Here is a 72,089-nt window from a genome sequence, read left to right as displayed (position 1 = left end):
CTTCTTCTAGCTGATCTCTCTACAGGGAGATTGGTTTGCAGCTGAACTCTCTACAGGTGATTTGTTTACAGCTGAACTCTCCACATGATGGTTTCTTTGTAGCGGAACTCTCTACAAGGTAACTTCTTCTAGCTGATCTCTCTACAGGGTGATTTGTTTGTAGCTGAATTCTGTACAGGTGATTTGTTTGCAGCTGAGCTCTTTACAGAATGGTTTCTATGCAGCTGAACTCTTTACAAGGTAATTTCTTCTAGCTGATGTCTCTACAGGGTCACTAGTTTGTAAATGAATTCTCTACATGGTGGTTTCTTTGTAACTGAACTCTCTACGAGGTAACTTCTTCTAGCTGATCTTTCTATACGGTGATTTGTTTGTAGTGGAATTCTGTAACGGTGATTTTTTTTGCAGCTGAGCTCTTTACAGAATGGTTTCTTTGTAGCTGAACTCTTTACAAGGTAACTTCTTCTAGATGATGTCTCTACAGGGTCACTAGTTTGTAAACGAATTCTCTACGTGGTGGTTTCTTTGTAACTGAACTCTCTACAAGGAAACTTCTCCTGGCTGATCTCTCTACGGGGAGATTTGTTTGCAGCTGAACTCTCCACATGATGGTTTCTTTGTAGCTGAACTCTCTACAAGGTAACTTCTTCTAGCTGATCTCTATACATTGAGATTTCTTTGTAGCTGAACTCTCTACAGGTGATTTGTTTGCAGCTGAACTCTCTACATGATGGTTTCTTTGTAGCTGAACTCTCTACAAGTTAACTTCTTCTAGCTGATCTCTCTACAGGGTGATTTGTTTGTAGCTGAACTCACTACATTGTGGTTTCTTTGTAGCTGAACTCTACAAGGTGATTTCTTCTAGCTGAATTATCTCTTTCTATAGTTGCATGAATTCCCTACAAGGTAACTTCTTCTAGCTGATCTCTCTACAGGGTGAATTGTTTGTGGCTGATCTCTCTACAGGGTGACTTGTTTGTAGCTGATCTCTATACAGGTTACTTGTTTCTAGCTGATCTCTTGAATTCTCTTCGGGTGACTGCTCTATTAGGATGACTGCTCTATTAGAGTATCTCGATCTCGCACTTGCTACACCAAGTTGGATTTCGTGTTATAACTCCGTGGCTTTAAGTCTGATTCTTCTATACCATTGAAGAGCCTTTCTAAGATGATAACTCCATCTGTACAGCGATGTTCAAAGCATTACCCCAAACGGTTTACCTGGTAGGCGTGGCAAGCAGTCGTTTTTTATTAGCTAATCTCGATTGCGTAATTGTTACACACTGTTGGTTTTTTCGTTGTATCTTCCTGGTTTTTAGCTCGATTTCTTTCAAACCACAAAAGGTTTGAGGTTCAATAGTTAACCTATTCACCCACCGATTTTCAGCTTCTTCCCATACGCGGTTTACCCTGTAGGCGTGACAAAATATTGGTGTTATTGTTCGTGAATAATCGCTCATAACTCTTTGCCTGTTTATCGTATTCCAGCCAAAGGTGGTACAGAGATGCGCCTTTATACCCCCCTTCTGTGTGCCAAATTTCAAGGCGATCGGATATGGCGTTCGCTTTTTATAGCAGTTTTTGTAAGTGTGCGAAAAGAGGAAGAAAATAAGAAGAAAAAAACGAAGAAACTTAGCCAATTTTTGAAGTCGCATATCTCGGGAACGCTTGAAGCGATTTCGCTCAAATTTGGAATGTGGAGTGCTGAAGGTGGAGGGAGTATCCACAGCAAAAATCGTCTTGTTTCATCAAGGCAGCACAGAGCTACGGAGGTGCGAAAATTGCGTTTTCTTTCTTCCTGTCAATATACTCACGGGTGTTACGCGCCGGCTTCTTGGGCCGCACGACACACTACCGTGTGTCTTGATATTATACTGGCATCATAAATTCAATTAAAAAACCACCTGGCCTATAGTTATATGTAAATATTCCAGCAAGGATATGAGCTTTTCCATATAAATGATGCAACCTAGCAGATAATGTAATGAAATTATGCAGTCTTCATAATAAAGCATATCACCTTGCAGTTATTCCAGCGAAGTAATACAGCTTCCATAATAAAGGATATCACCTCGCAGTTATTCCAGTGAAGTCGTAGAGTTCCTTAATAAAGGATATCACTTCAGAGTTATTCCAGCAAAGTGACAGGGCTATAAAAGTAGCTACACTGTATATGATATAGCAATTACTTCTGTAAGGTAAAGAGTTTATATAGAAAGCATTGTAACTGCAGGCTCTTTTGCAATTTTGCTGTTCCTGCACAAAAAGCTTTACTAGTATGCAGGTTTTCCACCCAGTAGAATTTCCTTTTAATGAAAGTTCTCTACTGTGAGTTGCAAAGCTTTAAAAGGGAAGGAATTTACTGTGAATATTAGCTACTGTCTGAACACTGACTGCCAAGCTGCCAGGGTGGTGTTTTGAAGCTGGTTTTTGGGTGATTGTTTGGCCAGAAATAGCTAGATCTGCACGATCCCTAATATAGAGTATTACCGTACTGTATGATACAGCCTTTTCAGATATCAACTGAAGCACTTCTGATTTGTTAATTGATCAGGTTATCAAGCAAGTTTTGGGAAAACTTAAATCGACAGAGGCTATTATTTTTGTAAAATAGGTATGGTTGCTATGTAGCTAATTTTGATTGCTATGATGAAATTCCCAAGCTGACACCTATCTTGCAGATCTTAGGTATACAGAACAATCCAAAACTGCATTACAATAAACTATAGACAATTTTGCAAACTTCACCCTACTGTCTGCTGGACTCTTTTATAGCTGTGAGTAGCATATGCCAAAAAATTATTGCAGTCAAGTATGTTAATAGTGCAGATGTGCAGTGGATGAATAATACTCAAAATACTGAAAAGAAATGCTTAAGTCACAGGTGAAATATTGATTAAGGCTTTAAGTTACAAGTCAAAGTGAAATTTTGTCTGGTGAAGATTTTGACTGTGGTTGCACATCAAAATACAGCAAGAGGCCTGTGTGGCAACCCATTGAGAAAGCTAGTTAAATATTGGCTAAGCATTCAATTCACTTAGTATTATTTTGATGGTTAATCATTAGCAGGGGTGGATCCAGACTTATGGAAAGGAGGGTCAAAAATGAACTGAGCAACTACATTGTCTCTGGTTTGATAAGGTGAGACCAAAAAAATGAAAGAAAAAAAAGGTCACAGCCAGCTGACAATAGCTGCCCACCTCATCAACCATGCATTTATAGCTGATAAAGTACATAAAATCCTTAAATAGCTCACTACACACTGTTCTAATACTGTGACTGCTTTATTAGAGTGACTGCTCTATTAGAGTATCTCGATCTTCGTATACTAAAGACTTTTTGAGGAGGGGCAAGAGCCCCCTTTGACCCCCACCCTGTATACATCCCTGATTAGCAACAAGTTTATTCCTACAGCTAGATGGTATGATTAACTGCATCGTGTATTGATGCCAATCACTCCAGCTATTCTGCAGCTTTGAAGTTAGACATGAGTATATATCTGAGTGCTTAAATTACATGAAAGTTGTTTTACACTGGGCATGCACTAAACATTAACATTCTGATTTTTGACATTACGGTATGGTTGACTGTCCAGAATTTGTCACAATTGCAACAATACTCCACATTGTTTTCAGAAACTGTATATTGTGCTTGTTATGCAGCATTTCGAGTGAAAATAGTGCAACAGGCACTTCTGCAATAAATCCAGTCAATACAGGGATAAAGGGTAACTTTGTTGTGCCCTGGATATCAGTATTGAAGTAGACATTTTGCTTTAATTCCAGCCATGTTTCACCCATTTTGCAGAGCTTCACAGTATGAGAAATAACTCTAACAATCAATACAGTCATCCTATGGAAACTATAGCACTATAGCCATGCCATGAGTTACCACCAATCAGCACCTGCATGGTAGTGAGAAAGAAATGAGACACACAGGAAAACAAAGGTAGGTTCATGATGCATATATTGTAGCTGCTGCAGTTGGTAGAAAAACGCATTTCTGGCCAAAGCAGCATGAAATCAAGCCTGTAGCTTTATCCATAGTTGAGGCAGGAGGCATCAGTCAAGTAGGAAATCAGCCAGTCAGTTTTAGCAGAAAATCCTGATAATTAAATTTCATATAAAATCTGGTTTGAAGATATCTGTGGACTTGGTTGTGCCTATATACCCTACTGCAAAGCTGTTATGAATGATAACTGAGGCTTATTCTTGGATGATATTCTTGGGCAAGAAAACCAAACTTCCATGATCCCTGACCACAAAGGAGTAGGCGTGACCAACAAAATAACATCACCCAAAATCATGGCCAGCCTCAATTATCCCTGACGACGGTATTGGTTAGGTACAACTAAGCCCCAAAAAGGCTTCAAATTGACCCGAACAGCCTGAAACGCTTTTCAACAACTTGCTACGGAATTGAAAAATTAATTTTATACTGACTGAGTAAGTAATTGACTGATGCCTTCAGACAAGCATAACTCGATACTGATGGCTAAGGCAACGAGCTTGTTTTTTTACTGTTCAACATCGCTTTGGCACAAGAGGTGCTTTTTGGCATACCACAGTATGTATAATGCATTCTTCATGGACTTATCAGTGTCCTCCTTTGTGTCCCATTCATCTTTGCTGACAGAAAAAAGGGTCAATTTGGCAGGTGTGATGGTTCCCTTCGTAATGGAAATAGTCCATAATTTTCATAGTGGCTATTTTGACTACAGAGGTGCTTTTCAAACAGTTCTTGATTCGTACAGCTGTGTAGCGGGTTGAACATAGCCAACAACAAAGTGTAATGGATACTTCACATTTCAGACAGTAATTGATATAAATGGGGTGCAACACAATTTCTTTCTTTTGGTATGCATGGATTGCAGAGGTGCTTTTTGAACAATTCTTGTTCCAAAATACTGTGTAATGGGTTGAACATAGCTGGCAATGAAGTATATTAAATACTTCACTTTTCAGACAATAATTGATATAGCTGGGGTGTGTGGCACCATTTCAGATGTGATATGCATATGTTCACCAGTCATAATAATTATTTACAAAAAAGTTAATGATCAAGTACACGGAAATTTTGGAATTGTCAACTAGAGTAGGGACCATAGCACAATGATAAAAGTACTGAAACAAGCTGGAGTAGTGCATGATATTAAACCACAGTAAAACAATAAGAACTGTTATATCCTTACCGTGCTCAAGATACCATAATGGAAATGCACAGTAGGGATATAACACTTCTTATTGTTTTACTGTGATTTAATATTGTGCATTACTCCAGCTGGTTTCAGTACTTTTTATCAATGTGCTACGGTATCTACTCTAGTTGAAAATTCCAAAATTTTCGGTGTACTTGGTAACATTACTGCCACACTGTACAACAATTTACTTTAAAACATTGCTATATTGATAAACTGTCATTGGTTGGAAGCTTTGCTCCAAAGCAAGCATCCATTCTTTAGCAGAACCAAAGAGGAAACCTTTTCAGAATTATTATGTATGCACCTGCATGTACATACTCAAATGAAACCAAGCTGTTATAAAAGAATGCAACCATGAGTAGCATAATAGTTCTAGAAGAATGTACAATCAAACAGTGATGGGCAAAATTCCTGTAGTAATATAAATGCTAATAATAATTAGCCATTGAAAGAAGCTAGTGTGAAAAACATGTACATTTTAGTGTGTCAGTGAAAAAATTACTGTAGTGATATCAATTAACTTTTAGCAGTTTTAATGTTGATAAACTGGAGGCTTTCCTCTGAAGCTCTTGAACTACGTAGCTATCTACCAGCAAAATTTTCCATTGTCTACTTTCTTCTTTTAATACTGTGACTACTGGTTTTCAATTGTGTAAGAAGCATCAATTTAAAAGCAATAACAAACATGGCTGAACAATATTTTACTACTATAGCTACCAGTGTTGCTAAACATTGAAGCAATCTAATAGGGCAGTCGTGTAAAATTTATATTGTTGTGAATTCACAGCTGTAATTTAATGACTTGAATTATATTGAACAGGTGTGTACTGACTCAATCATTAAGACTGCTAGAGACTCTTTTTTTGTTTTGCATGTCAATTGATGATTAAACATTACGTGAAGTATACAATGTTTTAACAACAATGATGTGCGTAATTAACTAATATACCAAGGAGAACTTAATGAAAGAACTTTATATACAACATTTTGATATAATATAATAGCATGCTTACTTTACTTTATAGAAAAGCTGATATCAGTCAAGCAGTTAAGGGAGAAAGCCAACAAAGATTTTCTTCTCCTGTCAGATACTGAAGCAAAACCCTACTGCAACAATACACAAATTTTAATAATAACTGCTAATGAAAATGAGTACAATGCTGTCATCTCATATCTTGAGCCACTAAGACATGAAAAGCTGTTTCAGTACAAATACAATTATAATAAAGGAAGTATTAAAGACATTGCCACGTATACATTTGGAAAATATGGCGCATTTGAAGTTGCTGTACAACAACTATATCGTCAAGGATCTCAAGAAGCACAGAATGCTATTATAATTGCAAATGATTGTTTCTCAGAGTCACTTCATGCAGTTTTTGCTGTTGGGGTTTGTTGTGGTATGGAAGGAAAAAGTAAAATGTTAGATGTTTTGGTGTCAGAAAACCTTAGCTTATATACTGCCGCAAGGATTGGTACTGTTAAAACAGCGCATGGTGATACTGAGAGAATTGAGATAACCCAAAGATCACCTAGAAATCATCCTTGTTCTAAATTTTTTAGTGAACACTTCAAGGTTGCTCCAAAATGGATAAACAAAAGTAAAATTATATCAGAAATCAAGGGTGACTCAGATCAAATCCCTGAAATGCGTATTGGAAACATTTTAAGTGGCAATTATTTAATTGATAACAAATCTTTTAAACTTGAATTGAAAGAAAATTTTGCACCAGATGCAATTGGTCTAGAAATGGAAGCTGCAGGTTTAGCTTACTATCATATTCATAATACTTGCAGCCTAGAAGTTATGATTGTAAAGGCAGTTTGTGATTTTGGAGATGGCAAAAAGCACAAGTCTTTTCAACCCACGGCTGCCTTATTGGCTGCTGAGTGTGTGAAGCACTACCTTAGTGACAAAACTCTACCTGAATCCCTGACTAATCATCATAGAAAATAGTAGGTTTACTGCAATAAATAATGTTATTGCACATTCTTAACACAATGTATACGGTTGCAAATATAGGCAGTCCTCTCATTTATTGGTCAGTTCTTGTATAAGAATCTAAGACACTTTATTGAATAATTGACACCCCACTGTTGCAGAAATGTAACTGTCATATTAGTATATCTAATCCAAAACAGCCAAGCTGTAGCAGCACAAAATTCAACTGAATTGTCGTTATTAAAATTTTTACCATTAACTTACCATCAAAGCCATTTCTTGGCCGCCACCTTGGACTTCACATCTTTTTTCACCATAGCCTTTTTGAGGGCCACACTCTTTTTTTATAGCTTGGCTGTTTTGGATTAGATTTCACTTCTTTTTGTATTTGTATACCCCAAAGCTGGCCTATGGCCGGCTTTGGAACTTTTTCAACCTATCTTTTTTTCTTTACCACAGGAAGAAGAAAAGATGAAGCAGATTTTAAATGCGTTAAATATTTCTGATTTTATCAGTAAATGTACAAATTATAATGTAATACGTATATTTATTACAGAACTCTCCATGATGGTTTCTTTGTAACTGAACACTCTACAAGGTGACTTCTTCTGACTGCTCTTTCTACAGGGTGAATTGTTTGTAGCTGAACGATCTACAAGGTAACTTCTTCTAGCTGATCTCTCTACAGGGTGATTTGTTTGTAGCTGAACTATCTACAAGGTAACATCTTCTAGCTGATCTTTCTACAAAGTGATTTGCTTGTAGCTGAACTCTCTATAAGGAAACTCCGTCTAACTGAGCTCTGTACAGGGTGAATTGTTTGTAGCTGAGCAATCTACAAGGTAATTTCTTCTAGCTGATATCTCTACAGGGTGATTTGTTTGTAGCTGAATTCTGTACAGGTGATTTGTTTGCAGCCGAGCTCTTTACAGAATGGTTTCTTTGTAGCTGAACTATCTACAAAGTAACTACTTCTAGCTGATCTCTCTATACAGTGATTTGTCTGTAGCTGAACTCTCTACATGGTGGTTTCTTTGTAGCTGAACTTTCTACAAGGTGACTTCTTCTAGCAGATCTTTCTACAGGGTGATTTGTTTGTAGCTGAATTATCTACAAGGTAACTTCTTCTAGCTGATCTTTCTACAGGGTGATTAGTTTGTAGCTGAATTTTTTACAGGGTGATTTGTTTGCAGCTGAACTCTCTATATGGTGGTTTCTTTGTAGCTGAACTCTGTACAAGGTGACTTCTTCTAGCAGATCTTTCTACAGGGTGATTTGTTTGCAGCTGAACTATTTACAAGGTAACTTCTTCTAGCTGATCTCTCTACAAGGTGATTTGTATGTAGCTGAAGTCTGTATAGATGATTTGTTTGCAGCTGAGCTCTTTACAGAATGGTTTCTTTGTAGCTGAATTTTCTACAGGGTAACTTCGTCTAGCTGATGTCTCTACAGGGTCACTAGTTTGTAGCTGAATTCTCTACATAGTGGTTTCTTGTAACTGAACTCTCTACAAGGTAACTTTTCTAGCTGATCTTTTTACAGGGTGATTTGTTGTAGCTGAACTCTCTACAACGTAACTTCTACTAGCTGATGTCTCTACAAGGTCACTAGTTTGTAGCTGAACTTTCTACATAATGCATGGTTTCTTTGTAACTGAACTCCCTACAAGGTGACTTCTTCTACCTGATCTTTCTACAGGGTGATTAGTTTGTAGCTGAATTTTTTACAGGGTGATTTATTTGTAGCTGAACTCTCTACATAGTGGTTCTTTGTAGCTGAACTCTCTACAAGGTGACTTCTTCTAGCTGATCTTTCTACAGGGTGATTTGTTTGTAGCTGAACTATCTACAAGGCAACTTCTTCAAGCTGATCTCTTTACAGGGTGATTTGTTTGTAGCTGAATTCTGTATAGGTGATTTGTTTGTAGCTGAGCTCTTTACAGAATGGTTTCTTTGTAGCTGAATTTTCTACAAGATAACTTCTTCTAGCTGATCTTTCTACATGGTGATTTGTTTGTAGCTGAACTCTCTACATGGTGGTTTCTTTGTAATTGAACTCTCTACAAGGTTACTTCTTCTAGCTGATCTTTCTACAGGGTGATTTGTTTGTAGCTGAGGAAACTTCTTCTAGCTGATCTCTCTACAGGGCGATTTGTTTGTAGCTGAACTCTCTACGTGATAGTTTCTTTGTAGCTGAACTCTACAAGGTGATTTCTTCTAGCTGAACTATCTCTTTCCGTAGTTGAACTCCCTACAAGGTAACTTCTTCTAGCTGATCTTTCTACAGGGTGGATTGTTTGTAGCTGATCTCTCTACAGGGCGACTTGTTTGTAGCTGATGTCTTTACAGGTTACTTGTTTCTAGCTGATCTCTTGAATTCTCTTCAGGGTGACTGCTCTATTAAGATGACTGCTCTATTAAGATGACTGCTCTATTAGAGTATCTCGATCTTGCACTTGCTACACCAAGTTGGATTTCGTGTTATAACTCCGTGGCTTTAAGTCTGATTCTTCTACACGATTGAAGAGCCTTTCTAAGATGATTACTCCATCTGTACAGTGATTTTCAAAGTATTACCCCAAGCGGTTTATCTGGTAGGCGTGGCAAGCAGTTGTTTTTTTATTAGCGAATCTCGATTGCGTAATTGTTACACACTGTTGTTTTTTTCGTTGTATCTTCCTTGTTTTTAGCTCGATTTCTTTCAAACCACAAAGGTTTGAGGTTCAATAGTTAAACTATTCCACCATCGAGTTCAGCTTCTTCCCATACGCGGTTTACCCTGTAGGCGTGACAACATATTGGTGTTATGTTTCGTGAATAATCGCTCATAACTCTGTCTGTTTATCGTATTCCAGCCACAGTTGGTACCGAGATGCGCCTTTATACCCCCTTATGTGTGTCAAATTTCAGGGCAATTGGATATGGTGTTCGCGTTTTATAGCAGTTTTTGTAAGTGTGCGACAAGAAGAAGAAAATAAGAAAAAAAATGAAGAAACTAAGCCAATTTTTGAAGTCGCATATCTCGGGAACGCTTAAAGAGATTTCGCTCAAATTTGTAATGTGGAGTGCTGAAGTTGGAAGGCGTGTCCACAGCAAAAATCGTCTTGTTTTATCAAGGCAGCACAGAGCTGCGGAGATGCGAAAATTGCGTTTTCTTCCTGTCAATATATACTCACGGGTGTTGCGCGCCGGCTTCTTGGGCCGCACGACACACTACCGTGTGTTTTGATCTTAACTAAATGAAAATGCAAGTAGCAGCTAAATTAAACAGTAACAACACAGTTTACAATTCCATGTCGAAACTTCTAAATTCTAAAACCTTTTTCCTGGACCTAAAATGGTATCCATTTCTGCATGCTTCAAATTTCACTGTGCAACTTCCATAGTCTAAGTTGCCTCCTCCACTACTGTTCCCATGTGTACAGTAACCCAATTATAATATTATTCCACATACAATGAATTTCACTTAAATTTAATCATAAGTCATATACTATAAGGTGCAATTGTGACTTGTCCTGTAAAAATAGGGCATATGGGAACTAACAAACTTTTCTCTCCACAGACTTTCCAGTTGTAATGCAGTATGCCTACCTAGTGATTATGCTGTGGCTGTCCAGTTTTCAGCCCTTATTCAATGCTTAATTGGTTTTGTAGAAAAAGTTACAGAATCTGCTTATTCTAAGGCTGGATTAGAGTAAGTGTGAACTTTAGTCTTAAAACAATTCAAAATCATGATGAACAACACAATTATATGTATACAGTAAAATATTTATGAATATGTGCTCACATTATTGAATTCATTTTCTTTACAGAATAATGTGCAACTGGCTACCTTGAATGATAAAAGTAACTTATATTATAATTGATAGTAACATGCACAAATAATTATTTCATGCATACCAATAGTTAAAAATGTTAAACATTATACACTATTTAATTGATTTGCTTGCCATGCACATTAATTGTAATGCATTGGATTGTGCACAAAATAATTTAAAAAATATATATAACTGCAAACAGTATACACTGTTAAAGTTGGGTGTTCTCAAATACCCATGTTGCTGTGTTACCTAAACACCCACACCTGTTATGGTGTAGTAGGAACACCCTTGGGTGTTTGCACTGCACTAATTCAATATTGAACACTTCTTGGTGTTTTTCAACACCCTTTGGTGTATATTTACACCTGTTTTAGTAATAAAATTAACACAATTTGGTCAAATATTAAGTTTGTAAATCAATAAGAGCATACAGACTAGCATTTACAAACAAAAATATCTTCCAGCATTGCATGTACATTAAATCATAAACAATGAAGAAGGCAAAACAATGGACGACATATGTGACCAGATCTTGGAAAACCTACCTTTTGGGCACAAGCTAACTTTTTGGGAAAACTCAAATGAAAATTTCAACAATATTTTTAAAATTAATTTTTTTGCACATTTGGATAAAGCAACTATTAAACCTTCTTGCTGTGAAGTTTCACAACCATAGCTTCTTTTTCCTAGGAGATATGGATGATTATATCAGACCATGTAGTAATTTCACATGCGTGGGACAACAAGTAACTTACAAATTCAGTGATTTGTTCAGGTGCTGGAATGGCTAAAACTTAGTCTTAGACAATGATACAAGGCATTTAATTGCAGAAAAGTACCAAGAATACTTCATTAAACTATCAGAAATGTCTTTTAAAGTATTTTAGATGGTAAAAATGGAATTATTAGTAAACAAAGTGATTTGTCACCATTTGTCACCCTTAATCACCCACAGAACTCAATACATTACCATAAAAGTTACTTTGTAATGTACAGGACAGAAGATCAGCCATATCTCAGAAATGCTTAATGATATTAAGCTGAAATTTTAACACAAGATAGATGAGCACCTAGTATCTCATTTAAGCTATAAAACAGAAAATTGACCAATGTGCCAAAAAGGTAGGTTTTCCAAGATCAGGTCACATATAGCATGTGACTCTACCACTGATGTATCTCATGCATAAGATGTACATGCAATAGATTTGCATAGGTGTTAATTACAGTGCGATGGCACTATCATGTACCTGTACACTGCATTATTTCTTGTGACACAGGGCCGGTGTAAGCACTATGGCCACTACGGCCACTACTGTAGCAGATTTTCACAGCCCAAGCCAGTCATGTGAGCGCATGCCTAGTTAAGCTGATATAGCTACACACTAATAAGGTAGCTCCGTATAGTAGTTATGTCGTCATGACATACACTAATTTAAATGTTTCTAGACAGACACCAACCATTCTAACTTTTAATGCAGTAAAAGGATGTGCAGCCGACTTCACGTTACCACTTGCTTATCCTCTATTATATTCATACGTCTAATGATCGAAGCACGTGTTGCCCAGTGCGGTGGACGTTCTTCCAGCTCTGCTGAAAGGTAGGTTATTATTATTATTATTGGGGGTACGGGTAATAAGGCAAAGCCTGTAAAAACCTGATCAATTGTTTAAATGAAATTAGACTTTACAACATATAGAAAGGTATAGTGTGACCAAACAGTTTCAAACAACATAATATCATTGACACAAAGAACATACAAGAAACATGGATATGTGATAGTAATGCATACATTCAATATCATCAACTCTTCCTACCTCTTATGGTTTTCAGTTTGTATTTATAATGTAACCAATAAGCATGACTTTCGATTGTGGGTTTCATTTTAAAAGGCTTTGAAATGAAAATGTTGTAGGCTGTGTATAACAAAGAAAACAGTCCATTTCCATTTTCTTTAAAAAAATATCTTCTACACCCCATGGGTGTAATTGAAGTACCCTATGGGTGTAACAGAACACCCTCAGAGGAGCCTGGTGTAAATGGCAGCTATAGCACCCCAAACACCTTTTTTTAAACAGCGTATAAAACTGTTAGCTGAAGATCTACCCTACAATATGGAAATAGGAAAAACCATGAGACTGGTTGAACAGACACACCAGATTTATCATACGTAATTTAAACTAACCATGTCTTTTCTGAATGGTGCAACTGTGATTAGTATTATGATATGTATATTCCACTTCTTTAGCTATAACCGAATGTATAGTACATCAAGGGAAGATTATGACTGCTGAACCATAGCCTATTTAAGGCTTGTGAATGGCAGGATGGTAGGAGAGAATCATTGTTTAATTGTTTAAGATAATGCCAAAGGGGTCAAGCTGAAGCTCAGGATTTATAAATTAAGGACGATTATCATTGTATATATGGATAATGGAATACATACACCAAGCAGGGGAAGATCTATGGGGTGCTAATCTAGATCTAACAATGGGCTAAGAAAAAGTGGCAACTGGTTGATATTTATTTATTATCACTGAGCAGCCAGCACTGCTGATATACCTAGTGACAGTACGCAAAGCACACTCAGTATGCTCCGACAAGGAAGAGGGGAAACTTAGCCTAATGAGATTGGCATAGAGTTAGCATAAGCATTGTGAGCAACTTTTATAAGTAAAATCATTATTCCCTAGCACTACTAGTATACAAGCATACAGAAAAATGTGTAATTTTCAACTAGAGTAGGGAACATAACACATCGATAAAAAGTACTGAAACAAGCTGGAGTAGTGGACAATATTAAATCACAGTAAAATAATAAGAAGTGTTACAGTGTATATCCCTACTGTGCATTTCCATATTATGTTATCTTGAGTACAGTAGGCATATAATACTCCTTATTGTTTTACTGTGATTTAATATTGTCCACTACTCTAGCTTGTTTCAGTACCTTTTATCAATGTGTTATAGTCCAGTCCCTTATGTCAAATTTTTGGCAAAATTGTTACATGGTGGATCAAAGCACCAAACTTAGTACAGTTATTCCTCAGCATGTATAACCAAATTTCAGAGGGGGTGCCATCTCCTAACCCCTCTGTACCCCTAGCTATACCCTCATATGTGACCAGATTTTAAAAAACCAATCCAAATCGCACATCAGGCAAAATCAAACTAACACCACCAGTAGATAGCTACACTATCGTACTACTAGTTTTGACCCTCAGTATTACTCAAACTACTCGAGGCTGGCCATGGTTTTAACAGACGTCTTTTCTGGGTGGCGTGGAGTGCTCGAATGGCGGTTTCAGGCCTGGACCTGGCTAGGCAAGAATCAGTGGTTTATTGGTGGACAGCCTTATAATGTTGGCCAGACGTTTTCTCTGTTGATTTTGCTACATATCAGCCACTAAGGAGCCAGCACAGCACTGTAATCTCGTGTCTGAACTCCAATCGTGGTTTGCCTCCACTTTGAGGTCTATCTCTTGCCCTCCCCGCCACCCTCCACCCCTTTGTGAGCCTCGTGATACTACTTCGCTCGTCCAACTGCTCAGATTTTCTATCTTATTTGGCGGGAAACTCTACAAGCAGCTACAAGTACTGGAAGTCACATTTAGTGGCCTGAAAGGTAACAGATTGATGCATCTTTTGTGTAAATTTCAGGTGGGGACTATTCTACTGAACGGAACGGAACGGAATGATGGACTAAACTACGTAACGGAACGCTTTCTCAAATTGAAGCTTGCAACTTACCATTGCTGAAACTGCCCTTATGAGTTATCAGTGGCACCTCCAGTGGGTGATTAAACATAAGATAAAAAGAATTAAAGGATCGATTGTGGGTTCTTGTTGGTTGTCATTAGTAACGAAGTATTAATTGTGGGATGAGCTGTATCAGTGATGTTCATCCTACGGATATACCAAGAAGGGCACTTTATGTGAGCTGGTTTGCTCATTTTGACTTTAGAAAACAGTCTGGGCCGGCTTTTCAAGTCATATGTCAGTGTACAAATAAAGCAAGCAGGAAGGCACTGGTAACAGGAAAGAGCCAGCTGAATTAAAACTTGAAGAATTTTGTGCAGTGTGAGAGGAGCAAATATTTTGGCAGATCGCAAAGGGGTTATATTCTGCGAACATCACTGAATTGTATGCATGGAGTTATTAACAGCCGGTGCAGTGGACTAATGCTGTATTCAATAGTGAACTGATTTTTTCTGTTGCACAAATTCAAGGATGTGTCTGACTGCTAGCCTTGAATCAGGCCACAGGCCATAACTCCAAGATCAACCAAATCTCAATTATAAGCCTAGCTATGCATGTGAAACCATGCCCATAGCCACCAGGCAAATGTGATTTGGACCAAGATGTGTGTGTAATTTCAATGTATCTAGTCAGACCGGAAATGGAACACTCACATTAATTACATACCACCTAAGAATCCTAGGATTTCTTAAGTGTAACATTTCACATGCTTCACTTCAAACAAAACAGGTTAAATTTGTTCATCTATTTTCAAGTGATTCCCAGTCCAGCTGCATGGTCCATGAAATTACAGTGGGATCACATGTATTTGTTACAGTGTGGGCTGCTCTGTGTTGGATCTACTCTAGAGTTGAGATTTCAAGGTAGACTACCAATGTACCGACACTGTTGTAGCATATTTAAGTGGAGGACAAATGAATACAGTAATGCTAGATTATTTAAGTATACAAATTTTTCATAATGAAAATGATATCCCATTTTGATTTGTACCTCCACTTTGCAACATATTCAAGAACAAGAAGTTACCACCCTTTTAATCTCCAACCGCTGTCATTAAATAACCAAGATCTCACCAGTCCTTGTTTTTCCATCTACAATTTTGCTTTGGAACAATAATTATCTAAAGGCTCTAATTCATATTTAGTATTTAAATCTGTAATTTACCTTGTTGTGGTTTTACTAATTTTATTCTTCATTTCCTTTGAAGTTGTACAGTATAGGTAAACGAAGATAAATTTTTCTCTCCCATCATATTCTAGGACTGAGAAAAATTTAATTATTTGTATACAGGCTCAAAATTGAGAAAATATAAAGCAAGTGAATTAATATTATACAGTCAGTTTGCTTTTGGACATTTAATGACTCCAACTGTAAAAAAAATTCAATGAATCCATGCATGCATCTCATTGCTGGTTGTCTGAACATTCTGCAAGTGATACCTAACTTAATCAACCATATACTCTGTTTATTAGACTGAATAAAGTCATGATCACCAGCATCACCTAGACTTTTCCTGTCACCAGTAACTTTCTAGTTAATTTCTCTGTGGATATTACGCTTTGAAACTAAAGAAATTGAGTGGTCTTCTAAACTATTTATCTTGTCAAGATCACCAGAAGCAACTGACATCCAATCAGCTACTGTATTGTAGTAACAAAACTTGCCTTGGTCATGCAATAAATGAATTGAAGAGACCTGCTTGATATATCAGGTAATAGAACAATGCACTGCATGAAACAGCTATTAATATTTTATTATTATCCTATTCCATTTCCTGGAAGTTCCACTGATGAATGCAACTTCAGCAATGATAGCGGCTAGACAAGCTGTAAGTTTTGATTCAGAAAGCATTCCATTCTGTAAAATAGACCCCATCCTGGATTCAACGCACTACTCAGGCTAAGATATCTGACATTATGTAGTCCAATATTCTGTTAATGAATCATTGATGTTCACACAATATAGCCTCCTTGAGGTATCCGAATGTTTGCTCTTCACACACTGCACAAAATTCCTTTAGATTCTGTTTAGCCTGACAGAGTTGATTCAGCTTGTCACCATACTTGTTTTCTTTGTAGTGTAGCTACATACTGCCGGATTTATGCCTATTAGAAAGGCTGAGCCCCAGATTGTACATTCTAAAGTCAAAGTAAGCAAAAACAACTCACATATATTAGCAAAAACAAGTCATGCATTAAGTTCCCTACTTGATACATCCGAAGATAAACAGCAAGAACCCACAATCGACCCTTAAGTTCGTTTTATCTTTCTTGGGGTACGTTTGTTTACCAGCTGAAAGTGCCACCGATAACTTGTACAGCAATGGTAAGCTGCAAGCTTCAATTTGAGAAAGCATTCCGTTCCGTAGTTTAGTCCATCATTCCGTTCCGTTCCGTTCCGTAGAATAGACCCCACCTAAATTTCATACGCGTGCTTGCTATCCTTGGAGAGTTCTGCTGGCTTCAAAACACCGTTTATCTCGAAACTTCTAATGTGCTATTTGGATCGTTTTTCCAAAATCCAGTCACATAATATTATTTAATCTCTATAGTGCAGACAAGACAATTTGTTCATTACATGAAAACAAATTACTAAACCATGTTAACAAGCTTGTTGCAGCTGCTTTGTGCACATCGCGTTTTTCATTTCTCTGGTTTCTGTAGCTCAAGAAGTCCATGAAAAGGAGTGTTTTAGCCCTTATACAGTGTTTGTAAGGTAAACATTCATTAATTGTTTAATATTAATGAATGTTTAATGAATATTCATTAATTGTTTAATTGCTCCAGACATACAATCAACCTAGCCAGCAGTAGCAGTTTGAACACTGGATAACCTACACAGGGTAATCATTAATCAAGCGTCACTAAGAAACAGTTAATGAAAAATAATAATATATGTGACTGGATTTGCAAAAAGGTACCTTTTCCACACATTTTACTTGCCAACAAACAAAATGATGTAAGACTTGACTCTTTTTATTGATTACACTGAACTTGCTCTTAGAACCAAGACACAGCCAGATACTTTTGCTATACTCATGGAAAATTTTATTCATGACAATTATATGCAATGATAAAAAGTTATGAAGCTTCAAAGTTAAAAAAATAGATCAAATTTTGTGTGTGATAAAGGTACCTTTTCACAAATCCAGTCACGTACAATATTAAGTTTTCAAAGATAACTAATCAGCAAATTTTAACATATGGACATGCCACATGTGAAGTTGAATGGTGGTATTCAAATACTGGCCTAAATGGCGTTAAAAGTGTTATACTATTTTGTGTCTGAGTGAGTTATCCTTCATAGTAAAATCAATGTATAATTATTTTTTAAAAAAAACAGCTACACTATACAACACCTGATCAGTATATGCTACTCATGTTGTTAATTATTACATGAGATATTATGAAATCAAAGTTAAGTGATGTGACTGTTCTATTAGAGAAGTCGACTTTTCTAGTATAGTAATCTGATAGTATTGATCAACAAAGGAGTTTGGGGATATCATCTGAATCCTCCATGTCCTGGTTACATAACATTGCTTCTTGTACAGTATATCCCTTAGTAGATATAGGCATAATGGTTATTGTACTATTCCAAAGTGGTAAGATATTAAAATCAAACTCTCAATATTTCTGTTTACTAGGTTAGATAATCGAAAAGCTGCAGCAAAAATTGCTTTCAGAATTTAACTGCTGATCACTCTATAATAACAATGCTAAATAATAAATTGTAAAGTAAGTTGCCTGATTTGTGAAAAAGGTCTTCCACACATCCAATTAACCAACTTTGACGATTCATAATAATTCAGATTGAAAATAGTTGTCTACAGTCAGTAGTGAGAACCAATATAGATTAATGTTTGGATAGTTACAAGTTTGTATTATACAAACTAAGTTATTGTCTTCCAAGTTCATAGAATTGGATATGTGTGGAAGACTTATTTTCAAAAACTCCAGTCACACATAATAATAATAATGTCTCAATACTCAAATTTTGCAGATACATTAGAGCCTTGTACAATTCTCACAGTTGGATTGATGGCTAACTGTGTATTTTATGTAAACAAGGTAGTCACACATGTTCAACTTTTGCAATAATACACTAATCAATGACAACTTTATGTGTGGGCAGTAAAAATTGAATTTATGTAATTGTGGCAACTATTTCATTATTTTGTTAAATTAATTCAGTAGCCATGATTTTTGCAGTCATTACACATTAATTAGTTGCTAATCAGATGATGCAAAGTAAAAATGGCTATGTCATTGTAACAATTTTTATGTTATCTGAGATGCAAAATACAATTTTTGAACCGTGTTTCCTTGGTTTTGCATCTGAAATAACATGACTACAACAAAATCGTTTTTACTGTGAGTATACATTGAGTGAAAGTCAGTGTGCTATTGAGAGGGTACAGATAATAGTTGTACAATAGGTAAAATCTCAATAATATAGCATTTCTAACACACATTTAAGCAACAATGGTCAACGTTACACATATCTCAAGGTTACATATACCTTGGAATGTACAATTACTCGTGGACAACAAAGAAGTTTCCTTCACGTTCAACACAGGTGCTGAGGTTACAGCAATAACTGAGTAGTCATACCAATCCACTAGCAGCCCTTGTTTACAAAAACCTCAGAAACAGCTAAGAGGGTCCAACAAGCACTCCTTAGATGTCATTGATAATTTTCCCACAACAGTGTCATACAAGAACAAATCCTGCTCAACAGACATCTACGTTGTTTGCAATCTAGCACACAATCTGCTAGGGCTGCCTATGATTACAGAGTTATATCTGATAGTTCTAGTGGATACTATTCAAAGTGATAGCTACAACAGAAGTTCCCTTCACATTTTACTGCATGGTTTAGGTACACTTCAGAACGAATATGACAATACGATTGAAGCCATATGCCAAACAATTTTCCCTGTCTACCACCAGACATGTGCCAATTCCACTATGTGCCAAAGTACAGGCAGAGTTAGAGTATAATTATGGAAAGCCTGAATGTAATTTCCAAAGTAGACCAACCAACACCATGGTGTGCGGGCATGGTAGTTGTCCCAAAGAAGGTTAGTAAGGCCTGCATTTGTGTAGATCTTAAACCATTGAATGAAAGTGTGCTGCAGGAGACCCATCCTTTACCTCATGTTGACGAAATCCATGCACAACTGAATGGGACTACCATCTTCAGCAAATTAAATGCCAACAGTGACTTTTGGCAAATTCCACTCACAGAACAGTCAAAGATTCTCACAATATTTTATAATAACCACATTTGGTCACTACTGAACTCCCATTTGGGATTACCAGTTCGCCAGAGTTTTTCCAGAAACAGATGAGTGCCATATTAGCAGGCCTTGGGGGGGTTTTCTGCTTGATGGATGACATTTTGGTTTTTGGCAAAGATTGTGTGGAGCATGACAAACGATTATACATGGCCATGAGTCAGATCCAACAGGCAGAACTCACCCTCAATGCAGAGAAGTGTGAATTTTGGAAAGACAAACTTACCTTTCTTGGTCACATAATAAGCAAGCAAAGCATCTCCCCTGATCCTGATAAACTCAAAGCAATTGCAGAGATACCATCTCCCACTACTGTGACTGAGCTAAGACAATTTATGGGAATGGCTAATCAATTGGGCAAGTTCACTCCTAGATTGGCCACCATATCTAAGCCATTGTGAGAATTGCTCAGTAGTAGTAAACAAGTGTGGTCATGGAGTCCACCCCAAAAAGAAGTGTTTATTAAGATAAAGAAGGAACGTATGCAACCCACCAGTTCTCATGACATATGACCCCAGTGCTCCTACAAAGATCTAAGCTGATGCATCTTCTTATGGGCTGGGAGCGGTTCTTCTGCAACAGACGAATGTTGAGTTACCAACCCATTACCTTGGGGATACATCAGACTGCTGGTGATTTGCATACAGAAGTAGGACTCAGCAAACTGCTTCATTTCAGTAGACACAAATTGAGGCTGGAGCCATTGTCACTGTGAAGAAAAGATGGTATGCCATGGAGAGAGTAAATGGCCTTTAATGCTCAGATGATAGGTACGGAAGTTGTGCTGGTTAGTTTGACTACCTCTGGGAACCTGGAAAAATAATCAACAACCAGCAAATTAATAGGAAGTACCATTCAGTTCAAATAGGTCAGCTGCAACTAAAATCTCACTTAGGACAAATACATGTAGCATTTATAACATACATTTAAGCAACAGTGGTCAAATTACCTTAACGTTACAACACTATGTGATAGACTGCATAATTAATCAAACTGAAAATATTACAGTCATTAATTATCACCACCTCCACCACCGCCAGCCACTACTACCACCACCAATAATGACGAAACCAACTACCACCATCACCAACACCACCACCACCACCACCACCTCCACCAACAACAACAACCACCACCACCACCACCACCACTGATCCCCACCACCACCACCCATTTATATACCTAAATTTCAGCATCGCCATTTTAAACCTGTCCACTCTCAAGATTCAAACTGCAGGTCACCCAAGTCCTCCTGCAGGAGAGATGGATTAACCTATCTATTAATTGTTTAAGCACTTTACAGTGACCAGCACTGAAGATTTGATAGCAACTCATGATGCATCCCTTAAATTACCTAACATATTATGAAAGTGGATAAAACTGAGAAATAGAAACAAATAATATAACCTAGCTAATGAGGTATAACAGAATATAGGCCAAACAAAGCAAAAAGTCCCTCTAACCCCACGATTATAATGGCATGCAGACCACCCAATATCTAGTCGGGCACCACACTCATGTTAGACAGCAATCGTTATGTCTGTTGTAGCATATATCTAGCCTTGTGCTGTAGTGGCACTTAATGAAAACAAGCGGGACATGGCATATAAGATATGCTGTATTTAGGTTACTTACTTATTGAATAGCCCAGTATAATGTTACAATAGTGACTACCAATTTCAAGGGAACTTTTTGTTGCTAAGAACCATAAGTAGCTTTATTCATTTTATGAGTGATGTGACAGGTATGGTTACACTTGTAGTATTATGTAATTGAATACATTACCCAGGAACTAAACAATGAGATAGTCATGGCAACTACACAATGTTTTATCTAATCAGATCAGTATAATTTTTCACTTACAGTAATTGCTTTGAACATGCATGTTATTGGTAGCTAATGAACCAAGATGAAAAAGTACCTAAACAGGAGTAAGCTGGCTTAAATTTACTGTAACATCTAGGTTCGTTTCAAATTGAGTTCTGTGTCTCACATAACCATTGTTTATTCTAGGATCTCCCCTTGAGTAGAAGGGGGGAGGAATCAGGAATTTGGGGTGTGACTGGTAGCTAAGTACATACATGTCCAATTTCACAAGTATGTAAAACAGTTGAAACAGTTGCCAAACTATTTAGTCAGTTATAAGACTTGTAATGAGTGTTGATTTTAATTTTTGTGATTGGGTTAAGCCAAATTGGTAGAGCTTGATACATGAGTGTTGTAAGGATGACAATGATGTAATATTTAGGACAACTTGACCATGTGCATATTGTGTACAATTACTAGTATGTTGTATCTGGTGTATAAACAATTTCTGTGTGACACTGCATTGGCCATAATTGTATGATACTGTACCACAAGGTACTAGCTCTGAAACTAAAGATCTGGATGAATGCGTTACAACTAACAAGAAATGATTAAACTTATAGGCTTTTTGTAATTGAATAGCCATTAGGATATTTTCATGATTATGGCAAAACAAGGGAACTTTTTAAAATCAGGCTTTCTGAGATTAAATTATTTATATTTTAGTGTTATTTTTCAGGTATAAAATCATACTGAAGCCACTGGCAAGTGCTGCCAGTGACTCACTATAATTAGTCACAATAGTATTTCATATATTGGCAATGGTAAATCTGCATGAGGATATTTTTGCTGGCTGTGAATGACACTTTGAAAGCAACCTAGCTTAAATTACACTTTCTGAGATTGTGTTTAATGACAATTTTGAGACTAAAGCCACTTAGATGACAACTAAGAGAAACTAAATGCTCTCAGATAATTATTGAATGGTCATCATATAGGAACTTTTGTCAGTCCTATTATATTATGTGCCTAGGAGATTTTAAAAACTAAGTGATCTGATATTGAAACTGAAAAACACTAATTTATAAGGTTGTGTTTGCAATATAAATCTGGGTATACTTTACATCTTAAACACTCTGAGATTGAAATTTGAAGGTACCTTTGATATTATTGTGTCCTGTTTTTAAAACAAGCTTAACATAGTAGTCAGTATAGTAGTCACTCACAATTATAGGGGGTGAGTCTTAGATTTTAGGGGGGAAGGGGAGTTCCCACTAGAATAAACACTGTGCATAACTATGATACAGTAGTTTGGACACAGAAAAATAATCAAAAAATTAGTGCTTATATGTGACCATATTTTGGAACATCACCAATACTGTTATGCATGAGGAATTTTAATGTTCAGGGTGATGCTGTTTAGTGCAGAGTCCAGTTTTATAAATATTTGAAAACTTTCTTGTGATACAAGGAATTGAGAATTGATTAAAGCCAGTAACAAGTGGATTTACATCAAGAATCTTATCACATGATTGTTACGTGATATTTTTATGCAGCAAATGCACCCAAGGTGACCAGAATTGTGAAAAGAAGTCTTCCACACACATCCAATTCTATGCACTTAGGAGACCATAACTTAGTGTTGAAGAAACATATTAACTTGAACTTTTCTCCATCCATTAAGCTATGGCGGTGTCTACCACAGACTCAATTTCAAGGCAATAACTCTTCCCAATCTTAAGTTATGATTCATCAAAGTTGGTAAATTGGATGTGTTTAGAAGACCCCTTTCTGCAAATACCGTCACTTAGGGTGATTTTCTGAAATTTGGTCACATATAAAAATATAATTATTATCATTAGCTTATTTACACAATTTGTTTTGTGAATGACGTGTTGCATAGTGGGGAAGCTTCAATTTATTTTCATACAGATGATTTGGTCTTGTAGCTATATAGATCTAATGATGTTGTCATTGAGCTTGTTTAGACAATTTGGAATTAACTAAGAGACTTGAATAGATTTTGTAATGCACAAAATAATTACATCACCACAAAAACAGTCAGGTAGTTATAGCTGTGCCAGGAAATGATTCACAGACTGCAGGCAGATAAATACAATTATGGTGACTACTGTACAGTAGTTACTAAAATATAAGTCTAATTTGACTCACTGAAAGTGAATATTCTATAAATATTTTGTGAAGCTCTTTACAGATAGACTACAATCTGTGGTTGTATTGTATGATACTATCATAAAAGTTTGGGCATGGTCCATAAAAAATGTCACCTAAAACCAGCCTCACTTTCCCTGACTGATTACTTTGATGGCAGAGGTGCTTTTCAAACAGTTTTTGGTTCATAATGCTATGTAATGGTAAAGCATAATGGATACTGCACTTTTCAGACCATAATTGATACAGGCTTTGCCTCCAGTGTTTTACCCTCCAGTGCCTAACTAGTACTGAAAGCAGACAAAAACAAAAATTTGATAGCTGGGGTGTACAGTACCATTTCTTTATTTGATGCAGTATGCGTGGGTTCACCAGTCATAATAAATTTCTTTTACAAAGAAGTCAGCAAACAAGACCACAAGAAATTTATTTTGCAACCATGATAGAGTATGGGCCATAGCACATCAATAAAAGTACTGAATAAACTGGAGTAGTGCACAATATTAAATCACAAGAAGTATTATATCTCTATTGTGAATTTCTATTATGGTATTTTTAGCACAGTAGGGATATAGCACTTTTTATTGTTTTATTGTGATTTAATATCATGCACTACTCCAGCACATTTCATCGATGTATTATGGTCCTACTCTAGCTGAAAATTCCAATTTTTTTTGTGTACTGATGTACTATAAAAATTAAATTTTACAGTTGGAAAACATTGATGTGAGTAATGTACGTGGAGGTGTTTTCCACACAATTATTTCCTACTCTGAGTTACAAGCAGTTAGTTTGCAAGGGAAATTATCACACTGAAGTGTTACTAATGTTAGACAGCAATGCTTGAGGTTGAATGTGTAATTTACAGTAGTTTTGACTTCTGTCCCTGTAGTAACTATAAATGGACTGCAACACAAGGCATTGAGGTAAATTTATGTATCAGCTAAACCCATCAATTTTAACTGTAATTATTATATTTAATTATTAAGATTTTATTAGTCGGGTTACATAAGTAAGCTGTGATATCATAATTATTTGATTTCAATCTGATGTATTGGCTTAGTAAATCAGTTGCAATTAGCCTAAAACTATGAATCAATGAATAACATAAACGTTGTTCTATTTGGGGAATTTTAAATAACCAATGGAGCAACTTGTTATGAAGTAATGAACATTGACTGACGTTTTACAATAACATATTCTTTGTCTTATTTGCCTTATTGATAAAATATGAGCTCTCATTTATATAGTTGTTTTGTACACCAGAGTTGAAACCGGGTCACTACTGCTGACCCGGATGACCCACTGACCCGGATTTGACCCGGATTAAATCATATTGAAAACTTTTGCGTGTTTTTGAAACAATTAAATTTTTTCCGTAAAATGCGTGTTACCGTAATTTATGTGGACTCCGCTTGTACTGTTTGTTATCGCAGGAGGTGAAACGAGGAACGTCCAGAGTAGAATAGCCTGTTTAACGAAGAACTGTAGATGACCAAGCAATGCTCCGTTCCTGTATTTCTTGGAGAAACCAAACGACGCTACGTCAGGCCATAGCATTGCCGGACTAGAGCAGTGAAGTGAAGCCGTGAGGACCGAAACGACCATACAGTCAATTGATTCAAGGAAGTTCCGTTATGTAAATCGAGTATTCCAGGTGGAACAAGGAACCTCAAGTTGTGGTGGGCACTTCTGTCGGTGTAAAAAGTACTACTGAGTGGTTCAGTGTAACTTGGATTTGATGTGTATTTAGCTTCTCTGTTATAGTTGTAATCAATGAAGTCACATTCTGTCTACTAACTATAACGCATCAGGGTATACTAAAAGAGTATGCTGTTTGTATTTCCTTACAGTAGCCCACCTGACACATTGCATTGTACTGTTGAGAGTAATCCCATACAGTGAAACCTGTTTAAGCTGCATGGTCATGTTTGAGCCAACATTTCTTGGCCTCAATAGACAGGTGGACAAACTTCTCACTTAAGGTAAAAAATCAAAATAAATTTTATGTTGACAGGTGGCCTTTCTGTACCTATACAGATTACCACTAAGACAGGTTTCTCTGTACCCATGCTGTCATAATTGACACTTCAGGATATTTTTAAACCTAGTTTTGTTGGAGTACATAATTTCTTTTTCTGAGGTGAAAGCTGTAGCCAACCCCACTCAGCAGGAAATCCCTTCTTCAGTGCTGAATACTGTTGCTCCAGAAATGATGCTTCCTCATTTCACACTTTGATGACAGGTAGCAATGGCAGATGTACAAGTAGTGTGCTTCGAGATTTCACATTTGTTGCAGTTACAGCCCAGTCGAAACCATCCCGAACCCATCCTACTGGGATGTATGGTGCACAGGGTATTTACCAGAAGTCTGACATAGCAAAAACAATTCAATTCTTACTTGAGTGTGAAGTCGTGAAATAACCGATATGAAATACTACTAGTTTACCAACATTATCATGAAGCCTTTCATACTTCAAAATGTAGAGGTGTAAGTAATTTATAATTGATCATTCAGCAATGGTATTTGCGTATGTCAACGATCAGCACATGTAGAACCACTAAAAGATTATTCGACACTACTACAGACAATGTGTTGTATTTATTTTCTATTTCAGTAAGATATCACACTTTAAATTACAAAATAAAAATTTTGGAAGTTACTGCAATGTCATACTCCTATACAAACAATGATTAGTAATGTATTATACTGTTGGTGTCAAGCTACCAGTGGAATAGTTATTTCAACTTCTCAGCACATTCAAATACCAGTCCTCCTTACATTGAATCTATCCAGCATAACTACTGGTCACCTGAACACCTGCAAAAAGATTTGTTTGTGAATAACCAGTAACTATGTTATGTGCAGCATAAAACTTTATACTGTAGGCAGAGAAATTTTTGAGTAAAAATATTTTCATGGGTGCAGACAACCCACGAAAATGTTTTTACTCAAATTTTTTTTAGTACTGTATCACAAAGTTATCTTTCTTTGGTTTATTTGTAGATACACTTTTGGTGATGTACCTGGCCGTATTACTGGAAATTGATGGCCTCCAATCAGATTGTGGGAACAGGGTGTGGCACCAGAATTAATTACTTGCTGACCAAGGGACTCAAGCTGACTCAGACGCAAAGTGGCAAAGCTCAGGAATTACAGCAACCAAAACTGAAATGAAGCACTGGACTGTAAATAATGCCAGCTGTTTATAGGCACCAGCGAATTATATTTGCGTGTGGCGATACGACACCTTTAAATAATGCATTATAAGCCCAAGAACTATTCTAATACTATGCTTATTTTAATAACCTTTGTAGCTGGATCGTAGCTGTATAATTGAGGTAACAAATTTTTTGTGGTAAAAGTTTTTTTGTTAAAAATATTTTCGTGGTCTCAGACCAACCACGAAAATATTTTTACCATGAAAATTTCCCTACCCACGTACGGTATGGTAACATTAAAGCACCTTGTGTACTTTTTAAAGATGCACCAACTCAATAAAGCAGTGTACATGTCTTTAGCATAAATACATCAAATACTATCCTGACTTTCAAGTGATTTACACATATACAAAATGCCCAAATATCATTCAAATTAAGACATATTTCCTGAAATCACCATCACACATAGGATCTGCTGTACTAAATTCTCTGCAAATTTTGGTATAAAAGAATACCTTAGTTTCTAAATTAAAAGAACACTACTGTAAAACCTTTATCTAGAAGGATAGAACGTTTTCACACATTAATAGCCGTTTATACTCGATTCACCGGGATTGATAATCATTTATGCAAAACAGCCGGCCTATTATATCTGCTTAGGGAACCTTTACAGATGTCCCCACCTCACATTCACACACAGTTGTCATGGTGAAGTGCTAAACTCACCGAATCCTGGCTGAAATGGACATAATATTATAGAGGTCCTGGTGAGGCGAGAAACTTGGTACGCGTCGTGAAATGTTAGTGTTTACGTTCATCGCTTCACTTCAACGTCAAATAGCGGAGCATCCCGCCAAGATAAATTCAAAGACTTTGGCATCAAAATATACCCCAGACACTGGAGAATACGATTGTGACCGTAAAATTGTTCTACCGTACAGCAAATATTCGCAGGAATATTTTTCGCACGATAACCCAAAACCACAATACGATTGCCATACAAAAACTATTGGGAGAAATCGATAATGACTATCGCAAATCGAAAAATAGCGGAGACTTGCCCTATAGGTATGGCGCTATAAATTTGTACGCGTGTAGTATGTTAGCTTCTGATGTAAAAGCCGACCGTTTTTTTAAAGAAAGGTACTTGCACGAAGTGTGAAGAACAGTAGTAAACGAAATTTTCATTGTCTTCCCAATACTCGTAATACATTTCCGAATTTATTTTTGTATTTTGGGGGCGTGGCCCGGTTTCGTTTTTTGTGTTGTTATTTCATTGAGAGTTTTCGTTATGTTAAGCCGAGGCGCGCGATAAGAGCTATGTTTCGAGTATTCTCGAGCGAGCGAGCGAGACTACGTTTTGAGCGTTCGATTCGTGTTGAGTAAACGAGTAGTTATGTGATAACTAAGCCGGTAAGTTTATAATTTAAAATCAGTCAGTGGGTTTGGTTCCACGTAGCTACTGTGAGTTTACATATTATATATATATACATATATATATATATATATATATATATATATATACAGACAGCAATTGAGTGTGGCTTCATACATACTTAGTATTGCAATTTCCCAATATGGCCACACCAAGTAAAACCTTAGTTTCTGGTCACCCGCCCGCATGGTAAACCTGGAACCCTAGTTTATGAGGACTATTATTAATATTACAGGTGCTTAAGTGCATGTGATCCAGCAAGACACTTATTTTTTTACTGCAAAAGATCGAGATACTCTAATAGAGCAGTCAGGGATTCCAATAGAGCAGTCACACTACTCTTAACTCTAATATTAGGTATATATGCCACACTAATAAAATGTTTCTAACTATAGCTAGTTTTGTCCTTGATTACATAGCTGTTCAGATTATAACTGTTACTAATGCTTCTGTAACCAAATAATTTCAGTAGCATTAACTACTAGCCCATACAGATGGGCCATAGCTTTTAACTTTATAATTCAAATGTAGTCCTCTAATGATTAGTCTAGTAACTTCAAATTCCTTATCACTGAACACTGCAGGTGTATGGAAAGCCAGCAACATTCGGTGAGCTTAAACTTAAACTTTTCCATAACTAAAATTAGATTGGCAAGTAGAAACCCTTATAGTTTAAACATTCCCAGATGATCACTAAAAAACACTAGTCAGGAGCACTCAATGTCTCAAAACTTTGACAGTTACTTTTCTCAAGGTTACTGAATAGAAGGCTGGAAACACATAGCTAGTGGGCTAAGACTTCACATTTGAATGAAGAATTTCTGATGTGAAAATAGAAGTTAAATTTCATTTTGGATCATGATCATTTGAACAACTTAGCTATAAGTCATAGTAATATTTTCCTGACATAGCTAATGAGATATTTATTTCACTTAGAAAGCATAAGTAGCTACATGAGCAAAACATTTCCTATAGTATAATATTATTCTAAATAAATAAATAAATATACTTAAATGCTATACATCAGTGTATAGCTAGCCATGATCCATCAACAACTTTCCTAGTGCATTTTTTGCCGAAGCACAACTACTTATGTTGTTGGTTAAGTTTGGCTAAAAACAAAATCAACATGAATTTGCTAAATTGAGCAAATAATAATACCATACAGTATATTGTCACAGTAGAGTCTATAGTCCTGAAGTCCTGATCATCCGCCCGCCCGCATCCATTTGTAGGCTTGGGAGTGACCAGAAACTAAGGTATGACTTGGAGTGGCCTATATTAAAATGGTTGTGGCTCACAAAAGCACTTATCCTGCTGCAAGACTAGACCTAGAATCGATTAGTGGGCGTGGCTCCACGTAAGCTTGCAGACAGAAACGGACACAGCTTCATGCTACAGACTGCACTTACTAATAAATGGGCGTGGCTGAGCGTATGTTTGTAACGCGATAAGTGGGCGTGGCTCACGAAAGAGCTACGCGACTAGCGTTTATAGGTTCCACGTCGTTAAACGATCAATTTCGTTTCTCACGTGATCCAATCCGGGTCAGACCCGGATAATTTGTAAACCGGGTCAGACCCGGATGACCCGGAGAAAATGTGACCCGGTTGGCCCGGATGACCCGACCCGGTTTCAACGCTGGGCTGTTGTACACACCTGGTGTTATGTCACTCACATGATTATAACACTTGGTGTGGCACTTAACTGATGTGGTCATTTGCACTGTAAACACATTCACTACTTTAGTTGTGTATAGTTAATAAAGTAAGTACTTTAGTGTACTAAAACACCATAGTGAGCTTGCGTTTCGGTCTGTGTTTGATTGTGTACCTATAGCCAAAGCTATCTATGTGTTCGTGTTGAAACCAAAATGATTACGGTTGGCCTCAGCAATGCCTTATCATTGTTCTCACTTATGTCATTCACAATATAAATCAACATGGTCCCATGTAAATGCACTTGTGATGCATTTTTGCAGTTTCCCACACTTGTAGGTCAGTTACCCAATAGGAAATTCCTATGACATGCATACGGGTACTTGTGATTTCCCTGAAATATACACACTCACGCTTGGGCCTAGTGGCCCTTGTGCTCATGCATATATTTCAGACAAATCACTTTTTCCCTTGTTACAACCATTACATGTAATACAAAGTGTTATCACTATGTAGTCAAACTTTGTACTATAATGTTTTGTCACAGTATTGCAGTATATGTGGATAATTTATTCACTCTACAAGGCTACCTGTTCTAGTAGTGGAGAACAGTCAATATCTAACAAGGAATCCAGTGAAACCATGATCAGACATAATCGAAATACCCAAGTTTATATACTGATATCATCATTGGGATCATATGGAAAAGACAGGGTCTGAAGTGTTTTATTCAATGGATTCTAACTGTAGCTTGGGTAGTGATGAACTCAATAGAGCAGTTCACCCAGTATAAGTGATGACGGTGGTAGCTCACACAACAGTTAGTGCTAACCGATCTCTTTTTAGCCAACAAACTGGACCTATTCTTAAACAGCTAGCGGTTTAGTATCTCATCGTATCAGCTCCTTTAGTGAAGCATTAGCTATGTACTAGTGAAAACAAGTGATGGACCAAGTTTTTCTGTCCAGGAAAGCATGTCTCTATCAAAATATTATAGCTCTGTAAAGTTACCCAGCTGATGAACCAGAAGAAGCATTGTTACAGAGCAATAGTTCTCACAAAGATATTGATTATGATTATTCACTACCAGCTACTGCAGGGTTTGCAACATGTAGTCAGGCCACAGGTAAACTGTCATCACTTTTCAAGAAAATTGTACCCACAAAGAATCAATCAAATGCCTCTCCTTTGGACATCATTTCAAAGTCTCAGATGTCATTAAGCTATGGACAACACAGAGGACACATAGACACAGAGGACACACAGGATACAGTGGAGACAGGTGACACACAGGACACAGGTGACACACAGGACACAGTGGACACACAGGACACAGATGACACACAGGATACAGTGGACACACAGGACACAGGTGACACACAGGATACAGTGGACACACAGGACACAGGTGACACACAGGACACAGTGGACACACAGGATACAGTGGACACACAGGACACAGTGGACACACAGGACACAGGTGACACACAGGACACAGTGGACACACAGGACACAGTGGACACACAGGACACAGTGGACACACAGGACACAGGTGACACACAGGACACAGTGGACACACAGGACACAGGTGACACACAGGACACAGTGGACACACAGGACACAGGTGACACACAGGACACAGGTGACACACAGGACATAGTGGACACACAGGACACACCAACGCAGTAGATTAAAAAAAAATAAAAATAAAAATAAAAAATAAAAAATCATGTGATTACGTATGGTGGTTCTTCGACAAGAGTGCTGTTTCGTTGTTTTAATAGCTCCCAGAAGCATATTTTGAACGTGATTAGGCTTCTTTTGATGTTTGTTTTACCAAAGTTTGTTCGTCTGATCACTGGTGTGGATATCCTAGAGATCTTACTCCAAGTAACGCTCGCCACTAAACGCTCCACCTTGTACCGTGGTGTCCAACGTCTCTACGTCTGGTAAAACGGTACCACAAAAGGCGAGACTTCAGTACTTGTTTGTTCTGTTTTTGTTGTGGTGTTTCCCTATAGTTTTATTGTGAACAACAATTTTGAGTATGCCAAAGCGTGGAAGAGTACCAGGGGGAACTCCACCGTCCAAGGAAGGGAAGAAGTCAGCTAGTTTGTGTGTTACTTGTAGTAAGGAGTCAAGTACTGATTGTGTTGAATGTGATTGGTGTGGGAAATGGCAACACAGAGAGTGTGCTGGGCTATCCACATCAGAATTAGAAGCGCTAGCAGATATATGGGATCGTCAGCCCACTGAATCAAATGTCATGTTGTTTTTTTGTACTGTGTGTAAACCAAAGGTCACACTAGCCCTGAAGTTCTTCACAGACATACAAGATAAGCAGGATGAAATGGAGAAAAGACTAACGGAGATAGAGGACAATCTGAAGAAATTACAACCTGTGGATTCAACAGAAGCAAATCCTAGTGACCAAACACAACCCACTCTTCAAACACAGCCGGTTTCTCAGTCTAAAGAGCAAATATCTGAAATGGTGTCTTCCTACATTAATGAAGAAAAAGAAAAATCCAAGAGACGTTTGAATGTTATAGTACATAATGTTATTGAATCAACATCTGAGGATCCTGAACTTAGACGTAAGCATGACATTGATTCTGTGTCATCCATCTTTCATAAACATCTGACAGTCCCTGCCACAATAACTAAAGCAATCCGGTTGGGCAAGAAAAGCGATAGGCCAAGACACTTGAAGGTTTCGGTTGCGTCTGAGTCAGACAAGGCATCAATTATGCGAAATTGTACCAAACTTCGCAATGTTAACCTTCCTAGCATAGTTCAAAAGGTTTTTATCACCCCTGATCTCACACCTAGGGAGCAGGAAGTTAATAAGAAGTTACGTGCTGAACTTAAAGAACTAAACAAGGATGGGAACAAATTTAAAATAAAAAACTGGAAAATAGTGCAGAGGAGCCCCTAGCCGGGCCCCCCCTGCACTGATAATTTTACCCTTAATCCTGAAATTTTGAATCATTCTGATATATTAGATGTAGCTGTTGTCAACTGTCAAAGTGTCCTTGCAAAACGACTTGATTTTCAGAACTTTATAAACTGTCACTCACCAAAAATCATCATTGGTTGTGAATCATGGCTGTCTCCCTCCATAGTTTCAAGTGAAATTTCCCCCCAACAATATCAGGTATACCGTAAAGACAGATTCGATGGTTACGGGGGTGTATTCATTGCTTGTCACAATTCATTGTTGTCTACTGCACTTGAATACCATAGCACATCTCTATGTGAATTGATAGTATGTAAAATTCAGTTAGCCACAGGCCCTCCACTTATTATTTGCTCTGTGTATCGCCCACCAAATGTAGATATACCATATTTAGAAAATCTTTGCACTGTCCTACGTGATATAATGGATCACAATCCTAATTCTGTTGTGTGGATTGCAGGTGATGCAAATTTCCCAAATATAGATTGGGACTCCTACTCAGTTAGTGGTAACAATTATCCTGTACATCTGTGTGAAACTTTTCTCAACTTCATTGAGGATTGTGGCCTAACACAAACTGTCAACTTTCCAACTAGATATGCAAATACTCTTGATATTTTCCTAACAAATCGACCATCATTAGTACTTTGTTGTAAACCATTGTCAGGGATTAGTGATCATGATATCGTGTATGTGAAGTCTACTGTAGAAGTCAAACAACAAAGCAATCCCTCAGTACGATCTTATAAACTCTGGAACAGGGCAAACAACGATATCATCAGTGAATACATTACAAGATCTAGTGAACAGTTTTTAGAGGAACATGATATGGATACACAAGTTGATGTCTTATGGAAAGTGTTCAAGGAAATGTGTCAAAAGTGTCCAGATATGATTCCATCCAGAACTTATAAACCTGGCCATAGTCCCCCTTGGATGAATCCTGCCATTAAACGTCTATCTCACAGGAAGCAAAGATTATATAATTTGGCCCGACATTCCAAGTCTAGTGATGCCTGGCAAAAATATCGACAGATTAAGAAAGAAGTTCAAAGGGCATGTCGGCAATCCCACAACTCCTATATTCAACACTTAGTCACCCCTGGAACATATTCTACAACTAGGAGGTTATGGAGTTACATTAAGAGTCAAAAGAAGGACTACTGTGGCATACCACCATTACTACAAGGAGACACTCTGATCTCTGATACAGCAACCAGAGCAAGCTTATTGAATGACTATTTCTCATCTGTCTTTGTTAAAGAAGATTTAAGTTCTGTACCACATATTAAAAATTTACCTATCCCACTAATGGAACCTATCAGTATTAATCCAGAAGGTGTTAAAAACTTATTAGAAAACCTGGAGGTAAACAAAGCTCCAGGTCCAGATCAAATTCCACCCCGATTTTTAAAAACCTTTGCAAAGTACATTACGCCATTTCTTGTGCTGATCTTTAGGGCTTCTTTGCATCAAGGTCACCTTCCATCTGAATGGAAACATGCTACTGTTGTGCCTGTTTTTAAAAAGGGAGATCGTAAATTACCATCTAACTACCGCCCAATATCCTTAACATCAATCTGTTGTAAAGTTCTAGAGCACATCATCTATTCTTCCATCAGCTCTCATTTGGAAAATCATCAACTTATTCGAGAAGAACAGCATGGTTTTCAGAAAAATAAGTCCTGTGAAACACAACTGATCTACACAATTCATGAATTTGCAACAATACTTAATGATGGTGGAGAAGTGGATGCTTTATTTCTTGACTTTAGCAAAGCTTTCGATAAAGTTCCACATGTAAGATTTCTTCAAAAACTTGAGCATTATAGAATTTGTCCACAACTTGTCAATTGGATAAAAAATTTTCTTGGACAAAGACAACAGCAAGTAGTTCTGAATGGTGTAACTAGTGAGCAGTGTGAAGTTATCTCTGGTGTACCGCAAGGTACAGTACTTGGCCCTTTACTATTTACTTGTTATATTAACGACCTACCAGCTCTAGTGAACTCTCAGATACGACTCTACGCAGATGATATACTTATTTTTAGACCGATTTATTCAAATGAAGACACTTTAGTATTGCAGAGAGACCTTGATGCCATAGTGAGGTGGAGTGAAGACTGGCAAATGTTTTTCAACCTTAGCAAATGTGTACACCTCAAGATCACTAACAGGATATTAACAACTAACTCAACATATTTTCTGAAACAACATCAAATTTTTAGATCTACCAGTGCCACTTACCTGGGAGTAACAATAGATGAACACCTGAAATGGACAAACCATATCCAACATGTTACCTGTAAAGCAAACTCAGCCAATGCCTTTTTGCGACGTAATATTAGCTCTTGCACTCAACAAACTAAGAAGCTGTGTTATCTAGCAATGGTACGTCCTATCTTAGAGTATGCATCAACTGTCTGGTCTCCATACACTAACAGTAGCATCTACAAGTTAGAAATGGTCCAACGAAGAGCTGCAAGGTTTATTACAAACAATTATTCACCCTGGGCTAGTGTAACTGAGATACTAGATCACCTGAATCTACCAACTCTTGAACAGCGACGGAACAATTTGAAGCTAGTTATGATGTATAAAATGGTGCATAGACAAGTTCACATCGATAATGGAACCTATTTAATCCCAACAGCAAGCCAAACACGAGGTCACGATCAACGATTTTTGCAGCCACACTCCAGAATTGATTCTTACCTTTACTCTTATTACCCCTCTACAATTAAATTATGGAATAACCTATCTAGCAGTACTGTGGAATCACCTACCTTAAACACATTTAAACAATGTATTAATTATAGCTAAGTACAATCACTACAATTTATTCTTAATTTAATCTGTTGTACTATATACTCCATATGGAGGTTTCTGTACAGTAAACAAATAATAATAATAATACACAGAAAGTGGTTAATCACGTGAGATCACATTCCATCGGGTGCAGGAAGTTTCTATACTTATAACCGTGACTATTTTTGCACTCTCATTATTTTGTGAGTTAAATTTTGTCTATTTCAGAATTGTTTGGTAAGGATGTTTGTTCATTGTTGCATCGTTTTTACAAGGTTCAACTTCCACGTAAGTTATGAAACTACTTGTACGAGCGCCATACCAATGACAATGTGACTTTTTATAATGCAGCGCGGTGTCAGCCAGCAATGTTGTCTTTCACTTAATGGAAGGAGGATTCGATCGGTTTTTCTCAGCGCAACTTTGCCACACTGTCTGGATGTATCTCGTCTGGTCGGCGCTACTTCATTGGTTGCAAGACGATACTTCGGATCAGGTGCGGCAGGTGGTGAAGGTAAGCTAGAAGGTATGTACTAAATTATGTCTACTGCTTCCACTTAGCTAGATGCTGGGTAGTTACAGTCTCCGCGCTTATCAAATTATTGTTACGTATTTCTGATAGCCATTCCCGCTAGCTAGCTATAGCTAGGCGGCCTGCTGGTGTACTCAGGAAATCAAAAACAGTTAGCATTGAAACCGGGTCACTACTGCTGACACGGATGACCCAATGATTTGACCCGGATTAATTAAAGCCGAGGCGTGCGATAAGAGTTATGTTTCGGGTAGTCTCTAGCGAACGTTTTGAGCGTTCGACTCGTGTTGAGTAAACGAGTAGTTATGTGATAACTAAGCCGGTAAGTTTATAATTTAAAATCAGTCAGTGGTTTTTGGTTCTAAGTAGCTACTGTGAGTTTAAAGACAGTAATGGGTTGTGGTTTCCTGCATACCTATGGCCCAAGAAGCCGGCGCGCCACACCGTGAGTATATTTTTTTAAAAAAATCACGTGACCCAAAGAGTGGCGAAATTAGACCCATCCTCAGCAACTCACTTCGGCGAAACTTTTCAGCTATTGTACCGTGGCGTTTAGTTCTACTAACGGTACCCTCGAAGGTTTGAACCTAAATTTCGTTGAATTGTTGTCTTAGTGCATCACGTGACCCAAAGAGTGGCGAAATTAGACCCATCCTCAGCAACTCACTTCGGCGAAACTTTTCAGCTGTGGTACCGTGGCGTTTAGTTCTACTAACGGTACCCTCGAAGGTTTGAACCTAAATTTCGTTGAATTGTTGTCTTGGTGTTTTATTGAAACAGCCGGTGCGTGCTATTTGGAATGAGATGTCTAAAGATCCTATAAAACGAAAAGAGCTGGCTAGTTCAGTCTCCCCAGAAGCTAATCGATCAAAGAAGCATAATCAGGAAGGTGATACATGTGTTAATTGTAAGATTATTATTAATGATGGGGAAGAATGTAGTATTCAGTGTCAGTGGTGCCAGTTATGGGTGCACAGCAAGTGTGCCAATCTGAAGGATGAAGAGTGTGCTATTCTACGTAAGCCCAGCATTAACCTTGTGTTTTTCTGCACTACTTGTGCGCCAAATTTAGATGAAGCACTAGAGTTCATTGAAGACAATAAGACTGATAAGTCAGTACACTCACTTGTATCAAAATACGATTCCTTAGCACAGTCAGTTAAAGATCTCTCCTCTAAAATCGAAAGCCTCTTCTCCAGAAATAGTAATCTCCAGATGGAGATTGACTCTGTTTCAGAATCAACTACCACCCACACTCAACCAAATGAAAAGCCGACCTCTGCTGCAACCACATTGACTATTCTAGATGAACTGGCAGACAGGGAGCGAAGAAGCAAGAACCTGATAGTTTACAATTTTAGAGAGGCATCCGACTCCAAGTCTGACACACCAGAGATTAAGGATCTAATCAAGTCTGTCTTTGATCTTGATGTTAATCTAACTAAAGTAGCACGCCTTGGCCGCAGAAATGAGTCCAAACCAAGACCTTTACTAATATCTCTTGAGGATGTACTTGCTAGAGGCTCAATCTTGTTTCAATCTGGAAAGCTCCGCAATTTTGACCAACACAAGAATGTGTATATAGCACCAGACAGAACCAAAATGGAATGAGAGAAACATAGAAAACTAGTAGATGAATTAAAACATAGGAGATCTAGTGGGGAACAGAATCTGGTTATTCGCAATGGTGTTATTGTTTCCATAATTCGTCGTCATCAATCCTCTGTCCCTAGCAACCCCAGTGCCTCTAATCAGCATTCCTGATAACCCTTCAGTTTGTAATATAAGTAACTCTACATTGTCTGATTTGTGCCAAATTCCCCAAAACAACTTCAACCCTGATCAGAATTCCAATTCTATTCATGCTCTCAAATTTATTTCTCTAAATAGTCAAAGTATTGTATCGAAACGGGCCTCCCTTGCTGCATTACTTGATGAATGTGACCCTGACATTGTGGCAGTATGTGAAACATGGCTAACACCAAACATTTCCAATAGCGAATTCTTCCCTGATGGGTATCATGTTTTCAGAAGAGATAGAGCTCATGGCTATGGTGGGGTACTTTTAGCATGCCGGAACTCAATCAACTGTCAGGAATTAACATTTGACACTAACTCTGAAAGTGTAGTCTGTCGGGTCACTCTAAACTGTCACCAATCCGTAATAATATGTTCCTTCTACAGACCCCCAAACAAAGAGGTTCAAAATGTAAAAGACCTGTGTGATCTATTTACCAGTATTACAACAACTTACCCTAACATACCCATCTGGCTGGCTGGTGACCTAAATTTGTCCAATATTGACTGGGAGAATAGTTGTACACAAGGCTCTGCATATCCCCTTGCTCTATGTGATACAGTTTTTTATTTTTTACAAGAATATGGTTTCAGTCAAGCAGTGAACTTTCCTACCAGAGCAAACAATACCTTGGATGTATTTATCACTAATAGACCATCGCTCATCCATTCATGTAGTTCCATAGCAGGTATCAGTGACCACGAAGCTGTCTGTATTGAATCTTCTATCACACTTTCACAACAACAACAGTGCACTGAGAGAAAATTATATCTTTGGCACAAGGCAGATACATCTTCTATTAATGAAATTATAACCCAATTTACTAGTTCCTTTTTAAATAAGTTCTCACCTTCTACTCCAGTTGACACCTTGTGGGAAGAGTTTAAGATGATGTGCTTCGATTGTTTAGGTCTTGTTCCCACCAAACTTCGTTCTAATAGATCAAAGCAACCTTGGATAAATGCTTACATAAGGCGACTATCACGTAAGAAACAACGCCTCTATAACTTAGCCAAATTTTCTAACAGTAGGCATAACTGGGAAGTCTATCGAACCTTTAAAAGAAAAGTTCAAGGAGAATGCCGCAAAGCATATAACAACTACATTGGAGGGTTAATTGATGAGAAAGGTTCTGTTACAAAGAAACTGTGGTCTTATATAAAGAACCAAAGAAAGGATCATTGTGGTGTAGCACCTTTGAAAGTGGATGGAGTTGTCTACAATGACAGTCTAGATAAGGCTAAGATCCTTAATCATTATTTCACCTCAGTGTTTACACCAATCACAACGGATACACCCCCACTGATGAATGAGCCACCAACAGCAGATATTGATCCTATTCAGGTTGACATTAATGGCATTGTTGAGCTATTAAATTCTTTAGAGACTCACAAAGCTGCTGGACCTGATGAAATACCAGCACAATTTTTGAAGGAATTTAGTGAACTTCTTGCTCCCTCACTTACTGTTGTTTTCCAAGCATCGTTAAACCAGTGTTCTTTACCGTCTGATTGGAAAAGGGCATACATTGTACCCATTTTTAAGAAGGGTAACCGTGCTATCCCTAATAACTACAGACCCATTTCCTTAACTTGCATTTGCTCAAAAATTCTAGAACACATAGTTTATTCACATGTATTTGCTCATTTATCTCACCATAACATTTTATGTGACCAACAACATGGCTTTCGTCGCTTAAGATCATGCGAGTCCCAACTGATTTTAACTGTAAATGATTTTGCTGAAACCTTGAACAATGGAGAGCAGTCTGATGTAATATTTTTAGATTTTTCAAAAGCATTTGACAAAGTGTCCCATTACCATCTATTTCACAAGCTCCATCATTATGGCATTCGAGGAGATATACTAGATTGGATAAAGAACTTTATGTTAAACAGATCTCAATGTGTAGTAGTTGACGGTCAACAAAGTGACCTGACTGGGGTATCATCTGGTGTTCCTCAGGGGACAGTCCTCGCTCCCCTATTGTTCCTTTGCTTTATTAATGACCTGCCTAACCGAATTACATCTAAGATAAAACTTTATGCTGATGACGTGCTATTGTATACTACGATTCATTCCCAAGATGACTGTCACAGATTACAACAGGATCTTAACACTTTAGAACAATGGGCAGCTGACTGGAAAATGTCATTCAACTTACAAAAATGTGAATTTCTTAGAATCACTAACAAGAAGCACCCAATACTAGCTCAATACACACTGCAAAGTAAAACTATAAAAGAGGTAACACATGCTAAGTATCTAGGTGTAACTATCGACAAAAACCTATCCTGGTCAGAGCACATTAAACAAATTACTAAAAAGGCCAATAACACCAAATGCTTCTTGCAACGTAACTTGAGCAAGTGCCCTCTCCAAGTCAAAAGTAACTGCTACAAAGCCCTGATTAAACCTATCTTAGAATATGCAGCCACAGTCTGGTCACCCCACACGCGAAGAGACATCGATGCCATAGAAAATGTCCAAAGACGAGCAGCACGGTTTGCACTTAACAACTACTCTAGATATTCCAGTGTCACTGAAATGTTATCTAACCTTAATTGGCCTACCTTAGCCAGATGCAGGAATGAACAGAAGGCTACAATGTTATTTAAAATTATATCTCACCAAATCGACATTAATGCTGATGATTTCCTTTTTTCTAATCCTAACCTACATCACACCAGAGGCCATGATAAGAGATTTTTAACCCCAATGACTAGAATTGACTGTTATAAATTTTCTTTTTTCCCCTCTGCAATCAATATTTGGAATTCCTTACCCCAACACGTGATTGATTTAACAGAGATTGACCAATTCAAGCACAGCCTAGCTGGACTAGTAACTGTTTAATAATTTATCAATGTGTATATATGGTCTTGTGTACAGTAAATATTGTATAATTGTATAAGTTTGTTTTCCTTTTGTAACTGACAGTAGTAATTGTACCCTTTTTGTGCACCATACTCTTTTGAGGTCTGCACAACAATCAATAATAATAATAATAGTGTTTTATTGAAACAGCCGGTGCGTGCTATTTGGATTGAGATGTCTAAAGGATCTATAAAACGAAAAGAGCTGGCTAGTTCAGTCTCACCAGAAGCTAATCGATCAAAGAAGCATAATCAGGAAGGTGATACATGTGTTAATTGTAAGACTATTATTAATGATGGGGAAGAATGTAGTATTCAGTGCCAGTGGTGCCAGTTATGGGTGCACAGTAAGTGCGCCAATCTGAAGGATGAAGAGTGTGCTATTCTACGTAAGCCCAGCATTAACCTTGTGTTTTTCTGCACTACTTGTGTGCCAAATTTAGATGAAGCACTAGAGTTCATTGAAGACAATAAGACTGATAAGTCAGTACACTCACTTGTATCAAAATACGATTCCTTAGCACAGTCAGTTAAAGATCTCTCCTCTAAAATCGAAAGCCTCTTCTTCAGAAATAGTAATCTCCAGATGGAGATTGACTCTGTTTCAGAATCAACTACCACCCACACTCAACCAAATGAAAAGCCGACCTCTGCTGCAACCACATTGACTATTCTAGATGAACTGGCAGACAGAGAGCGAAGAAGCAAGAACCTGATAGTTTACAATTTTAGAGAGGCATCCGACTCCAAGTCTGACACACCAGAGATTAAGGATCTAATCAAGTCTGTCTTTGATCTTGATGTCAATCTAACTAAAGTAGCACGCCTTGGCCGCAGAAATGAGTCCAAACCAAGACCTTTACTAATATCTCTTGAGGATGTACTTGCTAGAGGCTCAATCTTGTTTCAATCCGGAAAGCTCCGCAATTTTGACCAACACAAGAATGTGTATATAGCACCAGACAGAACCAAACTGGAATGAGAGAAACACAGAAAACTAGTAGATGAATTAAAACATAGGAGATCTAGTGGGGAACAGAATCTGGTTATTCGCAATGGTGTTATTGTTTCCATAATTCGTCGTCATCAATCCTCTGTCCCTAGCAACCCCAGTACCTCTAATCAGCATTCCTGATAACCCTTCAGTTTGTAATATAAGTAACTCTACATTGTCTGATTTGTGCCAAATTCCCCAAAACAACCTCAACCCTAATCGGAATTCCAATTCTATTCATGCTCTCAAATTTATTTCTCTAAATAGTCAAAGTATTGTATCTAAACGGGCCTCCCTTGCTGCATTACTAGATGAATGTGACCCTGACATTGTGGCAGTATGTGAAACATGGCTAACACCAAACATTTCCAATAGCGAATTCTTCCCTGATGGGTATCATGTTTTCAGAAGAGATAGAGCTGATGGCTATGGTGGGGTGCTTTTAGCATGCCGGAACTCAATCAACTGTCAGGAATTAACATTTGACACTAACTCTGAAAGTGTAGTCTGTCGGGTCACTCTAAACTGTCACCAATCCGTAATAATATGTTCCTTCTACAGACCCCCAAACAAAGAGGTTCAAAATGTAAAAGACCTGTGTGATCTATTTACCAGTATTACAACAACTTACCCTAACATACCCATCTGGCTGGCTGGTGACCTAAATTTGTCCAATATTGACTGGGAGAATAGTTGTACACAAGGCTCTGCATATCCCCTTGCTCTATGTGATACAGTTTTTGATTTTTTACAAGAATATGGTTTCACTCAAGTAGTGAACTTTCCTACCAGAACAAACAATACCTTGGATGCATTTATCACTAATAGACCATCGCTCATCCATTCATGTAGTTCCATAGCAGGTATCAGTGACCACGAAGCTGTCTGTATTGAATCCTCTATCTCACTTCCACAACAACAACAGTGTACTGAGAGAAAATTATATCTTTGGCACAAGGCAGATACATCTTCTATTAATGAAATTATAACCCAATTTACTAGTTCCTTTTTAAATAAGTTCTCACCTTCTACTCCAGTTGACACCTTGTGGGAAGAGTTTAAGATGATGTGTTTCGATTGTTTAGGTCTTGTTCCCACCAAACTTCGTTCTAATAGATTAAAGCAACCTTGGATAAATGCTTACATAAGGCGACTATCACGTAAGAAACAACGCCTCTATAACTTGGCCAAATTTTCTAACAGTAGGCAAAACTGGGAAGTCTATCGAACCTTTAAAAGACAAGTTCAAGGAGAATGCCGCAAAGCATATAACAACTACATTGGAGGGTTAATTGATGAGAAAGGTTCTGTTACAAAGAAACTGTGGTCTTATATAAAGAACCAAAGAAAGGATCATTGTGGTGTAGCACCTTTGAAAGTGGATGGAGTTGTCTACAATGACAGTCTAGATAAGGCTAAGATCCTTAATCATTATTTCACCTCAGTGTTTACACCAATCACAACAGATACACCCCCACTGATGAATGAGCACCAACAGCAGATATTGATCCTATTCAGGTTGACATTAATGGCGTTGTTGAACTATTAAATTCTCTAGAGACTCACAAAGCTGCTGGACCTGACGAAATATCAGCACAATTTTTGAAGGAATTTAGTCAACTTCTTGCTCCCTCACTTACTGTTGTTTTCCAAGCATCGTTAAACCAGTGTTCTTTACCGTCTGATTGGAAAAGGGCATATGTTGTACCCATTTTTAAGAAGGGTAACCGTGCTATCCCTAATAACTACAGACCCATTTCCTTGACTTGCATTTGTTCAAAAACTCTAGAACACATAGTTTATTCACATGTATTTGCTCATTTATCTCACCATAACATTTTATGTGACCAACAACATGGCTTTCGTCGCTTAAGATCATGCGAGTCCCAACTGATATTAACTGTAAATGATTTTGCTGAAACCTTGAACAATGGAGAGCAGTCTGATGTAATATTTTTAGATTTTTCAAAAGCATTTGACAAAGTGTCCCATTACCATCTATTTCACAAGCTCCATCATTATGGCATTCGAGGAGATATACTAGATTGGATAAAGAACTTTATGGTAAACAGATCTCAATGTGTAGTAGTTGACGGTCAACAAAGTGACCTGACTGGGGTATCATCTGGTGTTCCTCAGGGGACAGTCCTCGCTCCCCTATTGTTCCTTTGTTTCATTAATGACCTGCCTAACCGAATTACATCAAAGATAAAACTTTATGCTGATGACGTGCTATTGTATACTACGATTCATTCCCAAGATGACTGTCACAGATTACAACAGGATCTTAACACTTTAGAACAATGGGCAGCTGACTGGAAAATGTCATTCAACTTACAAAAATGTGAATTTCTTAGAATCACTAACAAGAAGCACCCAATACTAGCTCAATACACACTGCAAAGTAAAACTATAAAAGAGGTAACACATGCTAAGTATCTAGGTGTAACTATCGACAAAAACTTATCCTGGTCAGAGCACATTAAACAAATTACTAAAAAGGCCAATAACACCAAATGCTTCTTGCAACGTAACTTGAGCAAGTGTCCTCTCCAAGTCAAAAGTAACTGCTACAAAGCCCTGATTAAACCTATCTTAGAATATGCAGCCACAGTCTGGTCACCCCACACGCGAAGAGACATTGATGCCATAGAAAATGTCCAAAGACGAGCAGCACGGTTTGCATTTAACAACTATTCTAGATATTCCAGCGTCACTGAAATGTTATCTAACCTTAATTGGCCCACCTTAGCCAGATGCAGGAATGAACAGAAGGCTACAATGTTATTTAAAATTATATCTCACCAAATCGATATTAATGCTGATGATTTCCTTTTTCCTAATCCTAACCTACATCACACCAGAGGCCATGATAAGAGATTTTTAACCCCAATGACTAGAATTGACTGTTATAAATTTTCTTTTTTCCCCTCTGCAATCAATATTTGGAATTCCTTACCCCAACACGTGATTGATTTAACAGAGATTGACCAATTCAAGCGCAGCCTAGCTGGACTAGTAACTGTTTAATAATTTATCAATGTGTATATATCAAGAGTTAATAATAGTAGAGTAACTCTTGGTATATATGGTCTTGTGTATAGTAAATATTGTATAATTATATAAGTTTGTTTTTCTTTTGTAATTGACAGTAGCAATTGTACCCTTTTTTGTGCACCATACTCTTTTGAGGTCTGCACAACAATCAATAATAATAATAATTAACTGGAAGAAAGAAAACGCACTTTTCACACCTATGTAGCTCTGTGATCCCTAATCCGATTGGAACCAAATTTGCTACATACGTGCCGGCCAGTTAGGGGAGTCCACATACCAAATTTGAAGAAAATCGCTCCAGCCATTTCCGAGATACGAGCGAACAACATTTCGTTTTAATTTCTTCGTTTTTTCTTCATCTTCTCATTTCACACACTTCGCAAAATCCGCCATAAAACACGAATGCGTACTCGGATCGGGCTGACATTTGGCACACTTAAAGGGCTCATTAAGGCGGATCTCCGTATCAACTTTGGTAGGAATCCGATGAACATTCACGGAGTTATGACCGATTATTTGCATAAAATAAGGTCGAAGGTCTGTCACGCCTACAGGGTAAACCCCTTGGAAGAATCAGTTGAAAATTGATATGTAGATGGAGCAACCATCGTAGGAGTGTTTTGGTGTGGTTTGAAAGGAATCGGGATAAAGACCATGGAGATATGACACAAACCCCAACCTGTGTCAAAATTACGCGATCGAATAAAAAACTATTAGTTTTCGTGTCTACCAGGCAAACCGCTTAGATCAACGAGCTGAAAATCAGTATGTAGCTGGAATAATCATCATAGAAAGTCCTTGCAGTAGTACAGAAGAATCGGATTACAAACCACTGAATTATGATTCGAAAGGCAACTACGTGTAGCAAATGCGAGATCGAGATACTCTAATAGAACAGTCACCCTAATAAAGTCATCTATTTCACTTTTAAGTTTCTTTACAATGGCTGCACCAGTACATGAATTTACAATTGTACATCGTCTGTTTTAAAAATTAATCCTGTACCAAAAACAGCCCAGCTGTAAGAAAAGACGAGGCCAAGAATGCACAAGTACGCAGTGGCGGATCCAGGATGGGGAATTTGGGGCAAATTCCCCCCTTCAAGAAATTGCATACAAGATCGAGATACTCTAATAGAGCAGTCAATTACTCTAATAAAGCAGTCACAATGTTCATGAGGCAGTGTAGCTTACCTATGAAGCTATAAATAGGATTTTATTTTACATAACAGAAGTGATATAGTTGGTAAGGATAACTAGCTATTATTGTCGTGACCTTTTTTTTTTTTTTTTTTTGGTCTTCAACTGGTTTTGAGGAAGTTTTTTTGGTCTTCAACTGTTTTTTAGAAAGGTGCCCCCCCTCTTTCCAAACTCTGGATCCGCCCCTGGTACGTGTTCATGGAGTAACTACAACCAAAAGACATGATATCAAAATCTGGCCAAGAAAGCATTTACAGTATAGGCACTTTTGTGCATTCGTTTTCTATATGCTTCACATTAATACATCCAGCCAGAGCATATACTTGTTTAAGTATATAGATTATAAAATAATGTTTGATAACCAGACATTTGAAAATGTACGATTATGTCTGGTTTTTGCATATCCAATCATATACGTAGGTGAAAAGTTGTGTGTGACGGTACATAGTATCCTACAGGCACTGAAGGTTTCTATCCAGTCATGCGCTACGCACACAGTGATTGTTCAATAATTAATAGTATCAGACAGCAGGTCATGATCTGCTGTGCCAGTAGTCCAGTCCAATACAATGATTGTATACCACCAAAAGTTTTCCTGTGTATACTCAAAAGAAAAGAAATCAACCTGGCTAAGGTATAACTTTGAGATATCTCTGTAACTATATCATATAAAAATGATCTCTGTTATTACCAAGCTATACCACACATATAAATTAATATCATCTATTGAAATTCTGACTTCGTAATGAAACAATAGAGCACTTCCTTCAGTTTAATTATTGGAATACATTTTAGCTGTACAATTGTTGTGGATTGTGATGTGATAAACCTCATCACATGTTGTGTCAGGATAACTTCTCCTTCTATGGTAATGGTTTACCACTAGTGTAACATTATCTATTATGTCATCATCTTAGAGGTCATCAGCTAATATATTTAATTGTAAAGGTGTACATGTATATCATACAGTAGGTAGTATTGTACATTAGAAATCATGGAAGGTTGCACATTTCACAAAAATATTGACCACAAACCAGCTTCAATACATTCATGACACCTTGGCAGTATTGGTTACAAATTGCCATGCATTCAGTATGACCTAAAGTGCTTCTAAAAGGTTGCTACGAAATTAAAAATATTTTAGCGGAATTTTCTACTGACTGATTGCTAGACTGACTAATGCCTTCAGACAAGCATATATGGCTGAAGGTTACTGGCTTGATTTTTCACTGCTTGATATATATCACTTCAACCTGACAAGTACCTTGTGGCATACCGCAGTACATACAATGCATGCTTTATGGGTTCTACATGATGGATCCCCTAGAGAAGTTTTCCGTTGCAATTGAATTGATTGCAGAAATCCTCCTTGTAGTGTTCTTCATTATTTTGTAATCCTGTGTATTACGCTGAACCAGGAGCGGATCCAGGGCTTGACAAGAGGGGTACACCAGGGTAGTAGGCACATGGAGCAGGGGGTCTTGAGGGCACAGCCTCCAGAAGCTAAAGGTACTCTATAGGCGATTTCCACGTGACACAGAATAAAGTAGGATATTGTGGAAATTGTAACACTGGTAGGCAACTTGTGAGGTTGCGTTAACAATGCCAAATACTTGTGCGATTGTTGGGTGTAAAACTAGACAAAGGAAAGGCATTCCCCGTAGTTTTTATTGAATCCTCCTGAGTCTGAGTGTCGCTGCCATTGGTTAGTGTTTATTAACTGGAAGAACGAAGATGGAACACCATGGCACCCTGGCACAGGAGACCGTGTTTGTTCAGATCGTTTTATTTTGGGGAAGAAATCAAATGTGTCTACTCATCCAGATTTTGTTCCATCAGTGTCAGTCTGGAAAAGACAACAATGTAGTTAAGGGCCAATCCCAGCTTGTGCGAGGTTTGAACATATTAAGAATAGAGCCAAGAAGAAGAGAAAGCAAGAGAGGGAAGCAAAAAAACGTGTGCGAGAACAGCAGCACAACCTGTGTGCATTTCTATGCAACCACAACTACGGTACTAGAAGAGAAGAATTGGTAATAGAAGAGCAGCCAAGATTATTGTTTACCACAGCAGCCAGTGTCGGTGAAGATGAAATCCCAGCTGACATAGGTAAGGTAGTTGTGTCATGTGTGCCACATTTCATTATGGTAATGTATATAACAGAATGCCAAACAGAAGACACCATAACCCACCCTGTACAGTATGAGTGCTTATGTGCACATGCACAGCTACAGTTAAGACCAAAATTTAGTGTCAGAATAATGTTGGAAGGCAATGATAAGCTGACACGCTACTACACTGGCTTGCCTACCTACAATAGTTTTGTTGCATTTGTAGCGTACTTAACACCAAAAGCAGTAGCATTAACTCTGTGGAATGGTAGTAACACAAGAGATGTTGTAGTGTGCCCATTAGTCAACCATTTGCTGGCCTAACAATTGCAGGCCAACTTTTCTCAGTATTGATCCAGCTTAGGCATGGACTAGATGTTTCAATCAGATTTAAGATCAGCGAAGCCATTTAAAGCAGGCTGTTTGCCACATGGATTTTGTTTCTGTCAAAGGAACTTAAACTGTTGTTCCCTTTTCCTACCAGAGACCAAGTATTGCAGTGGATGTCTGCATCATTTAAATGTCATTTTCTCAACACACGGATTATCATTGATTGTTATGAAATTGAGTTCCAGCGTCTGTCAGGATTAATGAACACGTCAATAACTTATTCTCAGTACAAGAGCCGCAACACCTGGAAGATATTGGTCAGATGCACTCCCTCTGGATTTATCAGCTTTGTTTCAGAGGCATGGGGTGGCCATGTGTCAGATCAGGAGACTACAATGCAGTCTGGTCTTGTTGACTTACTAGAACCTGGAAATATGATCATGGCAGACAAAGGGTTTAATATTCAGGAGTTGGTTGCCAAAAGAGGAATACCAGTAAATGGTCCACCAAAGCTAGAATCAAAGAAAAAGCAGATGCCAGCATTAGATGTAGAAAGAACAAGAATAGCCAAACTGTGTATCCATGTTGAGTGAGCTATTGACTGTGGAAGAAGGTTTGACATTTTAAATAAAACCTTTCCTAATACAACGTTTGACCTAGTCAGTGGTATAAATTGTATTTGTATGTACTTGACTAATTTTGATGTACCATTAGTTCAGTAGGATTGGTTGTGTGTGTAAAACTTGTATGTACTGTATGTACCCTGTATGTATAGTCAGTTATTCACGATGTTGTGTACTCTTTATAGTATTATAACATGGCAAGTAACAAATACTTGACCTTACAACCTCACAACAAGGATAGATTACAGTGATTACAACTCCGTTCCATTTTCTATCTTTGCAGATAGTATTTTCAGGAATTACGTGCTGAGCATAAAATCCATCAAGCTTCTCACACAGATTGTTCCAGTATTCTACTTCAGCTAGGATACGATCAACAACAATTTCACCTCCAATAAATACAACAAAATCACACCACCCACTTCTAAAATAGCCATTAGCCCTTGTACTTGAGCATAGTACACATAATCACATGGTAAATACAGGCTTCCATCCACCCTACGTCTCATGAAAAACTTATTGCCAAACTTCTCTGCAATGGTCTTAGGAGCAAACTCAACTGTTACACATCCTTCTATGCTGTATGGGAATTTAATATCCAAGCAGCCATTGCACAAAGTGTCAACACTAGAATTAACATTGTACCATTCCATCAGGGGAAGCACCCAAGCAACTCTTCTCCACCAATAAATGTAATCCATTGCATGTAACGATCATATTTTCATCTTCAGCTGCTCTATTGACTACATAAATTTTGCGGACAGTTTCCTCATTATTCTTTCCCCACCTCATTGCAGGAGTCAAACATTTGATAGGCCCATGATATCCTTGACAAGTTGTCTTGAATTTGTTGTTGGTTGTCGGTGCAAGATTTCACCAAACCTTGAACTGGTCAGTCTACCATTCCACAAGGCATACCAAAGCTCACGGTCTGACTGGTCAAATGTTGCAATTTCTATGTCTTCCTGGGAAGTCCCATGCTATCTAAAAACTTATCAGTAGATGGGGAGAAATGGTGTGATGTCATGGGATGAATCTGACTATAAATGACTTGGCTCCACAATGACTCAGTGAGCATAGCAGCTTTTGAAGTATTGCAACTTCTCCAGAACTGCTGTAGCCCTGTAGATGGAACAGAGTCTTGAACAGTGTATAAAAGTTTATCTACTGCATCTGTATCTAAAATCCTGTGTTGGTGCTGGCAAGGATCAAATGTGCTCCATTTGATTCGTTGTGATCTACGTTCAGGATCATCCCCAAGACTAGGCTTGACAAATGTCATGAAGTGGCACGGGCCGGAGTGACAACCTTCTTAGGGATGGCTGGTTCCATGTCATAGCTAAGGAGGTTTTGGACTTATCTGTAGGCAAATCAGTATCATTTGAATGGTAATCAATATAAAAAAGCAGAACAGCAATGTGGTTGCAAGCTTGACCTAACCTGCAAGCATATGGCAAATCAGAACATTGAGTTAACATTCATCTATATAATTTAATATTAGGCCACTCCAAGAAAATTCCTTGTTTCCCATTTCATTGACCTCAAAAATACATGCGGGCAGGTGGTTCATTATCCATTATAGATATTTCCATTAATTTTTGAAATTCATATCAAGACTCACGGTAGTGAGTCGCGCGGCAAGTAAAGCAGAAACGCGCGCAGCAGACAATAAATGACGCGACCACTACGTGAGGATTTTCGAGGGGTCCGCCACGACCTTAAAATCCTGTACGAGATTCAGAATCCCACGAAATTTCAGGCAAGATTCCGGATTCCAAGAAATATTTAAATTACTGAAATCCAATTAACAAAATTAAAATCCTGTACTCAAACAAAATTAATGACACGCTAGCCCTACAGCAATGCGTGGAAAGGTAAGGTGTCTATTCTACGGAACGGAATGGAACGGAATGATGGACTAAACTGCGGAACGGAATGCTTTCTCAGATTGAAGCTTGCAGCTTTAAGCTGCAAGCTTCAATCTGAGAAAGCATTCCGTTCCTTAAATGAATTTAAGGATCGATTGTGGGTTCTTGTTGGTTGTCATTAGTAATGAAGTACTAATTGTGGGAATATTTTATTTTATTTTAACTGCTTTTTAATGCAGGCAAGGCCTGCATCAATGGTCTGTGGGCAACTGGTGCCCACAGCCAGAAAAAGTATACGTACAACTTACATTTACAATTGAATGTATAAAATTACAATCGAATCAAGTTAGCTGGCTAAGGTTATTACATACATTTACATTTGGTATATAGTTGAACTATCCTATAATTTTAAAACTTACATGTGTATTTAATAATAAACTTACTTATATAGCTAAGTACTTATTTTAAGAGAGAGCAAGAAGAAGAAGAAGAAGAAAAAAAAAGATTAATTACTGCTGAAGTTTGGTGGGCGAGGAGACTTGGAGCAGGTACTACAAGGGCAAACAAAGTGCATACTATGGGGATTGTCAGAGTTAAAATTGTTTGTAAAATGCTGCCAGAAGATCGTGATTTAATGGTGAGAAAAGGTTGATTTAAGTCAAGTACTGGTAGACTGTTGTAGGTTCTTGGTAATCTGTTAAAGTAGAAGTTTCTTTGTTTGTTGGTTGATGTAAAATTGTGTTGAAGCTTGTTACTGGTGGAGGATCTGGTAGGATTGCGGCAAAAGTTGACATAGTTACTGATATTGAAATGATTAGATGGATGCTGGATTGATTTTACGAAGAAGAGTATGTCATAAAGATCATAGGTGTACATCAGTGGTAGTACGTTAAGTTTGATAAGACGTGTTTTGTAATCGGAATAGCTGACTCAGTGTGTTCATCTTCGGATATATCAAGTAGGGAACTTAATGCATGACTTGTTTTTACTAGTATGTGAGTTATTTTTACTTACTTGACTTTAGAATGTACAGTCTGAGGCCCAGCCTTTCTAATCGGCATAAATCAGTATGTGTATAGCTACACTACAAAGGAAACAAGTATGGTGACAAGCTGAATCAACTCAGTCTAAGCAGAATCTAAAGGAATTTTGTGCAGTGTGTGAGGAGCAAACATTCAGATACCTCAAGGAGGCTATATTGTGTGAACATCAATGATTCATTAACAGAGTAGTGGACTATTGTCAGATATCTCAGCCTGAGTACTGAGTTGAATTCTGGATGGGGTCTATTTTACAGAATGGAATGCTTTCTGAATCAACTTGCAGCTTGGCTAACTGCTATCATTGCTGAAATTGCATTTTATCAGTGGAACCTCCAGGAAAATGGAATAGGATAATTATAAAACATTAATTAAGTGATTGTTTAGGTAATCATGACTTTATTCAGTCTAATAAACAGAATATATGGTTGATTGAGTGAGGTATCACTTTCAGAATGTTCAGACGACCAGTGATGAGATGCATGGATTCATCAAATTTTTGTTGTGGTTGGAGACATTAAATATCCAAAAGCAAACTGACTGTATAATATTAATTCACTTTCTTTATATTTTCTCAATTTTGAGCCTTTATACAAATAATTGAATTTTCCTTGTCAATAGAAATCCTAGAATAAGATGGGAGAGAATCTTATCTTTGTTTACCTATACTGTACAACCAATTGGAGTTCATAATACTGATTTGTATGGGGGAGAGTGTCTAACTCTCAGTATGGCCTGTACAAACACCCTGCGTAAAGTTCACCTTTCATCAAATCAACACCTTTACTGGGGGATAGAAAACTGTTGATTAGTATTGCTGAAGAAGGTAAAACCTTTGTTCTGAAATAAGGCCGAGGTGTTACTTTAAGCAGGGTGTTTGGTGAATGCATTCAAGTTAGACACTCTCCACCTCATTAAGAACTCTTGGTACAACATCAAAGGAAAATGAAGAAACATACAGATGAATCAATAAAATCACTACAGTAAGGTGAATTACAGACTAGTGAGACCTTGGTTAATTAATGACAGTGGTTGGAAATTAAGTGTGGTAGTTTCTTGTTCTTGAATATGTTGCAAAGTGGAAGTACAAATCAAAATGGGATATCAATTTCATTATGAAAAATTTGTATGCATAAATAATCTAGCATTACTATTTCATTTGTCCTCCACTTAAACATGCTACAACAGTACTAGTGTCAGTACATTGGCAGTGAGTCTACCTTGAAATTTCAACTCTAGAGTAGATCCAACACTGGACAGCCCGCACTGTAACAAATACATGTGATCCCATTGTAATTTCATGGACCAGCTGGACTGGGAATCACTTGAAAATAGACGAACAAATTTAACCTGTTTTGTTTGAAGTGAAGCACGTGAAATGTTACACCTAGGATTCTTAGGTGGTATGTAATTAATGTGAGTGTTCCATTTCAGGTCTGACTAGATACATTGAAATTACACACACATCCTGGTCCAAATCATGTTTGCCTGGTGGCTACGGGCATGGTTTCACATGCGGCTTATAATAGAGATTTGGCTGATCTTGGAGTTTTGGCATTTAGCCTGATTCAAGGCTAGCAGTCAGACACATCCTTGAATTGTGCAACAGATAAAATCAGCTCACTATTGAATACGGCATTAGTCCACTGCACCAGCTGTTAATATATAAATAACTCCATGCATACACTTCAGTGATGTTTGCAGAATATACCCTCCTTGCGGTCTGCCAAAATATTTGCTCCTCACACACTGCACAAAATTCTTCAAGTTTTAATTCAGCTGGCTCTTTCCTGTTACCAGTATCTTCCTGCTTGCTTTATTTATACACTGACTTATGACTTGAAAGACCGGCCCAGACTGTTTTCTAAAGTATAAATAAGAAAAACAGCTCACATAAAGTTCCCTTCCGTATGGATGAACATCACTGATACAGCTCATCCCACAATAATACTTCGTTACTAATGACAACCAACAAAAACCCACAATAGATCCGTTAATTCTTTTTATTTTATGTTTAATCACCCACTGGAGATGCCACTGCTAACTTATAAGGGAAGTTTCAGCAATGGTAAGTTGCAAGCTTCAATTTGAGAAAGCGTTCCGTTCCGTGGTTTAGTCCATCATTCCGTTCCGTTCCGTTCCGTAGAATAGTCCCCACCGAAAGGTAACAGCTACCTCGAGCTACTCTCTTGGATAGACGATCAGTGCCTCGGACGCTCTCCTCGAATGCCGGCGAGCTCAGACAATGCTGCTCAACTTCGTGTTCAACTCGCACCTAACTCGGCACCTAAACTTCATTAGCTACTCATTGTAGACTTCGCTGTACCTGGGATAGGCTCTGGATTCGCCTTGTGGTTCGCTGTTAATCGGAGACATAACTAGTACGGACTCGGCAAAACTCGAGACTATGATTATGATTATGATTATGATTACTGAAAACACAGTTACAAACTGATATGTTCAGGTAAGGAAAAAACATTACAAATCACATAGATGAGAGTCAGTTATAATTTATCTAAAAATACTTGTAGAGATTGGGATTCTATTGTGTCAGTTGGTAAATTGTTCCAATCGCGGATAGATTTGGGGTAATAGCTGAATTTATAATGATCTGTTCTAGCAAACGGAATCTCAAAATGGAAGGGGTGGTGGTGGCGGGTGGGATATGTGGTGTTGGTGAAATAATTTGGGACTGTTAAGACTGATGAGGAGTAAACAATGTTGTAGAATACTTTTAATCTAGTCACGTATCGTCGGTGTTGAAGTGATGGCCATTGTAGATCTGCTAACATAGATGTAACACTACTGTTATATCGGTAGTCTGACTTGACCCAACGAGCAGCACGTCGTTGTACCATTTCTATACTTTGTATCTCCTTCTGCAAGTAGGGGTCCCATACTGCCGATCCATACTCCAACAGTGGTCTCACTATACTGGTGTAGGCTAAACATTTAGTTTCTGCAGAACATCTATAAAGGTTACGTTTAACAAAGTTTAGCATCCTTGTTGCTTTAGAGATAACTTGATTGATATGAGGTGTAAATGACATTTTTGAGTCTAAGAGAATTCCTAAATAAGGGTGTTGGGTAACTCGCTGCAAAAAGTAATTTCTGATAGTATAGTTGAAAGTAGAGGAGGATGTTAGTCTACTACAGGTAAGTACCACACACTTGGAAGTGTTTAATTCCATTAACCAAGTTTCAGTCCACTTTAATATAATGTTGAGGTCATGTTGTAATAATAATTGATCTTGCTGACTATTGATAGTTCGATATAATATGCAATCATCTGCAAAAAGTTTCAAATGGGATGAGATGCCACACTTGATGTCATTAATGTAGAGCAAAAACATCAATGGGCCAAGAACAGTTCCTTGGGGAACACCTGACTGAACTTGCACAAAATTTGAATCATGTCCATTCACAACAACAGACTCGACTATTCAGCAGTCAGAGACTCAGTTCACCAAGTTTTGATTTAATTGTTTAACTGTTATTTGTATGTTCTAATCTTAAAAAAAACAACAAAAAAAACTATTCAGCAGTTCGACTCTACACTCATGCTCTGTTGAATCCATAAAAGCTCTTAAACACCTATATAGACACAGTAAGTTTGAAGCGAAGTGAAATTAACAGCTCAAGGCAAGTTATAACAGGCCAACAAGCTTATAGCTGCATCTCGAGCTGCATACCACGAGTTGCACGCTATTAGAATATCCGGAATTATTCGGAAATTCACGGACTTTAATCAACCAAAAGATTCCAGATTCCAAGGCAAGATTCCAGATTTTGTGCGAGATTCCGAGGGATTCCAAATGACTTGTACGGGATTCCAGTCCGTGACGGACCCCTCGAGGATTTTACAAGAACGAACGTTGTCAAATTCGGCCTTCCTGTAATCCACCCGTCACTTACGCTATCCTTCTGAAACTCTGGAGTTGAACTCATCGTGTCACTAGTAACTACCACACAAGCAGTGAAGCAAATCCATGCCGATTGTTTCGTGATCGAGGTTGCCGACATCAAAGGGGAAGTTTCATTTTATTTTTTTATTATTTTTTTTATCGCATGCGGTTAGACGCAACCACAGGTGTATGCCCTGCGTTCCTTTGTGCATTCCGAACATTGATCGCCCTGTTATCGCTTCAGTATTCACTCAATCACCTCAAGATTCACATCATCGATTTCACCATACATGATTACCCTATACAGTCGTGATTTCAGCACCAAACGAAGTTTCAGTCGTCCTCAGTCGACCTAGAGGCCAAATACAAATCCCAGATTGTTGTTTTCCGCAATACTCGCTTGACATGTAGGGCAATGTGTCTTTAAACTGTTCTAAAAGTTTCGTTCAGATTGAAACATTTGTTTTCGAGAATGGCTAGTTTGAATTTGAATTTAGTCGTCCCCACGTCATTTGCTCTCTAAGAATTTTACTCGGAATTTAAAGAATGACGCAGAGGACGCAGAGCACAACTGCGGTCACTGGGTATTGATGAACTGGCGCTCTATGTAGTTAATCAGTGCATATAGCCACCAAGAAGTGTGCTGCCATAGATTATAGTCCATAGATATAATCTATGGTGCTGCATACCATCCTTCGTTTTGAAATTAGTCGCCCCCACATAATTTGTCCTCTAAGGGTGCGGCTTAAAGAATGACACAAGAGTACAACTGCAGTTACCAGTTGTTGACACAAGCTGTGAGTAATTAGCACATGTAGCTAGCTTAAAAGGAAGTGTGCAAAATCGCCTAATACAATTGTCACCATGCATTATTGCATTTTATAGCACCCCCACACAAAATTACACATGTAATTACAACATACAGAGGAGACACATGAATACCAAACACTTTTCACAACAATAATGTAAGAATTGTACAATAATGACTGTAATATAACTGCTATGCAAATATTTTCCAGTGGCCCGCCATGGTAGCAAGTCTCACATGACGGCATGTATATTCATCCAAACACAATGGGAGTAACGAGTAAGTATGATGACAACAAGTTGGTATGACTCCATTTGTAGAATCCAGATGAGTGGGTGCGGCTCCAGTATGTCTAAACAGTTAACAAACATTCCTGTTATAAATACGTGCTAGAGTTGCAATATAATAGTATAGTATTTAAATGCAATAATACATAGTCTCCATTGCATCACTATCAAACGACACTAAGTGGAGGATATTGTTGCATCTCTAGTGTGTACACTCTATCAGTACAACCTGTCTTAATGGCCACTAGTATAGAAAGACAACCACTCTTGAAAAGCCAATTCCAATTGAGAATTTATACACTGTTACCTGCTGAATGAGTGAAGGTGGCAATAAACAAGTTCCACCGTAATTTATACATGTGATCTGATCCTGTATATTCTGTCAGTGGATGAGATCCACTTGGCCAGGACAAAATGTGACTCAAGTGCCCTGGATGATCCATACTCAACCAACTTATGACCCAGTGGCACAATGGAACTGACTATTTATAGAGAATACAATTATATTTATTTCTAAGATGTGTGGATGTGTGGACACATTACAACACATTACATGTACATACAAGACATGCTACGTACTGTTTTAGCATTTCAAGTCACCACATTATACACGTACCAGTCAACAATGCTTCATAGTGCCCATCAGTGAACCTGAAGAAAAGAAAAGTTACGAAAAATAAAAATTCACATAAGTACAATGAAACCACATTAATATGGCAGGCTGTGGGACCAAAAAATTTGGCCTGAATAACAAGGTGGCCTTATTAATGAGGTCATAAATAATGCTTAGCTATATTTGGGACCTACTAGAGGTGGCCAATATAATGAGGTGGTCTTATTAAAGAGGTGGTCTTATTAAAGAGGTGGCCACTAAGTGAGGTTTCACTGTACATATAGTTCACAATATTGTGAACAATATTAATGGTTAACAATATACACTGAAACCTGCAGGTCACTTCTTGTGGAAGATTGCTCTCTTGATAAAATATGATAAAATATTCAGTGAATTTATTTATTTTATTATTAAGGTGTTACAGCACAAATTCTGAAGCTTTGTAGGACACCTGATCCTGCAGCCTGTTTAAAGTTGTTGTATAAAGTATGTTTGTAAAGGTGGAGAAAGGAGAAACAACCCATGGGCAGCCTCAACCTGCAGCCATCCAATTAATGCTCAAACGCTGATTCGATCATATCATACAAAAGGAATGTAGAGTTTACTTTGATGTATGGTGGTTTCTATGAAGAAACATGGTAGCAGGTGTCTTATTGGTAAGACACTTGGGATGCCTTTTTACAACCACAATGAGACCCACACTGCTGCAGTTAGCCTATTGTGAACAATTAGTATTTAACACAGTAATAAAACCAAGGATTAAGATGCTATTGCTAGCTGATTGTAATGAAGAAATTGCATTGAGGTGCACCTGAGTTGTGAGGATTAAACCACCATGGTCACTAAAATTTTAATTATGTTAAAACTAGATACCACAATTGCATTTCTTGGCATTGTGCGTAAAGCATATTATGATAATATGAATAGCATTCTGTAGGCTTTTTAGCACACACTATTAAAACCACTATCAGTTATAATATCAGATACCAATGTATAATAGAAACAGAGTGAGTTCAGGTGAGTGCGCCTAGAGTGATAAACTTATACCATGACCGTGTTGGGTTTTGCCAAAATGATTATAAACTCTTAGCCCATGAGCCAGTGACCCTCAGACTTTCAGGTGTATATATTAGCAAAATCTCTTGCAGCCATGGTATCAATACCGTGAGTCGTGAGGCCAAGAAGCACAAAGCGCGCGTCATTCAACAACTGCAATAATGATGCAATAACCTGGTGGAATCTTGTTCTCTGATCTTTGAAAGTGTACGAGGTTTCTAATAACATTAAGAACATATTCACTAGTACTTAACTAAAAATGCCGGACTCACTGAGTCAAATATTGATCCCAAATGTATCCATGTAATAAAGGATGAGATTAAGTATAAGCCTGATATTGGTGCTCCGTAAATAGATTCAACTGTAGGGACATGCTGGCATAATTATGGGCATAATAGGTGCCTGAAAGCATTGAGCATAATGCTAGCATAATAGGAAGAATATTTCAGCCATACTACAAATCCTTGATGGTCAAACTACATATTACAGAAAAAGATCGATACACTCTAATAGAACAGTCAATAACTCTAATAAAACAACCAGGCAGCTGACTGTTCTATTAGAGTATATCGATCTTTTCTGTCATATGCAGTTTTGAAGAGCAAAGATGTGCTTCAGCCACTTATTATGTGCCCATAACTGCAAATTTATTAGCAAAACATGGGAAATGAGGCATAAAGCTTGAGCATAATTTGAGCATAATAGGTAAAAATTTTGAGCAGTGCAGCATAGCATAATAGGCAGGTCCCTATGAATCAACTGACACCAGAGCCTGTAGGGCATTATCCCTGGGCAATTGCTTGTCTGCATATTAGCAAGCATATCTGTCCTCTTATGGTTTCAGGCTCAAGTACTTCCTGAAAATAATGCATCAGTTAGTTTTCCTCTGCATTTTGGGGATAACCTACTCAACTTCCACTTAGACAAATGAGCACTGCCTATATTACATTAACTATTTTGTAGCTAATGGGAGAAGAGATTGAGGAGGTGGGTGGTAGGGAAAGATAACAGCAACTTGCTGTAGCTGTTTATTGCAAATGTGCTAGCATTTTTGACTGGCCCCCTTGTAGACTTCTACTCCTTAAAGAACATATAATCTTACTGTATATTGTGCATGACAGTGAATATTATATTTTGTGCAAGCATGAGCATGAGCATTGATTAATACAGTAATTTACCCATAAGAATTCCAAAACAAATAAAGACATGCATAAGATATTATATCCTAGGATGCTAATACAACTCTCATTTACACAGGTGCAACATCACAGTGGACTAGCGATGAGCTTCAACGGATTGCTAACAAACAAACCCAAGTCCCTCTATTGCCTATCTATAACTATATCCTAAACCAAGTCCAAGTTTTATTATTGACTGTGAATAAAAATGAATTCAATGCCACAAAGAGTTACCTGAAACCACTAAAGGGACACGACAGTATCTACACATACCACCACAGGATTGATAGTCATCATTCAACTGACACAGCAATTTACTATCTAGGCCAGTATGGAGCTTGTGCAGCTGCAGTTACTAAAATTGATCCTGGTACAACATTACGAACTGGAGTAAGCCTTGCACCAAACTTGGCTTATCACTGTTTTCCTAATTTTAGTGCTATCATTGGTGTGGGTGTTGCCTGTGGAGTGGAACGAAAAACCAAACTACGTGATGTGCTTGTGTCTTCAAAGGTGGTAAATTATGACAAGGCAAGGGTAGAGGACGGAGGCTTTACTTCACGTGGTGAAGCAATACCAGCATCAGGTTATTTACAACAGATCTTCTCACAGACTAATTGGCCACATGCGTCAAAGGAAATTTCCAATCACTTATCAGGGATGCCACTACCACAGATACATCATGGGACTATTCTATCTGGCCCATACCTCATTGATGATGCTGAATTTAAAAATAAACTGTTGAAATCATTTTCTCCAGAAGCAATAGGAATAGAAATGGAAGGAAGTATCCTATTTGCAGCTATCCAACAAACAAAGACTCACTCTATCTTGGTAAAGTCAGTATGTGATTTTGGAGATGGAAATAAGAACAAAATATTTCAGCCAACTGCTGCAATGCTTGCTGCTGATTGTGTTAGACATGTTTTGAATGATCCTCAGGTACCAGGAATGCCTTCTAGGCAACCATCAATGAAAACCAAGTACCAAAGTGAGTGCATGGTTGTGAGAAATTTCTAGGTGTTGGCTTTTTAACAGAAGAAATAATGTATTAGAATGTAAAGATGCTGCACACAAATTTCTACATAAAAGCAACATCAGAATATTATTAACATTTTCCCCCACACTTATAGATATGTAGTTACAACTCAAAATGATTTATTAATGGACTTTCCTTGTATGCACAATGTTAGCATAATCAGTAGATAATTTCAGCACATTTAGTCTGTGGACAGAAATGTGATTGTATAAATTGCCATTGTACTCTAACAGCATAGGCACAATGTAATACACAATGTATTGTGAACATGCAATACATAATCAATGTTAGAGATAGAGTAGCACACAGTGTATGGCAGAAAACATCATTATCGTAACCTAACTCTTACAGTACATACAGTACTTGGCTGCTATAACAATGGCTTCAGGATTTCTTAAGCTAATTAATTGTGTATGTGATTTAATAAGCTCAGGAACTGGTTTAATGGTCGAGTATTATGTACATTACCTACACATATTTATATATATAATAAGAGTTGTATACCACCGATTATGCTTTTTAGAATTACCAGCAAAATCAGCCTATTATGATAGCTGGTTTTTACGATTTTTATTTCTAATTAGCTAAGCTTTATCACAAATACTGTACTACAACTATATAAATTGCAAAAACATATTATTTTAAACCTGGCAGTAATGTACTGTTGAACCTTGAATAAATGTTCCATCATTTTGGTAACTTAATAATGGGATTAAAAGCTGTAGTAATTTTCACAGTTTTTGTATATTATTTTTAAAATACATTTTCTTATTAATAAAGTGATTATTATCATTACACATATTGTACTGGAGATTCTGCCAACTATAATATGCTATCATTGTGCTTGATGCTTTTTAGGGCTGAGGCAATTATGCTCATGATTCTTTGCATTATTCTATTCAGAATTTCCTGGAAAAAGCTTGCATTATGTTCCAAAACTTATGCATTATTCTCAAAATTATTCCAATAAATTGAAATAGAAATGTAGAATTGACTGTTTATTTAAAATTCTATGGTTATTTATTGCACATAAACAAGATATTTCATTGTTCTATGCAAAAAATAGGAATTATTGCTTTATTAGAGTATAATAGGTGAATTTTCTATTAGAGTATTTCGATCCGGTGAATGTTCTATTAGAGCATATCGATTGTTCATCCATAAAATCTTTGATAATTCTTTCATAATGCTAGAATAATGATTTCTGGCATTATGCTGAAAATTATTCCAGCATAATTACCACACCCCTAATGCTTTTCCCCCCTTTTATCCAAAGTTTAATACCAACCCAAAACTGATAGTTAACAATTGTTGTAATTATCATTAAACTGTACCAATTTCTACATAATATCATTTATTGATCCCAAAACTCAGTCAAAGGTTATCAGATTTCTATGAGCAATGTAATAATGACGACCGCAATTCTTATAGATTAACACTGCTTTAACATCACTCAATAAAATTATTAATCAGTGCAATGCCAGTTATAAAGACTGCAGTATTGTTATGTAATGCAACTATTCACTTTTTTCACTCACTAGCTTTATTTTTATTTACAGGAATAGAAAGTATTGATTTGGCTAATTGTTTAAAAATACGCTATGAAAAAACACGCTTCATGACAAATGAAGATATGTGGCCACCAGAGCAAGTACACTTCACTCCACCACTTATCATACCTTATTTAAAAAGACTAAACATACATTTTTACAAGTCATTTGCCAAAGGGAAGGTTATTGGTGGAGCCAACATATTCACAGACTCTGGAGGATCACTTATTTCAGACCATAGATTGGATGATGAAGACATCCAAAGAATAAAGAATTCTAAAATAACAATAAATCTCAAAAACATTACCTCATCATTAGAATGTCCAAATAGTAATAGCCCTAGAATAGCACTCATAGAAGGTGCCCCTGGGATAGGAAAGACAGAGGTAATGAAAGAAATTGCTTACCGGTGGGCACAAGGTAAGCTCCTTACATCAAGTGATCTGGTGTTTCTCATTAATCTTCGACATCCGAAAGTGCAAAATACTAAATCATTGGATGAACTTTTTAAGTATTTCTGTCACAGAGAAAATATTCAGGTAGAGAATGTCGGTAATTATGTCACACATTTTTGCAAAGATAGTGGAAAACATGTCACATTTTTATTAGATGGCTATAATGAACTTCCAGAACACTTAAGAGAAAATGGTCTGATAGCAAGACTGATAAACAAAGAAGTTTTACCTGCAGCTGCTATAGTTATTTCCTCACGCCCTCATGTTTCAAGAAAGATTCGCCAAAATGTTAGCAGTTATGTGGATATCTTGGGATTTACAAAAGAGGAGCAGCAGGCTTTTATTGCGGAATCTCTGAAGAGGAATACAGAAAGTATTAAAGAACTGTCATGTTATCTTGATAGTCATCCTTCTATCAGCAGCCTTTGCTATGTACCATTAAAAATGAAAATTTTAACGTGGCTATTTATGGAAGGTGTCAAACCAAAGTCTTCTGCAGAATTATATGGCCTTTTCATTCTTCACACTATTCTCAACTTTTTAACTAAAATAAAGTTTCCTGGCAAAGAAAATATCACTAATCTTGATAACCTTCCCACCCCTTACAAGACAATTGTACAAGAACTGTATACCTTAAGTCTCAAGGCTATAGATAACAATCAACTTGTGTTTACTTTAGATGAAATAAAGTCCTGTTGTCCTAATATTGAAGAAATTCCAGGAGCCTTAAACGGCTTTGGATTATTGCAAGTTACAGAACATACTACCCACATGGGTAGCCCAACTAAGTTATTCAGCTTCATCCACTTGGCTATTCAAGAATACCTTGCAGCTTGCAAAATTTGTACTTTATCTTATCAAGAAGAATTACAGTTGCTTATAGAAAAGTTTGAGTATAAAAATTACTCTAATACATTTGCTTTGTACGTTGGACGAACAAAGGGACAGCGACAAGCTTTCAAGCACTTTTTGGCTGGTGGTGGCCAGCCTGGTACCATAGCTGACAAATTTTTAGAGAATAATGCAGAATGTTTGAGGTTGTTTTATTATTTCTCTGAAGCAAATGATGAAAAATCTCTTAAAATTGTGGAAAGAAAATTGTGTTATGAGAGAAAACCATCTTTCAATACACCTACTATACTTATTGATGCTGAGAAATTCTCTTTTTCATCAAATGATTTATACTACCTTACTTATTTCTTCTCACATTCATCCAGGAAGAGATGGGGAAAACTAACTTTGATCAGTTGCAACATTTTAGACACTGGATTGAGGATGCTTCATCAGACACTAATAAAAAATGGCATAACAATTAAATTTATTGAGTTGCAACTAAACTCACTGACATCAGATGTGACACCAGAAATTGTTAGCATTGTGAGTTCCTGTGAAACAGAACATTTGGCGATTGAGTTCAATTCATTCCAAGATAATTTGTCTTTATTCAGTACCACAACCTTGAACATACTTGCGATATTATACAACTTATCCTCCCATGAGGAAGTTAGAGGGTTGTTTTTTACACTAACAAATAACAAGTACAGCATGCTAAAAGGGCTTGGAGTTAACAGCAACTTTATTGATGATAAAACAATGCCTGAAATTATTAAGTTTTTACAACAGGAGCAATTATCAACTTTACGTTTGCTATCTGTTTATTCTAGTAACTTAAGTGCAGCAGGACTAATGGAAATATTTTCAACCTTGAGAATGAACAAACACAACAGGCTGAGCACAATGAATATTCAATGCAATTTTGTCAGTCAAGAATCAGCTATTAAAATAGCAGAGTTTTTAAAGGATAACAATTCATTGACTAGATTGTTTATAATTGGCAACATGTCAGCAGAAGCCATAAAAATAATCTTGAAGTCTTTAGAGCAAAATAACTCCTTAAGGTCTCTAAGTTTAAAGTATGCGTTTTCTGAGGAAACAAAGGAGATGGTAGAGTATGAAGAAAACATAGTCAATAAAAACAGAAGTGAAGGTTCTAAGTTGACTGTCAATCTTTATAGTGTTTAAAAAATATATAATTTATCAAGAGTTCATAATATTTTCTGTAAATGTAAAATTTACACATTCACACAAAAAAAATACAAAAACAGGCAGTTACATTTGTACATCTTGTAATAGCAGGGACTGAGTGGAACTGAAACTACATGATGGTTTGTCTGGTAGCTATTACTAACATAGATCAGTATATATTTTTCACTATCAGACCACAATTGTTTTAAACATGATTGCTGACATAATTGTAGAGGAACCAAAGAAGAAACATGAAACCAGTGCATGTAATAAATTCACAAAAGCATGAAAATTAAAACTATTATATTATAACAATAACTTGCTATATATTTACTCTATAATTATGTAACCGGATCTGTGAAAAGTGGTTTCAAATTTCCACATTTGATAAGTCACAACTGATCATGTGCTTACCCTATTGTCTTATAATTACAACTGGGAGTAGTACTATGTTAGGAGTGCAAGGTTACCGACTCACAGGCTGGTACCATACTCACAAGGAAAGTTATAGATTACCAAATACAATACTTACTGTACTAATGTCTGCCATAATACTTACTATTTTTGTGTAGTGACGTTCACTTACTAATTATGTAGTGACTGTCACTACCATGTAGTGACGTACACTACTGTGTAGTGAGGGTCACTACAAGTGTAGTGAAGGTCACTACAAGTGTAGTGAGGGTCACTACAAGTGTAGTGAAGGTCACTACAAGTGTAGTGAGGGTCACTACAAGTGTAGTGAGGGTCACTACGGTCACTACAAGTGTAGTGAGGGTCACTACAAGTGTAGTGAGGGTCACTACAAAAGTAGTGAACGTCACCCAAAATAGTGAGTATTGTGGCAGAAATTAGTAGTGAAATTTACTGCTGATTTTTACAATGTGGCAAATTTAACTATCTATTAGAGCAGTCACTCAGCAGCAGTGTAGCTTACTTTCTGTGTTGCTTTTCCTGCAAGTATTAGTAATGTGTGACTGGGCCGTGAAAACAGCTAGAGCATGTGGACATATAAACTTTGCCAAACATCATGCTATCACCATACAATTTGTGACTGATCCTGCAAAAATAGTGCATATGGGCATATAAAATTGTCTACTTTTTCACTCTGTGATGTGTCATAACTTTGTAATCCATTACTGCTTGGCCATGAACTTTTCAGCACTTATTAAAAAGTTGGTTACCTTTAAAATACAAGTTACCGAATACAAGTATTGTACCCCAATACTGAGATATGACTTGTTCAGTGATAAAGTGTAGTTTGTGCCCACATTCGAATTCCCTGCTTTTGCAGGCCCATGCAATCACATTTCATTCTCTGCACCAAACTACAACATAGGACATTGGAAACAGTGGAAATTGAAAACTGAAATTGAAGAAATGAAATTGATCAAAACTTGTGAAAATAGATAGTGCTCATCTCTTTACAAAGACTACCACTATGATAATACCTTTATGATAAGACCACTTCATTATAGTGACCACATTATTTAGATTTCAAATTATACTTCTTCAAGTATAATTATGTCTCAGGTAAGGCTAACTTCATATTCTCATTATTCAGTGACAATTTCAAAGCAATAATTACTAAAAAAGCTGTACTGTGATGAATTTGTAATAATTGTGTACAATGTCAATTATTGAGATCATAATTTAGACTCATTTTACTTTAGTGTGACCAAGATATCTATGAGACTGACAAAATTATGATTTATATACTTAGCATTAATGAGCATGAGGTGTTAACGTGAAGTAGCTACACCATATTATAGCTGTAGAGCTACTATAGCTTTTTGGAGCTGTACAATGAAGTGGCCCTATTAACAAGGTTAGGTAGCTACGTATATAGCTAACAGTATTTGTATTTTATGGTCTTGTATAGCCAGACTGGTTTTCTTATCACTGGGTAGAGGAATGCACATGATGTCTACTGAGAATCCACCAGACCCATATATCATATACTACAGGTTATTAATTAGCTAATCTTATGAACAAAATATATCAAAAAAGTCATTATAGTGTTCTTCATTGAACTGTCTTGTAAAGTGAGTCCGTGTACATTAATTTCATAAGTGTTTCTGCAATACTGGACTTATTTTTGAGGGACTTATTTTAGGCTTGAGTCAAATATGCTCAAAAGTTTCCCCAAATGCTTTCAGGAATTTCCCAAAATTTTCATTTATTATGCTCTTCAGTGTTCCCATTATGCTCCTAGGTTAGGCTGGTAGATTTGTTTTTGTCAATTATCACTGCTTTAAACTTCTTAGTTTACTAGAGTGGTATATCCCCAGTATATGGAACAGTTAATTGTTTGGTATTTTAGTAGCTTTTCAGTAAACCTGCATTCACTGATGTTTTACTGAGAGCTTTAAACTTAGTAAAACAATTATGTTCCATATACTTAAAGTTACTGACACTTTACTATGGGTACAACTACAGTAAAGCAGCTTAACAGATTAGTAAACTAAGAACCTTCAAGCAGTGTATACAGATATGCTCGACAATTGCTTAAAATGGGAACACAGAAGAACAAAGTCCATCATTTTCATGCTCTATATACTAAATCTTCAACAATATTGTTTCAGTTGACTTTTAATTTCATCTTCATAGAAGCTCTACTAGGACAAAAGGTCATCAAATGAGATTTAGACTGTTCCTGCTAAGTAGGCTTGAGTCTGTTATGCTCCAAAATTTGCCTATTATGCTTTTTGGCATTTCCCCAAATTTTTGCCTATTATGCTAATTTTTGTGCTTTTTAGAAATGCATTATGCTTTTATTTTGTGTTTTTTTCTTTGTGCAGAGAAGTTCTTCATATGGTAGAATGTAAATGGAGAAGTCAATTCAACTGCGACATTCAAATATAATAGCAATAGCTTGAAATTGGGATGTGCTATGGAGTTGGTAGGCATATTAGAGCAGGGGTGCATATCTATAGTCCCTCAAAAGTTATAAGGATATTCTTGTCTAATCTTTGTAGCTTTGTATGCAAATAATTATGTAGAAAATATTATGCATGAATTCTGATTGATCTTCTGAGTTGTAGCAATTGCTATTCAAAGGACAGCAACTGCTCAGTATAAAATGTGACTTGCATTTGCAGCACCATGCCAAGTACATATTAGCCTCCTGGGGACAAATACTTGAATGGTTCTCATTCTCTCTGCGTGCGATGACTGTTCTATTAGAGTGTTTGATTGAATGATCTATTAGATAATCTCGTCGATGAGACGCTTTATATAATACCAAATACAATGACTGAAGCTCACCTAAACTGCCTTGGTACTAGTTGGCTCATGACTACATGTGTCCCTATAAAACTCAAACCCACAATGAAAAGCATTCATTCTGTTGAGTGCAAACTTGTAGTAGCTAAAACTAGTGCATTTTTCTACTCGCTGTCAAGAATCATTTCACCATCCAAAACAGTTTAGCCATTGAATTTGTGACTATTATAGTAGAAGTTATACTTATTGTGGTGGAAATTTGCCCATTATGCTCTTAAATATGCTCCATTATGCCGGCATGCTTTTCATCCCCTATTATGCCAAAAATTATGCCAGCATAATCGACACAAGCCTACTGCTAAGAGAAACACCTATATATACTATCACTCCTTCGTACCTCCTTCTTACCCACAGATATTTGACTATAGAACTCTCTACCAGAAGAAACAGTTAATTCTCCTAAGTTATGTTCATTTATTAACTTATTAAGTGCATGGCAACTTGATATGCATTACACTTGTATCTGAGTCTTGCATAACAAAGAAAATAAAATTAGCAAAATTACTTACAATTAATTATCTTGAAACATTTTAATCAGTGAATGCTCTATTAGAGTATACACTACAAAGTTTGAGTGCTCTGTTGCAGTTCCCACTGACTGCTCCTCTATTAGGGAGTATCGATCTATGTTCATGGAATCAAGCTTGACAGTTTGAAATATCCACCTAATATGTTAGCATTGCGTTAGCATTTTAGCATTATGCTGGCATATAGTACTCCAGCCTATTATGCTTTTTAGTATGCTGGCATATTTGCGCAGGCCTTATTTTGATGTTAAAAATGAGAACTGATTATTGAGGCTTGGTCCTAAAGCTATTTTTAAACCTACTTCATGTGTCCACTGTAATGAAGTGGTCTTTGTAAAGAATTGCAATTTTATGGAGTTTTGACCAATTTCAGTTTCGAGTTTCAGTTTTCAATTTTCACTATTTGGTATAGGAGGCTGGTTTGGGTTTCTGATGAACTGTAGGGCTCCAGACTATTTTCTTGGGCCCACCCATATAAGGCTGGTTTTTGCAGTATTGTTTTTTTTTTTAAAGATTGATTAACTTGGTAGGTACAGTAGCTATAAAAGATATATATTACTGGCTAGAATAACATTTTGCAACTCTAGAAATTTTATTTAATGGCATTAATGTACTAAGTCAGTACAAACAGGATAGTGCAACCCCAAAATAAATAAGGTGTTCTCTGACACGTATATAATATTGATAATCGTGGTGTCTTTTAAGTCTATCATCACCAATAATGATAATATTAGTGACCGTCTCAGCAAAAACCCGACTTGTTCGCACAAGTATGCATATTGAAAAAATCGAAATAATAGCTAGCTAATTAAAATCTAATCAAAAACAGCCAAGCTGTAAAAAAGGAGTGCGGCCCTTGAAAAGGCCATGGTGAAAAAAGATGTGAAATCCAAGGTGGCGGCCAAGAAATGGCTGTGATGGTAGGTTAATGGTTACATTTTAATAACAACAATTCAGGTGAATTTGGTGCCAAGACCAAGCGGCACAAAATTCACCTGAATTGTCGTTATTAAAATGTAACCATTAACCTACCATCACAGCCATTTCTTGGCCGCCACCTTGGATTTCACATCTTTTTTCACCATGGCCTTTTCAAGGGCCGCACTCCTTTTTTACAGCTTGGCTGTTTTTGATTAGATATCACTTCTTTTTGTATTTGTATACTGCAAAGCCGGCCTATGGCTGGCTTTGGGGCTTTTTTAACCCATGTGTTTTTTTCTTTATTACAGGAAGAAGAAAAGAACTTAAAGAAGAATTTTAGTACTTCAATTATTTTTGATTTTATTAGTAATTATACAAATTATATACATATATTTATTACATGCCCATTATTCCCCACAGGATATTTTTTTTGCAGCTGATCTCTCTACTGGGTGACTTGAAATGTAGCTGAACTATATACAGGATGGTTTCTTTGTAGCTGAACTCTCTACAAGGTAACCTCTTCTAGCTGGTCTCTCTACAGGGTATTTTGTTTCTAGCTGAACTCTCTACAGGTGATTTGTTTGCAGCTAAACTCTCTACATGGTGGTGTTTTTGTAGCCGAACTCTCTACATGATGGTTTCTTTGTAGCTAAACTCTCTATAAGGTGACTTCGTCTAGCTGAACTCTCTACAGGGTGATTTTTTGTAGCTGAACTCTCTGCAGGGTGATTTGTTTGCAGCTGAACTCTCTACATGATGGTTTCTTTGTAGCTGAACTCTCTACAAGGTGAATTCTTCTACCTGATCTCTCTACAGGGTGATTTGTTTGTAACTGAACTCTGTACAAGTGCGTTTTTGTGGGTGATCTCACTGCAGGTTGATTTTTTTGTAGCTGAACTCACTAAAGGGTGATTTTGCTTGTAGCTGAACTCCTTGCATTGTATCTAGTTTCTAGCTGATCTCTCTACAGGGTGATTTGTTTGTTGCTGATCTCTCTACAAGTTGATTTGTGTGTAGCTGATCTATCTGCAGGTTGATTAATTTGCAGCCGATCTCTCTACAAGGTAATTTGTTTGTAGCTGAACTGTCTGTAGTAAAGTGATTTATTTGTAGCTGATCTCTCTGCAGGTTGATTTGTTTTAGCTGAACTCTCTACAGGGTGATTTACTTGTTGCTGAACTCTCTACAGGGTGTTTTGCTTGTAGCTACTCTCTACAGGGTGATATGTTTCTAGCTTATCTCTCTACAGGTTGATTTGTGTGTAACTGATCTCTCTACAAGCTGATTTGTTTGTAGCTGAATTCTCTGCAAAGTGTTTTGTTTGTAGCTGACCTCTCTTCAGGGTGATTTGTTTCTAGCTGATCTCTCTACAGGGTGATTTTTTTGTAGTTGACCTCTCTTCAGGGTGATTTGTTTCTAGCTGATATCTCTACAGGGTGATTTTTTGTAGCTGACCTCTCTTCAGGGTGATTTGTTTCTAGCTGATCGCTCAACAGGTTGGTTTGTTTGTAGCTGAACTCTCTACACGGTGATTTGCTTGTAGCTGAACTCCTTACATTGTGTCTAGTTTCTAGCTGATCTCTCTACAGGGTGATTTGTTTGTAGCTGATCTCTCTACAAGTTGAATTGTGTGTAGCTGATCTCTCTGCAGGTTGATTTGTTTGTAGCCGATCTCTCTACAAGGTAATTTATTTGTAGCTGAACTGTCTTAAAGGTGATTTGTTTGTAGCTGATCTCTCTGCAGGTTGATATATTTTAGCTGAACTCTCTACAGGGTGATTTTATTTGTAGCTGAACTCCTTACATTGTGTGTAGTTTCTAGCTGATCTCTCTACAGGGTGATTTGTTTGTAGTTGATCTCTCTACAAGTTGATTTGTGTGTAGCTGATCTCTCTGCAGGTTGATTTGTTTGTAGCCGATCTCTCTATAGGGTAATTTGTTTGTAGCTGAACTCTCTGTAAGGTGATTTGTTTGTAGTTGATCTCTCTGCAGGT

The 72,089-nt window shown here is 37.3% G+C and overlaps 3 protein-coding genes and 2 long non-coding RNA genes across 5 annotated transcripts; all 5 read left to right on the top strand.

Annotated features, from left to right (window-relative positions):
* Positions 1-4,586: 4,586 nt before the first annotated feature.
* On the top strand, positions 4,587-7,157 carry LOC136248196 (death domain-containing ATP nucleosidase-like). Its single transcript, XM_066040008.1, has 2 exons — positions 4,587-4,656; positions 6,226-7,157. Exons 1-2 carry the CDS (start codon positions 4,587-4,589, stop codon positions 7,155-7,157), a joined length of 1,002 nt encoding a protein of 333 aa, XP_065896080.1.
* An 18,186-nt stretch (positions 7,158-25,343) lies between these two features.
* LOC136246247 (uncharacterized) lies at positions 25,344-27,588 on the top strand. The gene is made up of 3 exons (XR_010696329.1): positions 25,344-26,241; positions 26,296-26,487; positions 27,004-27,588. It is a non-coding gene; the product is annotated as an uncharacterized lncRNA (long non-coding RNA).
* An 8,552-nt stretch (positions 27,589-36,140) lies between these two features.
* LOC136248195 (NACHT, LRR and PYD domains-containing protein 4C-like) lies at positions 36,141-65,356 on the top strand. Its single transcript, XM_066040006.1, has 4 exons — positions 36,141-36,306; positions 36,370-36,532; positions 60,370-61,281; positions 62,889-65,356. Exons 1-4 carry the CDS (start codon positions 36,262-36,264, stop codon positions 65,354-65,356), a joined length of 3,588 nt encoding a protein of 1,195 aa, XP_065896078.1. The 5' UTR covers positions 36,141-36,261.
* On the top strand, positions 37,178-38,874 carry LOC136247551 (histone-lysine N-methyltransferase trithorax-like). Its single transcript, XM_066039308.1, has 3 exons — positions 37,178-37,279; positions 37,331-37,439; positions 37,485-38,874. Exons 2-3 carry the CDS (start codon positions 37,355-37,357, stop codon positions 38,159-38,161), a joined length of 762 nt encoding a protein of 253 aa, XP_065895380.1. The 5' UTR covers positions 37,178-37,279; positions 37,331-37,354; the 3' UTR covers positions 38,162-38,874.
* LOC136247576 (uncharacterized) lies at positions 52,002-52,653 on the top strand. The gene is made up of 2 exons (XR_010697653.1): positions 52,002-52,040; positions 52,086-52,653. It is a non-coding gene; the product is annotated as an uncharacterized lncRNA (long non-coding RNA).
* Positions 65,357-72,089: the final 6,733 nt, after the last annotated feature.

Source organism: Dysidea avara, chromosome 2 (genome assembly GCF_963678975.1).
Source record: "Dysidea avara chromosome 2, odDysAvar1.4, whole genome shotgun sequence".
Lineage (NCBI taxonomy): Eukaryota > Metazoa > Porifera > Demospongiae > Dictyoceratida > Dysideidae > Dysidea > Dysidea avara.
Note: the sequence above shows the minus strand (reverse complement) of the source record. Positions and strands in the feature narration are given on the sequence as shown.

Coding starts and splice junctions, on each gene's coding strand:
- LOC136247551 (XM_066039308.1), top strand. CDS start 37,355: ATGTCTAAAGATCCTATAAAACGAAAAGAGCTGGCTAGTTCAGTCTCC. Junction 37,440..37,484: donor AAAGAAGCATAATCAGGAAG/GTGATACATGTG, acceptor ATGATGGGGAAG/AATGTAGTATTCAGTGTCAG.
- LOC136248195 (XM_066040006.1), top strand. CDS start 36,262: ATGTTTGTTCATTGTTGCATCGTTTTTACAAGGTTCAACTTCCAC. Junction 36,307..36,369: donor TTACAAGGTTCAACTTCCAC/GTAAGTTATGAA, acceptor TTTATAATGCAG/CGCGGTGTCAGCCAGCAATG. Junction 36,533..60,369: donor AGGTGCGGCAGGTGGTGAAG/GTAAGCTAGAAG, acceptor TCATTTACACAG/GTGCAACATCACAGTGGACT.
- LOC136248196 (XM_066040008.1), top strand. CDS start 4,587: ATGGACTTATCAGTGTCCTCCTTTGTGTCCCATTCATCTTTGCTGACA. Junction 4,657..6,225: donor AAAAAGGGTCAATTTGGCAG/GTGTGATGGTTC, acceptor TTTACTTTATAG/AAAAGCTGATATCAGTCAAG.